The 72,089-nt window shown below is 41.1% G+C and overlaps 1 protein-coding gene and 2 pseudogenes across 1 annotated transcript; 2 read left to right on the top strand and 1 right to left on the bottom strand.

The window, feature by feature from the left end:
* Positions 1 to 13,706: 13,706 nt before the first annotated feature.
* On the top strand, positions 13,707 to 16,128 carry LOC141413794 (SIN3-HDAC complex-associated factor pseudogene; annotated as a pseudogene).
* Positions 16,129 to 32,060: 15,932 nt separating this feature from the next.
* On the top strand, positions 32,061 to 33,296 carry LOC109693261 (putative monooxygenase p33MONOX; annotated as a pseudogene).
* Positions 33,297 to 40,285: 6,989 nt separating this feature from the next.
* Utp6 (UTP6 small subunit processome component) lies at positions 40,286 to 68,620 on the bottom strand. The gene is made up of 19 exons (XM_020174475.2): positions 68,425 to 68,620; positions 66,520 to 66,604; positions 63,950 to 63,991; positions 63,537 to 63,629; positions 62,528 to 62,575; positions 62,028 to 62,091; positions 60,348 to 60,466; positions 58,105 to 58,182; positions 56,502 to 56,583; positions 54,531 to 54,612; positions 53,304 to 53,488; positions 52,747 to 52,826; positions 52,293 to 52,370; positions 49,267 to 49,446; positions 48,169 to 48,249; positions 47,897 to 48,006; positions 46,839 to 46,905; positions 44,351 to 44,423; positions 40,286 to 42,603 (listed from the first exon to the last, which is right to left on the bottom strand). The coding sequence occupies exons 1-19, from the start codon at positions 68,514 to 68,516 to the stop codon at positions 42,449 to 42,451; spliced, it is 1,794 nt and encodes a 597-aa protein (XP_020030064.1). The 5' UTR covers positions 68,517 to 68,620; the 3' UTR covers positions 40,286 to 42,448.
* Between the last annotated feature and the right edge of the window lie 3,469 nt (positions 68,621 to 72,089).

Raw genomic sequence — 72,089 nt, 5'->3', positions numbered from 1 at the left:
GAGCCATCTACAGACCATCCAAATAGACGCAGCTAGGATTAAATTCGTTCGTACTTACTGTTTTGCAATTTTAGTAACAGAGTTACATAGATCTACGCACTTTTCGCCCTTGTCATGATGGGGGTGTATCTGTCAGCAAAAGAGGGACCTGCTTCACTTAGCACTTCATTAGCTCCATCCATAAGTTTTGTCTGTTTGGACAGACGACATGTGGACTCCTCAGAAGCCAGGGGCAGCCCTGATGACGGGCTGCGGGGTGGCCATTTCTGTCTGCTGCAGACTCTCCTGGACAACGCCAGCGCAGGTGAGTCCGGAAGTCCTTTTTGGAAACTTCAATTGACCCCCACAGACTGTTTCCAAGGGAAGATGGTGTTGGACACTAAGAGCAAAGTTAGGTCGCCAAGCAAGGAACTTAGGATTTGAGGCCCTTCCCTATGTTGAGTCAGGGCTGGAGGGTGAGTTTTCTTGGGTCCAAAGTTCTAGGGAGGAGGGTAGAGACAGAGAAGAGATTGAAAAGCCACTGTTCCTTTCTGTCTGCACATGAGCAGTCTAAAGTTCATTCGACACACATTTCCAAAGTACTGACTATCATCACCATCACCATTATAGGCAAGATTTATTAAGTGCTTATGTCCTGGGGCCTGGCTATAGCCATATGAATTAGGTACCATTATTTTCCCAAATTTCCCATTTTAGCCTAATTCATAGACTAATTCATATGGTTAATTCTGTTGTCAGGAAACTGAGGCTTGATGCTAAGTGACTTGTCCAAGGCCAAGCAGCTTGCACATGAGAGAACCAGGGCCTGAACCCGGATAGGCCTGGGGGTCTAGGTTTACAGTTAGACTGTGTGCCAGCACCTAAGCTATAGAAGTGAGTTGGCCACAGCTCACCTGCAGGATGTCACGGCCATCAGGCAGGTCAAACGTGCACAGAGATACGTTTTGCTAATGCAACCAGGATAAAACATCAGACTCAAGGATGCCCAGATGAAGCAAAGTTAGTGAGCTGTGGATGACGGAGCAGGTTGGGAGGACAGTGAGGGACCTGGCAGACTCCAGAAAGGTTCGAATGGAAACCAAGTCAGAGCGAGGGGTGGGTTAATATTGGACTGTAGGAGGCTCCCATGCCTCGCTGAGGAGTGTGCTCATGACCACAAGTCCGTGTTAAAGGTGTAGGAGCACCCCGACCCAACAGCCTGGAGTCTCATTTGTCTCCTCCATATTGGGTGGATGGAGTCTGCACAGCCAGTGTCAGGGTGACAGTGAGGAAGCCCCTGGCATGCAATGATCTGGCTTCAAGGTACTGTCGTCAGTCATAGAGGGAGCAAGGACAAGGACCTTGGCAAAGGATGGATGGATGACTTCACTGCTGGTGTTAGCCAAGGGAAACTAGTTAAGATAAAGACTAGCAAGAACAATAAAGTAGCACCAGAAATACATTGTAGTCCTTAAAAATGATGGCTACAAAAATATAGCAGTCTGGGAAAATGCTTCTGATACACCAATAAGTGAAATGAAGAAAATTTTTAAATCATCTGCACCTATGACTACAAATATCTTTCCAAGGCATAAGAAAAATTAAACTCAAACAAATTTACCATTCTACCCCCAAAAACTTATTTCTACTTGACTAGTATTATGGACTGAACTATCTAGTCCCCAAAAAAATTCATATGCTAAAGCTGTCACCCCATTGTAACTGTGTTGAGCGAGGGCACATAGAAGGTAATTAAGGTTAAGTGAGGGTATGGTGGGTCCCATTCCATAGGACTGGTGTCCTTGTAAGAAGAGAAGGAGACACCAGAGATCTCCCTCCACATAGGTCCAGAGAAAAGGTTGTGTGAAGACATGGTGAGAAGGTGCCAATGTGCAAGCTGAACTGAGAGGCCTCTTCAGAAACCAACTCTACAGGCACCTTGATCTTGAACTTTCCAGGCTCCAGAATTATGAGAAACTAAATTTCTTGTGTTCAAGCCACCCAGTCTGTCATTTTTTATGACAACCCAAATCAACTAATACAGTGAGCCAGTCAGTCAGTCATCAAGTCCCACCAATTCTTCCGTTGCAATTCTCCTTATAGCCATTGCTTCCTCACCATCTTCACTGCCAACGTGGCTCAAGATCATGTGTGCCCAGATAAATACAATAGACTCCTTCTGGCTTTGAATTTCTCGCCTTGCTTCTTATATTCCCAGCAACTATTTCCTACCTTGTCTCATCCTACCATCTCAAGTATCTGACAACTAATAATAAACTCTCCTAGTGCCAACTCTTGGCTCCCTCACTCTAGAACTCTCTGCGCTCATCTCTCAGACATATGCTCTCTGGCCCTCCAGGTGCCCTCAAGCTTTTCCATTTTAAATGAAAAATAAAAAAAAAAAAGTCCAGTCCAAATTGTATTCATGCAGTCAATGGCATGAAACCATCACTTTCCAACTTTCCACCTCCTCTGTTTCATCTCTCTCTCTCTCTCTCTCTCTCTCTCTCTCTCTCTCTCTCTCTCTCTTTCCCTCCCTTTCATCAGTTCCATATTCCCAGGCTTCTACTGCAGGTAGGTTTTCCCATATGATAGAAATGGAGAACTACTAGCAGCCTTGAGTCTAAGCCATTCCAGTTTGCCAAGTTTCATGCAGAGTGTGAACAAAGCATATCCCAACATTCACATGTCAAATCCCACAAAGAACTGGACTGGTCATTCTTAGGTCAAGAGCCCATTTGTGAGTCAATCAGTCTGGCCAAGAGGAAAAGGAATTCTTCACGCCAGGGCTAGGTCACAATGCAGGAATTGGCAAGGGAGAGGGAAGCCCTGACTACAGAAGAGAAAAGAGATGTTAAGAAGATAAAAACAAACATGTACTCTCAGGTAATACCTGTTCTAAAGCAGCCCAGCACACAGGACCCTTCCCCAGTGTCACCCTTGCTGCCTTTGCCACATCCTAGTAAGGGAATTAGATAGCATCTTCCTAGACAGGGTCTTACATCTGTGCCACCCCACCTCTCCATGGGCATGGGTTATCTATCCCAATCCATACTCCCATACAGAAACTTTGGAGCACTTCTTGGAACAATGGCAATGTTTTGCTCCTATAATGATTCATGCAAACTTGGCCATGAGATTTTACAAAGAAAGGAAAATAGACATCCATACCTCCAGTGCAGAGCTCTCAGTCCTTCCAGAATAAAATTGGGACTTGATTTGACAGGAAGGACTTGGTTCATAACACAAAGGGGAAAGTCTCCTGGCTTTAAAGGTTAGGTTTATTTTGTGCACTGGATTAATGCACAAAATAAAACTACAGAAGGTGCATCCTGGGAGAAACCCCTCCTGGCAATGGAAAGTGAATTGAACACATTTGTACATTGTTGGTAGAGTTGGGAACTAGTGTAAGCCTTTCCAAGAGCAATTTTGCATTGAGCTTTTAAAGTACAAAAACAAAAAAACCATAGTACCCTTTCCTCCACAAATTTAACATGCAAGAATCTTTTCTATCCACAAAACTGAATATTTACACAAAAAAAGATATTCACTATGACATTATTGACAGTGGTGAAAATTTGGAAACAACATAAAAGAATAAGTTGTGGTAATTCCCCTCTAAGGAGATTTTTCAGTAATTAAAAATGATGTCTACAAAATCCCAGATAGTTGGGAGGCTGAGGCAGGAGAATCACAAGTTGAGGCCAGCCTAGGAAACTTATCAAGATCCTGTTTCAAAATAAAATGAAAAAGGGTTAGGGATGAAGCTCAGTGGTAGAATGTTTGCCTAGCATGTACAAGGCCAAGGTTTCAATCCCCAGCACCCACTCTCCAAAATGGTGTCTAGTTCAACTCATGAAAAACAAAGTTTAAATGGCTATGAAAGATTATTCAGTCTTTCCGATAAGAAAAATATTTTAAAATAAAACGAATATCAGCTTTACCTTTCAGTTTGTCAAGATCAGGGCTATTGGTAACACTCTCTGTTGGCAATAATATGAGAAAATGGATACCTTTATATGTTATCAGGGTGAGTTTATATTGGTACAACTTGGGTTGGGGTATAGCTCAGTGGTAGTGACTTATCTAGCACATATAAAGCCCTGAGTTCAATTCCTAGTACCATGAAAAAAACTGATCATGTCTATCAAAATATAAAGTGCATAGTTTAAGATTCATCATCTGAAGGCTGGGTGTGGCAGTACTGTCCTATAATCAAGCACTCAAGAGGCAGAGGCAGGAGGACTGTGAATTACAAGCCAGTTTGGGCTACATATTGAGATCTTTTCTTTAAAAAAAAAAATCATCAGCTGGCCTAGAAAAATTCCACTGCTAGAAATTTATCCTACAGATATTACACACCTGAATGAAGGGGAGGGTAAACCGTTGCTTGGGACATTGTCTATAGAAACAAAAGCAAAGAATCAATCCTCTTCAACAGGAATCTGAATAATGCATTATGGTACGTCCATGCAATATATACTATCAGCTGTTAAAAAAGAAAGACCAGCTGAGCACCGGTGGCTCATGCCTATACTCCTAGCTACTCAAGGGGGATCGAGGTTCAAAGCCAGTCTAGGCAAATAGTAAGACCCTATCTCAAAAAAGTCCATCACAAAAATGGGGTGACTTAAGGTGTAGGCCTTGAATTCAAACCTCAGACTGAAAGGAAAGGAAGGAGGGAGAGAGGGAGGGAGGGAGGAAGGAAGGAAGGAAGGAAGATCAGCTAGGTGCCGGTGGCTCACACTTGTACTCCTGGCTACTCAGAAGGCAGAAATCAAGAGGGTCGTGGTTCAAGACCAGCCTGGGCAAATAGCTCACTGGACCCTATCTCAAAAATAACCAACATAAAAAAGGGCTGGTAGAATGGCTCAAGTGATAGAATGCCTGCCTAGCAAGTGTGAAGCCCTGAGTTCAAATGCCAGTACCAAAAAAAAAAAAAAAGGAACAAAAGGGGCCTAAAAGCTAAAAGAAAGACCATGAGTTGGGGGCATGGCCCAAGTTGTAGAGATCCTACTCAGCAAGCATGAGCCCTGAGTTCAAACCCCAGTACCATCCATCAAAAAGACCATTTTAAAACTATACAGGCTGTTGTGGGATGATTTCCAAGATGTATTAACTGACAAAAAGAAAAGTAAGGTACAAAAAATTATGTATGGTATTCTACGATTTGTGTATAAAACCTCATTAGTATTTGCATGTGCACAGAATATCTCTTGATACACAGGGAATGATGACAATAGTCCCAAAGGAGGATGATGGAGATCAAGGGTGGGAGAGACACTTTTCACTGGACACCCTCAACTATGAGAATTTTTTAAAATCATGGGTATGTATCTCCTATCTTTAAAAACAGTCAATAAAAATAATAAAATGCATGGCTATGAAAAAGTTATCTATACGTGCTTATAAATACCTAAATTATGTTAGTGAAAAAAGATAAAATTATTGTGTTAATCAGCTTTCCATCACTATGACAACTATGACATCTCTTTAGCATAGATAAATGGGACTTCATAAAGCTAAAAAGCTTCTGTTCATCAAAAGAAATGGTCTCTAAACTGAAGGGAACACCCACAGAGTGGGAGAAAATATTTGCCAGCTATACATCAGACAAAGGGCTGATAACCAGAATATATAGGGAACTTAAAAAACTAAATTCTCCCAAAACTAATGAACCAATAAAGAAATGGGCAAGTGAACTAAACAGAACTTTCTCAAAAGAAGAAATTCAAATGGCCAAAAAACACATGAAAAAATGCTCACCATCTCTAACAATAAAGGAAATGCAAATTAAAACCACACTAAGATTCCACCTCACCCCTGTTAGAATAGCCATCATTAGCAACACCACCAACAACAGGTGTTGGCGAGGATTCGGGGAAAAAGGAACCCTCTTACACTGCTGGTGGGAATGTAAACTAGTACAACCACTCTAGAAAAAAATTTGGAGGCTACTTAAAAAGCTAGACATCGATCTACCATTTGATCCAGCAATACCACTCTTGGGGATATACCCAAAAGACTGTGACACAGGTTACTCCAGAGGCACCTGCACACCCATGTTTATTGCGGCACTATTCACAATAGCCAAGTTATGGAAACAGCCAAGATGCCCCACCATTGACGAATGGATTAAGAAAATGTGGTATCTATACACAATGGAATTTTATGGAGCCATGAAGAATGAAATGTTATCATTTGCTGGTAAATGGATGGAATTGGAGAACATCATTCTGAGTGAGGTTAGCCTTGCCCAAAAGACCAATAACCATATGTTCTCCCTCATATGTGGACATTAGATCAAGGGCAAACACAACAAGGGGATTAGACTATGAGCACATGATAAACTGAGAGCATACAAGGGAGATATGAGGATAGGTAAGACACCCAAAAAACAAGATAGCATTTGTTGCCCTCAATGCACAGAAGCTAATGCAGAAACTTTAAGGCGACAGAGGCCAATAGGAGAAGGGGATCAGGAACTAGAGAAAAGGTCAGTTCGAGAAAAATTAATTTAGAAAGTAACACTTATGTACAGGAAAGCAATGAGAGGAATCTCACACTATAGCTATCCTTATCTCAACCAGCAAAAACCCTTGTTCCTTCCTATTATGGCTTATACTCTCTCTACAACAAAATTAGAAATAAGGGCAAAATAGTTTCTGCTGGGTATTGAGGGTGTGGGGGGGAGAGGGAGGGGGTGGAGTGGGTGGTAAGGGAGGGGGTGGGGGCAGGGGGGAGAAATGAACCAAGCCTTGTATGCACATATGAATAATAAAATTAAAAAAAAAAAACTATGACATCTCTTTTTAAGTTGAGAGAACCAACTTAAAGAAGAAAATATTTTGGCTCATGGCTTCAGAGATTTCAGTCCATGGGCAATTGGCACCACCACTGTAAGCTTGTGTTGACAAACAACATCATGATGGGGAGTGCACCAGGAAGGAGAGAGACAGAGACAGAGACAGAGACAGAGAGACAGAGAGGGGAGCCAGGAACATGATATAGCCTTCAAGGGCACATGCCCAGTGGCCTACTTCCTCCATGCAGGCCCCACCTCCTGCAGTTTCTACCATCTCCCAATCATCCAGTCAATTATGAACCCATCAACCAATTAACCTCGGATGAGATCAGAACCCTTGTGACCCTATCACTTCCCAAAAGCCGCACCACTGGACATTGCTGCACTGGGGACCAAGTCTTTAGTACATGAGTCTTTGGGAGTCATTTCAAATCCAAACCGTAACATTCATGGAGCACAGATGCAATTATATGAAAGGAAAAAAATGTTTATCAAAAACAAAGGAAGAAAATGAGGAAATATACCAAAATGATAACCCTGGAACTGTTGCTTTTTCTAAAATTTCCAACACGTCTTTAAATAATCACATTTTACTCTTATAATAAAAAAATAAGCTTTGAAAAATTATGTGAAGAAGCTGGGGGTGGGCCGGGGATGTGGTGGGAAAGCACTTGCCTACCATGCGTGGGGCCCTGGGGTCAACCCCAGCACGCACACGCACACGCACGCACACGCACGCACCCACGCACGCGCACGCACCCACGCACGCGCACGCACGGGCACGCACGCAGATGCAAGATGAAAACGGTGTCAAGTTAAACTGTAAGGGTTGGGGTGTGTCTGAGTGGTACAGTGTGTGCTTGGTGTGCTCAAGGCCCTGGCTTCATTCCCCAGCATCACTAAAAATAAATTAACTATTAATTTCCATCCATCTTTCTAGTCCAAATGCAGAAGGTAAAACCAGGGGAGAAGCAGTAAGTACCCTGCCCGAGGTCTTTCTCAACTCCATGATTTTGCATTAATGAAGTTTGTTGTGGTTTCTTAACTCCCTTTTACTTTTCTGGCTTGTTGGCAGCTGCTACGGATGAAAATGAGAGCTGGCTCATAAATCAGCCCAGAGAAAACTGTCTATGATACCCAGTGCCAACGAACCTGCAGCTGCATGGGCGTCAGCAAACACGACCGCACTGCGAATGCATACCACCTTTTTGGAAGGCAGTTTGCCTATACGAATCTGCAGCTGTGAAGAGCTTACGCCCTCTTGATCCAGTAATTTGCCTTCGGGAATCGTCAGGAAACAATGTGAAATACTGAAGAACTTCATCCAGAAAGGTCTTGAGAACGGTATGCAGCCATAAAAAATCGTAATTATAAATAACATGTCACAGCATGGGGAAGAGCTTAGGAGACAGCATTAAGCAAAAGAGAAAGGGTACAAAACTGCGCGTGTCCTGTAATGATGGTCACTGATAAAATCTGTGTGAAAAGCCTAGAAGGAAGCGCCTTTCTCCCTTTCTTTTTCATGAAGTGTTTAGAATGTATCCCTTTTTTAATAATATGTTCACAAATCCTTGCAAATATGAAGCCTAAGCTATTCCACAGGAAATGATTCTTCTTTCCGTCCCTTTGTCTACTTCCTTTTAAAGAGAATAAAGCCCCTGTGTCTCATGTCATAAGTCATTAGTATTTATTGACCAATCACTTTGTGCCCTTTTTTTCCTTTCTTTTCTGGCAGTACTGAGGTTTGAACTCAGGGCCTCATGCTTGTCAAGCAGGGGCTCTATGCTTTGAGTCACACCCCCAGCCCTTTTGGCTTTAGCTATTATTCAAATAGGATCTGGCATTATGCCTTGGCCAGCCTCCTGTATATCTGGGGATGACAGGCATGCACCAGCATGCACAGCTTTCATTGGTTGAGATGTGTTCTCTCTAACTTTTTACCTGAGCTGGGCTCAAACTTCAATCCTCCTGATCTCTGTCTCCAGAGTAACTAGGATAACAGGTGTGAGCCACCACGCTCAGCCACTTTGTGCCCTTTACACCTTTTAGCTTGATAAACCAAATGAAGTAGAAATCCTTATTACCACTTTTCAGAAATCAAGCGAAAATCGAGGCTCAGCAGTAACAGCCTCAGGATGGAAGCCCAGTTCATTCCATCCCATCACCATAACCACTCAGAACACTTCCAGTGTCCTGGATGAGCCAAAAAGAGTCCTAACACTACACGCATCTTGTCATTTAATGACCTTGTCATTGAAGACAGTGTCCTCATTTTACCAATGAGGAAACAGAAGCTAAGGGACGTTGAGTCACTAGACCTGGATACCAAAGGTCCTAAGAGGTAGAGCGAAGATACTAAGCCAGGTCAGTCTGTGTTGGTGGTATTATGCCATTGTGGTCACCATAACAAGGAAAACCCAGAAATTCAGCATGATATCCAGGGTGCCACCTGTGGTGCAGCCACAAAAAAAAAAGAGTGTCTGGCAGGAAGGTGAAGACAGTGGGAGGTGGGTTCCAGAGCTGTCCTGAGCTGGTCGGGCCTGGCTCTGTGCTTACTTGCACACCTGAGGCCCCAAGGCTGGATGAGCTGGCATTGTGCACAGAGACGTCCATATGGCCTGGCCTAGGGCCAACACAGATGTCACATCCTCCTGCCAGCACTGACAGTGCTGGTGCTAACCTGCCAAAGGCCCCAAGAAAAGCCGTTAAAGCTCTCTTAAGGATTCTTCTATGGTGGAAAACTCCCATGCCACTTGGCTTGGCTTGGCTTGAGAAAGTGACATCTAACTTCCTTGACCTCCTGGGAGCTACAGAGCCCCCTGCTGGGTTCTAGAATCCCAAGCCAAGGCTGGAGCTCTGTGCCTGGACAACACAAGCAAGGACTCCAGCTCTCAAGGAAGCAGGGAGTCCAGGTCAGCCTGGGGATGACCAAACCAGAGGTATGAGCTATGTGCCTGGACAACACAAGCAAGGACTCCAGCTCTCAAGGAAGCAGGGAGTCCAGGTCAGCCTGGGGGTGACCAAACCAGAGGCACTCAGGCCAGAGGCCAAGTAAGCCCTGAGTATAGCCAAGGCCTCTGAGATGTGAACACAACTAAGGTGAAACACAGACTGAGGATATGGAGTGTTGAATGCCTCGTATGCTGCTGGTGGGAGCAGAGATGAACTCAGACCCCCAGAAAAAAGCCTGGTGTTACTGGGAACACACAGACTCCATGATCCAGCAAGTCTACTCTTCGTTATATACCTAAAGAAACTCTCCCACCACATGGGCCCAGACTGCTCATAAAAATAAAAACTGCAAATAGCCACGGACGGAGAATGGATTTAAAAAGATGTGTTATATTCGTATGATAGAATACTATGCAACAGTTAAAAAGAGTAAGTCACATCGCAAGAATGGATTATATAAACAAAATGTTGACTGAGGAAAGCAAATGACATTATCATATTGACAGTGTGCTTTTAATTAATAGAAGTGTAAAAAAAACTCTCCAGACTAAACAACACATACACTTATTCGGTGAAACTACATAGAAAAGCAAGAGAATGACAAACACATGATGACAGTGGCAAATCTCTGCAAGAGGTGGGGGAGGGAGTGGGAGTGGGATCTGGGTGGCCTACAGGAAGGTTCCCGTATTGGAAATGTCATCTTTGTTAAGTTAGGTGCTGGGTGCGTAGGTATTTTTTATTTTTCTTTAAACTGAGTCCATGCATTATATATACTCATGTGCATGTATTTTTAAAAAAATTAAGAAACATCTGAGTGGGGAGATGCTGCTTGTTATAGGGAGGTGGCCCAGCACCTGCCATCCTACCTGGTCCTCACCAGACCCCGCTGATAGTGAACACCCCAAAAAGACGGTAGAGCTGGGCACCAGTGGCTCAATCCTACAATAGCCTACAATCCTAGCTATTTGTAACCCTAACTGAGATCAGGAAGATCACAGTTCAAGGCCAGCCTGAGAAAATAGTTCATGAGACCCCCCCCCATCTCCAAAATAACCAGATCAAAATGGACCGGAGGTGAGGCTTAAGAGGTAGTGTGCCTGCTATGCAAGTGCAAAGTCCTGAGTTCAAACCCCAGTGCCACAAAAGAAGGAGAAGGAGGAGGAAGAGGAGGAGGAGGAAGAGGAGGAGAAGATGGAGGAGGTAGACACCCAGGCTCTGGTTGATTAAGTTAAAAGGCTTGAATCAGGAAGACTTAGTATCTGGCATCTTATTTGACATATAGTAATAAATACATCTTAAATGAAAAGCAGACAAATTGCAAAGTACCTGATCTGCACTCCTCAAAACTGTCAAGGTCAACAAAAACAAGAAAGGACAAGTAGGGCATGACTCCATGCATATGAGGTTCCTAGAATAGTCAAATTCATGGAGTCAGAGAGGAGAGTAGCAGTTGCCAGGGGATGGGGATAGGGAAAATGGGTACAGCGTTTCAGTTTGAGATGACGATGAAATTTTGAAGGTGGATGGTGGTGTTGGTACCCCAGTGTGAGTACACTTAGTGCCACTGACCACTTAGCAATGGTTAGAATGGTACATTTCATGTTATATGTGTTTTACCACAAGTTTTAAAGGTCAAACAAAACAGAACAACCACAAAAAAGTCTAAGAAACTGCCACAGCCACCCAAAGGAGCCTGAAGAGATGTGAGCACTGAATGTAATATAAGATCCTGCATGGGATCCTGGGCAGAAAAACACATTAAGTGGGCAGGGAGTGTTGCTCAGTGGTAAAGCACATATGCTAGGCATGTGAGGCTCTGGGTTCAACCCAGGCCCACCAAAAAAAAAAAAAATGACACTAGGTAAAATGTAAGGAAATACTAATAAATGCATAGGCCTGTGTAAGTAATAATCTGTCATACTGGTTCATTATAGAATGAATACAAGAAGTTACAACAGGGGAAACTGTGTGCAGTCTAATAGGAACGCTGTGACCATCTCTCAGCCTTTTCTCAGTTGTTCTGGCTTTGTTTAAAAAAAAAAACAAAACCAGGCTGGATGCTGGTGGCTCACACCTGTAATCCTAGCTTCTCAGGAGGCAGAGATCAGGAGGATAGGTTCAAAGTCAGCCCAGGCAAATACTTCACAAGACCCTATCTCAAAAAAACCCATTACAAAAAGGGGCCTGTGGAGTGGCTCAAGGTAGGCCCTGAGTTCAAATGCCAGCACTGCAAAAAAAAAAAAAAACTGGTAAAGTATACATAACATAAAATTCATTATATAACCTTTCAGGTATACAGTTCAATGACTTTAATTATACTCACATTGCTGTGCAATTAACTCCTCATTTTTTCTGGAAATCTAAGATAAAATGTATTAAAATTATATACACACACTTTTTTTTTATTTGGGTGGTACTGGGGTTTGAACTCATGGCCTTGTGCTTGCTAGGCAAGCATTCTACCAACTGGAGTCATACCTCAAAAGAGACTAAAGGAGGGAAGAAGGGGCAATGTCAGCCAAAACTTTTTGGCCAGGCTCTGAGCCTGTCTCTTGGGATCCCCCTTCCAGGGTCCCAGTTACCAGGTTCCTGCCCAGTGACAGATCCTCCTCCACAGACTTACCATGTCCAAACTCTGGTCCCCACCTGCAGACCCTTAGCAGGCTGTCTGGTCATGTGATGTCAGTCTCTTCCTTGTTCCCCCTCCCCCAGATCTTCGAGGAATTAATTAACTGCTCTTTATTTTATATTTCTTCCCTTTGACATTCTACATCTGTCATCTCTTCTGAATCTGACCCAGGGCCTGGCAGGTCACTGAGAGAATGTAGAGAGAGTACCTGAACTGGGAGCTTTTGCCTCACACACTCATAAGTTCCCTGAAGTCAGAGACATAGAGAAACCTAGCCCTAGGGAGGTCTCACCCCTGACCCTCATTTGATCAGCTAAGAAGCTGAGGCATGGTATCCCCCATATCCTGAGTACAGTAGGCCTAGCCTGAGTGTAACAGGAATGAACACAGTCTGAACTCATCCGCGTTAGAGAAGTAGTGTGTCAGCATTTCAGAGCCAGGAAGATCATCTACTCTAAAAGTGACCCCCAAATAAATTGTCTGAAGGTATCAGACCCCAAGGACCCTCAGATGGGGAATTGTGAAGTCGTCATCAGTAATTCAACTCTGCAATTCAAGCAGCCCAAGTTAAAACAAAAAGCCCAAATTTTGTGGACTGATAGGACAACTGGATTACACATCTTTTAAAAAGGGCTATCTTGAAGAAAAATCAGCTTTAGAGGTGACCTTGATGTGCAGTGACTCAATCATAACATGTGACAAATAAAACATTATTAAGTTAAAAGAAAGAAGAAGAAGCTGAGTCCTAGCCACTACAGGGGACTTGTCTAAGACCATATCTTGCTGAAGGCAGAGCTGGGACTGGGATCAAGTGCCAGGCCCTGGTTGTCTCTCCTGTAACACACTCCTTCCTAAAGTGGATGGTCAGTAGACATCTTTCTGGCATGAGAGTAGACTGGGTACTTGGAACCACTCCCTGCTGAAAGCATTAAAAATGCTGTGTACAGTGTTTCTGATATGTTACAAGCATCAAATGTGCTGGCAGAAGGATTATGAATAGGTGTAGATCAAAACAGAAGGGAAAGCAGGACTCCAGAGAGGACACAGAAGCAGGCTTCCTCCCCAGGGCACTGTGCCAACACCAAATGAGCTTCAGCAATGGGGCCTCACACAAGAGTCCACAGAAAAGACAAATCCTAGCCCAGCCAAGGTGAATGGTCCATTGGGAAAGGCTTCATATTTCAATGGTGGGCTAGAAATAAGTGTGTGCCCCAAAATAGCAAGGAAAATGGTCCATGTCAAATTTTGAAAGTAGTAGAAAATCATTTTCATCATTGTGCAGACCAAAAGCCAGCCCTGATGGCAGCCGGCAAAAACCCTCAAGCCACTTAAGCAAGGCTTTAGGGGAGTGAGGGAATTAGCTGTAAGAATAACTGGGCATCTCCAGACAAGGCAGCTGAGGAGGGCCTGGTGTGCAGTCCACATCTTAGGGAAGGTTTGCTCATGGATCGGCTGCTTGCAGAAGACGATTGCCCACAAAAAAAGTTGTTTGGTTTCCACAAGCCAAAGACATACTGGAGTATAGAGGGCTGCTGTATTTGCAGAGCTAAGTCCTTGAGTTCTGGATTCACTGACAGCAAACCTTATGAAAAGGACTTCCAGAGGTGTTTTAAGTTGCACGAGACTCTTTCAGGAGACATCTGCGATGCCAGTGTCCTGCTTGTGAAAAGATGAAAGAAGTTACCAGAAGGATCAAAAAAAAAAAAAAAAAAAAGCCTGGAGTCATGTGGTAGGAATGAGGGCAGGACCCAGTCTAAAGGCTATGCTGAAACCAAGAAAGTGAAAACCCCAGCTGGAGGCAGGATAAAAAGCACCCTGGTCAGTAAATGGCACAATTATGATGTTCACAGTGCCACCTCCAGTGCCTCTCAGCTCAGTCTCCTTGTTGCAGAAACCAGGCAGGTGGTGGCTCGGATACAGAGATGGCTTCTACCTCTAACGGAACACCAGGATTTGTTTTTGGTTTTTTTTCCTTTTTAGGTTTATATACTGGAAAAGACAGAAAGTACACCAAAAGGCCAATTTGGGGAAGTTCTCATCCACCTACAACTATGCAAACATTGCTACAGCAATTAAGGGAGCAGCTGCTGAGAAGCCAGAGGAGCAGGGGTCAGAACCTGTGCCCACCTCCACTCAGGAGTGGTGACTGAGGTTCATGTAGAAGGGGATTTAAATTTTGAAAAGACCACAAAGCAACAGACTGACATGGGTACCTGCTATTCTGCCAAAAGACATTTGTCTAAAATAGTTTTAAATGGGTTATTTTTTCCCAGTCCCACAGGCTCTGAAGTCAGTGTCTAGCTTACTACAAGAACAAAGTAGTGTACATGATATTTAAGATGCTGAGTTTTTCTCAGGAAATCTGAATGCCGCTACAAAGTGTTCTTTAAGTCTTTTTTTAAATCCCTTTCTAATATATAAAATTAGGGGAATTTCCAGGAACAGAGATGGGATTCATTTTGTGTGATAAACCATATGCAGTTTTAGTCTTTCTGTATTGAGAAGCAGTGGTTGGGACTTTTTTAAGACAACTGGTTGCATTTGTTTTCCCTCACGAAAATTTGTCATAACTCAATAATGACTTGCCCCTAGAGGTAGCTGTTGATAATTTTGAAATATTATGGTCTTACCAAACTTCTGATGATTCAGACTTGCACTACTGATTGTGAAGCAGGACAGACTGAGCTTTCTGGTGCAAACACCTAGAAGAAGGAAGTAATTTCTAAATACACAGGTAGCTTGACTTGCATCCTGTGTCACCTCCTATCATAGTAATATTTATAAAAGACTTTAATTTATTGTGTGGAACTTCTAAAGCAGAATCAAAGTGCCTCTTGGGGAAATGGCAAGTCTGTAGGGCAGGCAAGATCCTACGTCAAGAGTACCAACGCATTGCCACATGGTAGAGAACACATGCAGTTAAAAACATTCAACTAGACGGTGGAGTGACTCAAGTGGTAGAGCGCCTGCCCTAGCAAGCCCGGAGTTCAAACCCCATTACTACCAAAAAAAAAAAAAAATTCAACTATCTAAATAAGATGTGCAAGTCTTCAGGATGGCACAGAACAATAGTGCTTTATTGAAATGTGCACAATTCAGTGTCAGCACTGGATTACTTCAGTTGACCTTTGTGAAGGTTTTTATCTTATAATATAGGCAGTTGACTTGTTTTACCCTGTTGGGTTTTTTTTACTATTTTTCACTCTATCGAAAGTAAAATTTACTAGAAGCAAAGAGGTATGAGTTAATGCTAGGTAGGTTTGGGTTTGGCTTCTTTTCGTTGGGCTTTCTGAACATCGAGCTGTGCTGAATGTGGAGTTCTTCAAGTCTAAAATCCTCATTAAAATCCTCTCCCTGAACCCAAACCAAAGTCTTCTCATTGCCTCTCTTTTAAAGTTCAGGAAAAAAGTGCCAATGCAGACTTTTCATAATGGGGGTGGGGGGGCATCGCCTGCCTTATGATAACAAGACTCAGTGCTTATTTTTAAAACTGGATTTTAAAAATTAGTATCACAGTAAGGGGTGAGCCACTTTTTATGGGCACCCTATAGTTTTTAGTTCTTAATCCAAACTTAACATTTTATATTTCCTCTTTTGGGGAAAAAAATCTATATGCCATAAGCCACATATGCACAGACTACACAGTGAGTTGGGTCGGCTCTCCCACAGCCTTGGAGGTGAATCACAAGAGTCCAGCCATTGTCATCCTTTTGAGTTATTTTGATTTTTTTTTCTTTTTTTGTACATTTGGCTGCATTATTGGAGGTAGAACATATTATAATATAGATCACCTCTACTATTTATTTATTACTAGACCTCAACCACAGTCTTCTTTTTTCCCCTCTATCTCTCTTTGCCTGTAGGATATACCATACATAGTCTACAAATCTGCTTTGAATACTTATAATCAAAACTTTTACTAGGGTTTTGAATAAATTTAGTCTTATTAGAAAAATTTTAAAAATATTATCTGGGCTCATGTGGAAAAAAAGAAAAAATGGTTTTCTGTGGCTGGAGATGTAATTCAGTGATAGAGCACTTGCCTAGCATGCATGAAGACCTGTGTTCCATCCCCTTCATTGCCAAAAAAAAGAGTATCTGGGATCAGAGTATTCCAGGTGGGCAGCAAAAGAACTACTCGAAGGCCCTAAGGCATGGTCACGCCTGGCTAATTCAGGAACAACACCGGGCCTAAGGGTGTGGCATGAAGAGAGCAAAGGAGATGTCCAAAATAAAGTAACACAAGTAACAGAAGACTGGTGCAACGCCCGCTATGCCTTCATAAAAAACTTGGACCTCTTTTCTGAAATGTGGAGCCATGGGTGGCCTTTTGAGCAGAGGAATAAGAATATCTCTTATATATGAAAAACAATACCCCTGGCTTCTGTGCTCAGAGTATATGAATGGAAGCAGAAGGAGACAGGATGCTGTTCCAGTAGCTAGGTGAAAAATAATGTTGGCTCCAACAAGTAGGTGGGAGAAGGCATGAGGCCATATTTTGGATGTGCTGGAGCACAATACCAACTGGACCTTTTTGGTGTTTTAACCTTTGGCTATTGTAAATAGGGTTGCTAGGGACATTAATGTATGAGTTTGGGGGTCTTTTTATTTTACACTTTTTTTAATGGTAATGGGGTTTGAACTCAGGGCTCACGCTTCCTAGGCAGGTGCTCACCCCTTGAGCCACTCCTCCGGCCCTGCAAGTTTTTGTTTTAACCCCAGTTTTATCCGTTTTTAATTTTAAATAGGTCACATGATTTGTCTTATTTTTGTCTGCCTTTATACTCCATCAACATTGTACCCTATAATGTGAGATTCACCTATGTTTCTGCATGTAGCAGTAGTTTTCTCATTTGCATTGCTGGATTGTATGTCAATGTTACTGTACCATCTCATCTGTTGTCGCTGGCTTATTTCCAGTTTGGGGTTATGCTGCTATGCGAAGCTGCTATGGACACTTGTTCATGTCTTCTGGTGAATACATGTATGTCATTCCTGACATTGGATGTCAGGTATGAAAAAAGGAAAGATCACATGACTTCAAGGTTGAACCTGAGCAATTGGAAGGAAAGAGTTGCCATTGATTGAGATCGGGAGTAGGTTTGGAGAACATAAGAAGTTTTGAACTTGCTGAGTTTCTATCTATAAATGTTCAAGGGGAAATGTCAAGTGGGCAGTTAGATATATGGAATTCAGGGAAGAGTTCCAGACTGCGGGGATAAATTTGAGAGTCTGAGCACAGGAAAGGTATTTGCAGCCACTTTTCTCCATGAGCTCACACAGGATTGAATGTAGAAAGGAGAGACTCAAGTACTGTGCAGCAAGGCACACACAACAGTCAGAGATCAGAGGAAGGAAGAGAAACAGTGGTGAGAGGGTGGTGGTGGCTGAGAAGGAGCAGCCAGGGTGGGAGAAAGAAGACGAAGAGAGCCCTGGGAGCCACACTGAGGAAGGTGTGAGGAGGAGGAAGGTGTGCAAATCTGTCACATCCTGCAGGGTGGTCAGTGTGACTAAGGCTGAGCACTGACCATGGTAGCAAGAAAGAGCAGTCTTGCTGGGCTCCCATGACTCATGCCTGTAATTCTAGCTACTCAGGAGGCAGAGATCAGGAGGATCATGGTTCGAAGCCAGCCTGGGCAAACAGTTTGCAAGACCCTATCTTGAAAAATACCCATTGCAAAAAAGGGCTGGTGGAGTGGCTCAAGGTATAGGCCCTGAGTTCAATCCCAGTACCACAAAAAAGAAAAGAAGAGCAGTCTTGATGGAATTGATGAAGTGAGGGTTTGGGTTAAATATAGAAAAAATTTCCACTCACCAGGAAAACAAAGATCAAAAATAGACTGAAATACTATGGGTTGGCAAAGGCATGGAGCAAACCAAGCTTTCACACACTCCTTATGGGAGTGAAAATTGGCACAACCCTGGGAAGTCCTTTGACATATCTACTAAAGTGATGTATACAATCTGTGACCCCACAATTCTATTCTTAGATGTATTCACCAGAAGACATGAGCAGGAGTGCTCATAGTTTTTAGCATAGCAGCATAACCCCAAACTGGAATTGACCCATTAACAACAGGTGAGATGGTACAGTCACATAACCACATACAATCCTGCAATGAAAATGAGAAAACCATCGCTAATGCTCTGATACATTCTACAACATGGATGAGCCTTGAGAATATCATACTGAGTGAAAGAAGTCAGACACAAAAAGCCATATATTAATGGTTCCATTTATATGAAATAGCCACAGTAGGCAAGCCCATAGAAATAAAGAACAGATTAGTGGTTTCCAGGGGCTGAGCAGAGTAGGATTGAAGAGTGATAACTTGCTAATGAGTGTGGGCTTTCTTTTTTTTTTTTTTTGCCCTTCTGTGGTGGTGCTGGGTTTGAACTCAGCCTCACACTAGCTAGTCAGGCACTCTACCACTTGAGCTACTCACCATCCCTGCTTTAGTTATTTTTCATATAGGTTTATGCCTAAACCTCAATCCAGCTATTCACACTACCCACGTCATTGGGGTGTTAAGCACACCCCACCATGCCCAGGTTTTATTGAGATGGGGGGGGTCTCACAAACTTTTTACCTGAGCTGACTCGAACTGTAATCCTCCCTCTCTCTGCCTCCTGAGTAACTGGGCTTTTAGGCATGAGCTATCGTGGCTGGCCTGTGCTTTCCTTTTGAAGTAATGAAAATATTCTGAAAGTAGGAGTGGTAATGGTTTGCATGACATTGGGAATGCCACTGAATTGTATATTTTAAAGCTGCTGAAATGGAAAACTTCATGTTTTGTGTATTTTACAATAAAATTCAAAAAGACAAAGATCTGTGGTATGATGAATCAGGATAGTAGTTACCTGGGGTGTAGGGATAGATGCACCCTATCCTGGGTGCTAGTAAAACTCTTATAAAATCTGGGTGATAGTTACATGGATGTGTTCATCTTGTGGATTCATTGAGCTAGCAACAAAAATGAACACAGACAACTCTCTCAAGGGGAGAATTGGACAAGTGGAATTAAAGGAAGGATGTTTAAGATGGGAGCAATGGTATTTTAATACATCTGAGAATAATCTAGTAGAAAGGGGAATAGCTGATGTAGGAAGTACAGGGACAGTTGCATAAGCTGTCCTTAAGTAAGGGAGAGGAGAGGCTGTCACGCACGAGTGAGGAGATGTGCGGCTAGTCTGTCTACAGGAACAGACAGAAAACAGGGTCAAATGGGTGCCCATACTGGTGGGTGGGCAGAGCAGTGATTAGTCTGTGGAAGTTCACTGTTGGTTTATTAACCCCAGTTTACTGATGAGCAATCTCAGACTCCAAGAGTAAAGAGGTTCACATAGCTGGAACCAGAAGAAGGACCGAGGTCTACCTGGCTCAAGGTGCACTACACAAAGCTGCCTCCGTCTCTCAAACTCACCTCTCTACCATGTTATACTTTTAGAGGTACCTCTCTAAGCTCATAAGGATTCTGGGATCTGGTGAGCAAGTCTGTTCCACCTTATCCATATCCCTTATCATACAGAGAAGGACTTCAGTTACACTCCATCCTCAGCCTCTATCTTTGCAGGTTAATTGTGGAGCCTGTCTCCATGGTAAAAGCCCTTCATCACTATGTCTGGCCCTTTTCCAGTTCTATTACATCTTTCTTGGAATGCACAGGCTGTAACAAAAGAAACCACACTGGCTTCCATTTTGAAGAGACTTTTGCAAGGACAAGGACCCATTTATATTCAAGTGATGGTCAGCAAGGCTGTGGCTTACCCAAGGTCACAGAGAGTGTAAACAGTAGAGAGCCCCACTAAGAATTCCAACTGCCATCATCTCTCCACCACATCCAGTGCCTGCCTGCAGGACTCCAGATGGACACTGTGTGATCAGAGCACATGCAGCAGCTAGGAACGGAGGGGTTGTGTCAAACTAGCTTAAAGCAATAAGGAAGATTTATTGAATTATATAACTGAAAAGCCAGAATCAGGCAGTCTTTGGCAATGTCATCATGGTAGCGATTTTGTTCTATCTTGCCATTCACAGAGGCTGTAGTGGGTTGCACGGGAGCTCCCCTAAAATTTATGTCTACCACCTAAACCCCAAGACCTGTGAGCATGACTTTATTTGGAGAAAAGGTCTTTCCAGATGTAATTAAGGATCTTGAGACCATTCTCTAGAGGGCCCTAGTCCAATCACAAGTATCCTTAGAAGAGAAGAAAAGACAGCCACAGAGGAGAAATCCACATGAGCAAGGTAGTGATTCCTATGAACAGCCACAAGCCAAGGAATACTGACAGCCATCAGAAACTGAACAGCCAAGAGGCAGCATTCCTTAGAGCCTCTGAGTGGAGCACTGCTGATCCTGTGGTCTCAGAATCCTGGCCTCCACAACTGAGAAAGAATAAAGTTCTATTGTCTTAAAGCCCCCAATTTTTGGATAATTTGTTCTGGGAAAAGAATAGAGAGGCAAAGGAATACAATTCTGAGGATTAACTTAGTGAAGCTTGAACCTTGTGTACTTTCCCTATGTCTAGGAGGATAGTTAACTTTCACCAAAGCCCATGGGCTCTATGGAAAAGGAATGGTCACCTAGGGAAGGAAAAGTGATGTGAGGGAGGAGTCCAGAATATCCACTCCAGGTACCTGGAGCAAGAAAGGCACAATCCCTTCAGCAGATGCTCTCTAAGGGAAGAGAGCATAGGAACAAGAGGAGGCATGACCTTCACATGCTCAAGGTGCAGAGCCACACAGTCCTGGGTGCCTCCAAACTCTGAGAACACATTGTACATCTTGAAATAGGAGCTGTGAAAGTACCTAGGATTGCTGAGATCGTTCCCACTTAAGAGATTATTCCAGCCACCTGGTCATCCCAGGCAGCACTTTGAGGCCATCCCAGTTGCCCTCCTTCCCCTCACCTGCAATCCCACCTGTCAGCCCTCCCCAATAATCTATCCATCTCCCTCCATGACTGTCACTCTAGTTCAGGACTCCACCCTCTCTTGTTGAACTACAGCCCCAGCCTGCCCTCCCTGCCTTCAGCCTCATCTCCTCTCCACCAAGACTGGAAAGAATCTTCCAAAAATTAAAATTCTCCCATGTCACATTCCTATTAAAACCCTTTAAGCTGTTAGCATAACTTTCAGATCCCTTGCTTATTTGACTTCATCCCTCACCATGCTCCTCCCTAGTTCTCCCTGGTACTCAAGTCCTTTCACATCTGGTGGGTCTTTGTACTCACAACTCCCTCGGCTTGGACAACACCCCCACCACCACTTTCCTCACCAAGTCCTCAAGGATTCTGCTTAGAGGCTGAGTCTCCTTTGAAGGGTCTCCTTGATCTCTCACCCCTTCTTCTGGATTCCCCCACACCCTGGATTTAACCTGTTCATAGTTCTTCTTTGGTTATAAGGGCCTATTTGTGTGCCCTTGTGCTATCTGAGCTCCCTGAAAGCAGGAACTGGGTGCTCCACCTCTTCGTCCTGAGCACATAGTATATGGCACAAGTTCAGAAATCCATTAATGTATAAAGATCAAGACTACACCAGAGTCCCTGGCTTTGTATGAAACAAAATTCATCCTATACTTTTGTTTCATCTAAATGTTTCCCACTTTGGTCAAGCAAGCATACAAGAAGGCTTGAGTTACACCCTATCTTTGTGAGCAACTATTTTACCTTCCCAAGCCTCAGTTTCTCTTCCTCAGAACAATCACCTAGCATATAATCTGAAAGAGGAATGCATGCAATACCTTTTACCTTTCTTTGCATATACACATTCTTTGAAGTCAATAAGCATATATTAAGCACCTACTATGTCCCAGACTTGAAGCTAGGTGTTTGAGGGGGCGAGGGGGCAGGTAACATTGACGATCCCTGTTCTAGATCTCACAGTAACCTTTTCTGAGAAAACTTAACTGTAAAATCTGGAATAAATCCTGAGAATTCACAGGTGAGTTTGTCAACCAACAAGAAGCCAATTAAGAGGAAAGTAACCCTGAAGCAGCCTCTGCATCTTCTCTGGGGCTCCTGACTCTCCCTGTGGGGCATACTACTGCAGAGTCAATGGGTCTCTACTGCCACCTGCTGGAATAGTGGAATAAAGCCACAGGTCACAAGCAGGAGAAAATTCAGGTGCCTGCCAAACATATGGCTATCACTCATACTTGCCACATTTTGTTCAATACCTAATGAAAAGTTGTCAGAGGAGATTGCTTTTGAAATAAAATCTACCTCACCGGAAAAACATAAGGAAAAGGAAAACCAACTGCACCTTGCAATGATCGGAGAGAGGAAGAGTGCATGGTGGGATAATTTCTGACTCAAAGGGAAGAAGGACAAAGAACTCTGTGTGGTGGGAGGGAATCTCTTCTTTAGAAAACATGGCCATATTTTACTCCAAAGGCCATCATGAAATACAAGTCCTGGTGGAATTCTAGAACCCCACTGACTGTCCTCCTGCCCCTAAACAAGACAAGATCTAACTCAGCCCAGGGAACCAGCTCCATAGACACTGCTGGAAGCAGGGAGGCCATTCTTTCCAAAGGCCTTGGCTTTGCAGCCGGACTTGCTAAGTCAACAAAGTGAAAGCCAGCTCTGCCTCTTGCCTTCCTGTCACACCCTCCAATCCGGTGGTTCTTCTCCTTGGTCTGCCCTGGTCACACCCATGTGAGCACACACACACACCTCTCGGGATCCATCACTTTCAGTTATCTGGGTAGAGGATCTGCTGTGGGAGAAATGGGAGGCACAATTCAGATGGGTTGCAGTCAGGGCTATTTTTTCTTCCATATTCTAGCCATCCTGTGAAAAGTTGGATCTAAGAACGCAGACTCTGGAAAACCACAGAAGTGCAGAGCCAAGACATTTACTTAGCCAATGGCTTTGCTTCCATCTCTCAGGGAGGCAGGCTCAGATTTCCTCAGGCAGCCGGGTTTGGCTGAGTCCAGTCAGTTGCCTCTGTACATGAAGAATGGTCTCTGTAGCCTCAACAGTCAGCTTCTGAGAACACTCTCAGGAAAGGCCCCTCTTGGCCCAGGCACACAGGCTCTGGGAAGCCTGGCCCTACATAGCATGCTGGTCTCATGAGGAACAGACTGCCACTGTAAACATGGCACCAAACTAAGTTAGACATGGGGTGAAGGGGTACTTCCCCCCAGAATTTCCCAAAGACAAGAAAGCCACGAAGTAGAAACAAGTGTATATCAAAAATACTCAAAATAATGGTGGCGCATACCTGCAATCCCAGCAATCAGGAAGCAGGCAGGAGGATTATGAAGTTTTTTTTGTTTTGTTTTGTTGCAGTACTGGTGCTTGAACTCAGCCCTTTTTTGTGCATGTGTGTGATGGTTTTTTTCAAGATAGGGTCTCATGAAATATTTTCCCAGGCTGGCTTCGACCACGATCCTCCTGATCTCTGCCTCCTGTGTATCTAGGATTACAGGCATAAATTGAGGATTGTGAGTTCATGGCTAGTCTGGACTATGCAGTGAGACCCTGCCAAAAACAACAAAGAAAAACAAACCAACAAAAAATGTAAGATTACCCATATAAACTATAAAGACCCAGAGTTGGAAGTGCAGCTGAGCATGCTTATATGAGCAAGGCCTGGGTCCAGTCCACAGCATCCCTCCCCCAAAATAACTGGGAATAGCACAACTCTGATTGTTCCATCACAGTATAAAATTTGCAAGTTTTTCATCAAGATAGAAAATAGAAACAAAGAAGAATGGTTAACATTCAGGTGATAATCAGCCAGTAATGATCTCCCAACATATCTCTACCTCCTTGATGATCCATCCCAAGCCCCTGGCAGAAACTTGTTCTCACCCAGGCTTCTGAAACTGTATCTCTTGCATCCTGGGAGCTCAAGAAGCAAAATAGTTATTCTAGCCATCTGAGTTTCCGACCTGTGCTCCCATCTCGCTGTCTGGGTTCTCACTTCCTCAGTTGTCTCAGGGCTTGAGCCAATGAAGCAGAAGGCAAGTGGACATCACAATATCCACTTTCAACATTTCCCCGTCCTGTGGCCTCTCTGCATCTCTCAGATTCTTAGAATGCTCAAGGCATGGCTCTTTGGTAAGATGGTCCCAGTTATCTTGAAGCACCAACATCCAGCACTCTCCGAGGACCTCACTCCCCAGACACCCTCAGGAACCAGAGCTTCTATTCTGTCTGTTCTCAGTATCCCCCATCTCTCTCTCACACCTCACAGGGCTCCCTGCCCACTCCCACCACAGGGAAAATTCTTTTCCTTCACATTTTTTCGATGCATAAAATTCCCGTCCTTCCTTACCAAAAAAATAAATCCCTTTTTGGAAACAAAAGGCAGAAAGGATTTCTTGGGTGTTCTCAACCCTGCCCCATGCCCCCAACTAACAAGCCAACTAAACAAATGAGAGAAAACACGAGCACATCAGTCTGTCTTCCAGACACCTTACATGTTGTGACAGAAGTTGTGCAGAAGTCACCTTTGTAACAATACCAAAAGCGTCAGCTCAAGTGGTCACAAGAATCCCCCACCTCCACACACAAAAAAGAGAGTGCCAGGACCACACAGCAGACTTAGGACAAATAGGTAGATTGCAGCTCCATACAAGGAAGACTTTGCTTCCTTTCCATTATTTAGTGAATACTTTAACAGTCTCTGTGATATAAGACCTTACATATTTAATACAGTGTGTTACCCCTGTAGAATTGGAAAAAATAAATTTAACATTTCCAGATCAATATAGCTGTTAATCTCTGTACAATGCCAACTCAACACAGTAAACTGGGATACTTTTTTCCAAAGTTGACAGCACAGCTGAAGTTTCCAATAATTCAAATAATATATATAATGTATATGTACAGATACATTTGTATTTGTACAAAATGAACAATAATAGCAGTATGTTATGTACCAATAGCAGCGACAGCATTTCTAGGTTCTGCAGTTATCTTAATAAAATTATAGAAACATTTAGTACACCCCATTAAAAAAGAAAAAAAAAAGTAAAAATCAAAACCCCAGAAAAGCCAGGCACCAGTGGCTCATGCCTATAATCCTAGCTACTTGGGAAGCTGAGATCAGAAGGATCTTAGTTCAACACAGCCGGGGCAAATAGTTCTCAAGACCCCATCTCCAAAAACACCAGAGAAAACTAGACTTGAGCTATGGCTCAAGCTGCTTTGTAAGCACAAAGCCCTGAGTTCAAATTCCAGTCCCACAAAGAAAAAAAGGACAGGAAAGTTTTCTCACTGTTGTGGCACTACTTTTTTTTATTAGCTTCTCAATCATCACCTGGAAAGAAAACCTAGAGGAGCATCATTAAAACAGCTCTGGTAAAGCATGGTCACTACCATTTGTCATATAGCAGATGCAAGGCATAGATGCATTGTCTCTCTTTTTAATGGCATCCTGATAAATATTTGCTTTCTCCTAAAAACAAACAAACAAACAAAAAACAGGTGCAAGATCCTTTATGTTTGCAATACTGGACTACATCTAAAACACCAGAGGGTACAATTAAAACACCATTGTTTGATTCCTTTTTTTTTTTGGCAGCACTGAGGTTTGAACTCAGGGGCTCACATTTGCAAGGCAGGTGCTCTTACCACGTGAACCACTCTTGCCAGCCCGTTTGATTCCTTTCAAGGAAAACTCTTCTAACAAATGGCAGGAGCCAGCAGTGGATGGCTCTTTGTAAGATGGTGAGCTTCCTGTGACCGAAGTAGGCAGAAAAGACGGATGGGACCGACAGAAAGAGCTGTGCTCTTCCCATTGTGAGACTAAGACTTCCAGTCTTAGCATTCAGGGCAAATATATTGTTTTTCATTTTTGTTGAGTATCTAAAATTACAATTCTCTATTACAAGATGGTTATAAATCATTGTTCTATTTCCTTTTATTCAATTTGGGGGAGAAGGGCAGTACTAAGGACTGAACCTGGGACCTTGCACACATTAGGTGAGTGCTCTACCAGTCACACTCCCAGCCCTTTTATTTTTGGTATAATTTTGTGTTCGGAGGGTTTTTGTATTTTGTTCATGAAGTGCTGGGTATTGAACTCAGGACTTTGAACTTGCTAGGCAATTGCTCTACTTACTTGAGCCACATTCCCAGCCCCAGGTTTTTGTATTTTGTTTTTGAGATAGGATTTCAATACTTTTGCCCTGGCTGACCTCAAACTCAGGATCCTCCTGCCGCCAACCTCCAGAGTGGCTAAGATTATAGGCATACACCACCATGCCTAGACCAGCTCAATTATTTTTTTAAATAATGATGATTTGTTATTTATCAAACAATTACAAATTCTAGTATGACCAAAAAAAAAAGCCAATTTATATTACATATTCATTTGTCTTTTCATCCATACATTAGTTTTTAGAGAACAAAGTACTTTGTTTGAATTGAAGGTCTACACATTAAAAACATAGCTATAAACCCACCACTTCTGGATGTTTCTCTCTTTTCTATTCCTATACACCGTTTTTAAAAACAGAATATTAAAGATAAGGAATCCTAACTAAATCCTAATCTGCTTTATTTTTTTATCATCAGCCTAGCATTATATCAATTCTCCTAAATTCAGTCAAGGCAACGTGCTGGTGGAGTGGCTCAAATGATAGAGCGCCTGCCCAGCAAGCATGAGGCCCTGAGTTCAAACCCTAGTACCACCAAAAAAGGAAAAGAAAGAAAGAAAAAAGAAATTCAGTCAAGGAAAATAGTGCACCATTACTGAAGGTAACTGGATTTGTGCTAATGTTTACTGACTACTGTCATGCCGGGCCCCATGCTATGAAACAGAGATGTTGAGGAGTCATGATCTTCCTCTCAACCTAAAGACGGAGGCAGATCGTAAACCAAAGATCCAGGCCAAGTAAGACAAGTGTTGTGATGTTTGTTTGAATAGTAAAGACTAGACAAGCAAACACTTTGCTTTAGAATAACATACTACCTCTATTTTTTTTTTCATTTTTCTTTTATTATTCATATGTGCATACAAGGCTTGGTTCATTTCTCCCCCCTGCCCCCACCCCCTCCCTTACCACCCACTCCCCCCCCTTCTCCCCCCCCTCAATACCCAGCAGAAACTATTTTGCCCGTATTTCTAATTTTGTTGTAGAGAGAGTAAAAGAAATAATAGGAAGGAACAAGGGTTTTTGCTGGTTGAGATAAGGATAGCTATACAGGAAGTTGACTCACATTGATTTCCTGTGCGTGGGTGTTACCTTCTAGGTTAATTCTTTTTGATCTAACCTTTTCTCTAGTACCTGTTCCCCTTTTCCTATTGGCCTCAGTTGCTTTTAAGGTATCTGCTTTAGTTTCTCTGCATTAAGGGCAACAAATGCTAGCTAGTTTTTTAGGTGTCTTACCTATCCTCACCCCTCCCTTGTGTGCTCTCGCTTTTATCATGTGCTCATAGTCCAATCCCCTTGTTGTGTTTGCCCTTGATCTAATGTCCACATATGAGGGAGAACATACGATTTTTGGTCTTTTGGGCCAGGCTAACCTCACTCAGAATGATGTTCTCCAGTTCCATCCATTTACCAGCGAATGATAACATTTCGTTCTTCTTCATGGCTGCATAGAATTCCATTGTGTATAGATACCGCATTTTCTTAATCCATTCGTCTGTGCTGGGGCATCTTGGCTGTTTCCATAACTTGGCTATTGTGAATAGTGCCGCAATAAACATGGATGTGCAGGTGCCTCTGGAGTAACAGTCTTTTGGGTATATCCCCAAGAGTGGTATTGCTGGATCAAATGACTACCTCTATTTTAAATACTTAACTATAATGTCTACATTAAAAAAACAAAAATATAGCCAGGCAGGTGGCTCATGCCTATAATCCTAGCTACTCAGGAGGCAGAGATCAGGAGGATTGCAGTTCAAAGCCAGCCAGGGAAAATAGCTCAAGAGACCCTCTCTCAAAAATACCAGCACAAAAAAGAGGGCTGATGGAGTGGCTCATGTGGTAGAACTCCTGCCTAGCTAAGCAAGAAGCCCTGAGTTCAAACCCCACTACCACCATAAAAATAAAATGACAAAAATATAAAAGGACTGAGGGTGTAGCTCTGTGGTAAAAACATATATTTATCATGCACAAGGCCCTAAAAAAATCCCCAGCACCGAAAACAGAAAAAAAAAATATATATATATATGTAAAAGCAAAATTGCCTATACTTCTACTATCTAATCAAATTATTATTTCCATTTATCCATTATTACCTTCTCAGTTTATCACCAGCACAAGTTTTTCCCACTGTGTATCACACAGCAGGTACAAGCTATGACCGTAGTTTTATAGTCTATATTTTCATGACTGTATCACTGTCGTTTTCTAGTTCACTACTTTGCTTCTCACTCCAGCCTCACCCCCTTGAGATTGCTGATGCTCTCAACATCTTTCTCTATGGTGAGCTATCTGATGGGGACCCCAAAACAATATTTAAATCAAAACAATTTCTTATTATCCTGACATACCTGACTTTCAGGCATTAAAAAACAACATTCTAGGGCTGGGGGTGGAGCTCAGGGGTACAGCACTTGCCTAGCATGTATGAAGTCCTAGGTTGGTTCCCCAGCACAGCAAAAAATAAATAGGTCCTTCTCATTCTCATTCTAGAAGCAACCAGCTTTCAGTCTATTGAAAGTACATGCCTCTCCTAATGGACTTCACTATCACTTTCACTCCAAATAAATACAGAATAAATAAATAAGGGCTGGGGGCATGCCTCTGCCTAGTAAGTGAGACACTGAATTCAAACCCCAGCATGGCCAAAAAAAAAAAAAAAAAAAGATAAAATTCTAATGTCTTTAGTTTTTAACTTTAAGAAAGTGTTATTTTCTACCCCCCTGCTGTGATAGTCTCTATTTCCCTCCTATCCAGTTTGCTGGAAATAACTAGAAGGAAGAACCACAAGGATTAACTTCTAAAAAGTCTTCTCTCCCATGGACCGCCTGTCGATTTCTTTGCTCAGCTAACTCACGCTCACATGCCTTGCATCCTGCTTTTCTCATCTCTCCCTGCACCCCTCTCTATGTGGTCTCCCCACATGATGACTTCTACATTTGTGTGTAGTTTCAGCTGCGTCACAACTACAGCTTACCCGTGGACCAACACAACCTTCACTAACATAACCTTTCCATTTTGGAGCTCCGTCTCTCTAGCACACCCCTGATGTTTCTAGGCTCAGTTTCTCAAGTTTACCTTTTCATGCCATGCATATTTGTGATCCCATCAACTACGACCTTGGGAGGAAGAAGCAAGAGGGGATGGTGATGTGATCTACCACTACCCTGTCAACAAGGACAGGGGCATTTTCTTTCCCAAGGACAGCCTTGACCTTGTGCACAAACTTTGTGTGGCCTTCAGAAAATAATTTAAATGGTTAAATGCCCAATTAACTCCCTGGCATTTACTCAGATTTCAGATCTAAGACCTTTACTTGATTCAGCTTCAGTGAGGAGAGAAGGAGGTAAGAAACAATTCCTAAGTCATCAAAGATGACTTAGCTCTGGTGGATCACAGACTTGCCAAGGTGTGGCTCCAGATCCCCTGCTATACTGTCACACACAGGACCAGTGAAGACAACAAACTCTGCATTTAGGTCCCCATTCTGACAGTCACTGTGATCGTGCAGAGGTCTTGCATTAAAGACCTAAAATGAGGTACCTTACCAATGATGATGATGACGATTGTAAGGATTAAAAGATGAAATGGAAAACAGAACTTCTTGCCAATTAATTTTTACACAATTGCTGACTTAGCTAATTTGCTACTTAGTTTCCCAGCATAAGAAACTTCTTGCAAACTAAGTAAATGTTCAGTTTTCTCAGTAGTGGGACTAGAAATCAGCTATAAAGTCACCAATGTCATGGATTCCAATCCCTGGTCAAGAATGCCAGATATATAGAAGCAAAACTAATATTCTTTTTTTCTCTGAATAGTTTTAAGTCCCAAATACTTCAAGCCTTAAAATATAATTCAAGGAGCCACGTGCTGGTGGCTCATGCCTATAATCCTAATCCTAGCTACTTGGAAGGCTGACATCGAGAGGATTGAGGTTCTAGGCCAGCCTGGGCAAATAGGTTTGTGAGACCCCCATCTCCAAAATAACCAGAGCAAAATGAACTGGAGGTGTGGCTCAAGTAGTAGAGTGCCTGCTTTGCAAGCATGAAGCCCTGAGTTCAAACCCCAGTCCCACCAAAATAAAATTTAAAAAAAGGAAGAAGGGAAAGTGAAAATCAATAGCAAAAGAAAAAAATGTATAGGGGCAGGTACTTGCATTTCTTTTGCTTAGTAACACACTGTACGTGCAGACATACACACACAGAGCTCATTTCCTGAAGAGGTACAAACATGTTCATCCGAACAAGCCATGTTTGTACTTCTCTGACAAGGTTCTCAGCAGTGGAGAGGAAGCAAGTGGGCAACAGAGCACTTCTGTCTTCAACTGCTCAACTCAAACGAAGATTTTTGGAGTGACATTTTTTCCATGTGAAAACAAAGCAATACATTACAGAGTCAGCAGATTTTGCTTTTCAGTATAAAAAAGAAACTGTCACAAATTTCAGACCTGGAATGTAAAGCTAACAAATGGGCCTCAGAAACTCCATTTTGTGTCTAAACTCCATTTTGGGTAGACTCCCGCCTAATCTTATCTTTCTCAGGCCAGATCCAGCTAGTAACTTCTCTGTTCTATTCTGAGAAACCACAGTACCCAAAAGACATGTGTCTGGACCAAAGTACACCCTGGCCAATGTGCCAGTCCAATCATGGTACCCACTCCATCGCCTGTCAAAGAAAACCAATGACTGCCCACACTCCTCTCCACTATCTACATTCCTACAACCCCTCGCCTCAAAAAAGCTCTTAAAACCTCACATTAATTATCCTACAAAGTGGATGCTGCCTATGGCATCTGAGCCTTTCCTCCCTTGGAAAGTAAACTTTGCTTCTGCTTTAACTCAGCCTTTGTGAAATCTTTCACAGCCCATGCACCAGTCACATGACTGGGACCTAACATGGAACAAATAGGAGGATGAATTCCAAACTGCTTGCCTTCAGAGATAGTCTGGAAGGAGAGTCTAAGAAGCTCTGGCTTAGGACCTCAGAAGCTGCTCACCTACCATGAGGATTCCCTTGCTCTGCTTTCAGCTTCAAGTGTTCATTAAAAAGATCAACAGTCAGGCTGGTAGAGTGGCTGACATGGTAGAGCACTTGCCAAGCAAGGATGAGGTCCACCAGTACTGCCAAAAGAAAAAAAAAAAGATCAGCAGTCTTGCCAGGTGGGGTGACATACACCTGTAAATCCTAGCACTTAGGAGACTGAGGCAGGAGGATCTGAAGTTGAAGCCAGCCTGGGCTATTTAGCAAAACCCAGTCTCAACGAAACAAAAGAAAAAGAAAGAAAAATAGCAATCAGAAGTCAGTGCTCTCTGGTCAGTGGTGTGGACAGTCAGTATAACTGGCACTGTCACAGTGGCTTGGATCTGGACTACACAACAGCCTTGCGGGAGACTCAGGTGCTTGGAGCCTCTTTAGTGCTGGAGCTGGGACGCCAGCTCTAGGCGGTAACAAGAGAAGAACTTTGCAAGTCTGCAGCAGTAGATACTGCTCCCCATTAATATTTGTCTGTCAGCATAATCATGACATCATTTCTCTGTGGTGACAGGGACTCAGCTCCAAATTCTATACAGAAAAAAAAACCACTCAGAAGCAGTCTTTCGATGGCTTCAAGACAACCAGAAGTGTCTGCTCTTAGGCCTAGAAGCCTCTAGGAAAGATGTCCTTGTCCACTGAGATTTGCCACCAAGCATTCAGCTATGCTGATGTCCTTGAGGACCCTGCGCCCATGCCTCCTGTTCCATCAGACACGGGTGGCATCCCCTGGAAGTCATTTATTCCACAGCCCAAGTATCAGCCCCTCACCAAGGCAGAGGAAATATAAACCAGTATATACCCCCACCTGCCATGACCCTGTCAATGGCCACTGACAGAATGGACAAGGCCCTTGTGGCAAAGTCTAAAGGTACTCATGTAGTCATGAATCCTCCGACCACAGAACAGGCCCAAGGAAAGCATTCAGCATTTTGAGCAACAGGCAGGGCTGAGAGATGCTGGCTTCACATCCCATAAGGGTGTCACCACCGAGGAGACCAAGTACCCTGGAGTGGCAGAAACACTCCACACACTAAAGCTGCACAGTGGAGAGGTAACAAAAGAGAAGCGACCTGCACCACCCAGTCTACCCCAAGCAGCACACTTTCCTCTGCCCTATATGGAAGTCCAGAGGCTGGTTCACCTCTGCTTCTTCCTCAGCCATACCTGGCCCAAATTCTAGCACCATAGATCCTAGAAATGGTGATAGAGAAACTTCTCAGATCAATCAAGGCTTTTTTAGGCCTGGCACCAGTGGCTTACACCTACAATCCTAGCTACTTGGGAGGCTGAAATTGGGAGCATTGCAGTTCAAGGCCAGCCCAGGCAAATAGTTCCTGAGACCCCCATCACCAAAATAACCAGAGCAAAAATGGACTGGAGGTATGGCTCAATTGGTAGAGTGCCTACTTTGCAAACAGGAAGACCTGAGTTCAAATCCTAGTACCACACACACACAGAATAAGCCTCTTTGGACCAAGACCCCTACATAAGTTTGATTCTAAAGAGTTTCCCACCCTGGCATACAAAAGACCTAGAAGCCCAGACCCATGATAGACATACCAGTGGTAGAAGGGAAGAAATAACTGTTTCAGACCCATAATCTCAAACTCCATGACTTGAATGTGCTCTTCCCCACTGGCTTCTGGAGTGCTTTCTATCCCAAGGACTCTGCATAGCGAGTTTCTTGTACCCCACTCCTCTTTTACCTTGGCTCTGACATAAGAATGGTATATTTTAAAACCTCTTAAACTGAGACTAGATCTGGAGACGTAATTAATTTCCTTTTCTTTTTTTTTGGCAGTACTGGGGTTTGAACTCAGGGCTTTGCACTTGTGAAACAGGTGCTTTACTACTTGAGCCATGCTTCCGGCCCCTTTTGCTCTGGTTATTTTGGAATTGTTTTTTTCTTTTTTTTGCCCAGGCTGACCTGGATCATGATCCTATTTTAAACTTCCCAAACCAAGCCTTGTATGCACATATGAATAATAAAAGAAAAATGAAATAAAATAAAATAAAATAAAAAATAATAAAATAAAAAAATAATAAAAATAAAAAATAAATAAATAAACTTCCCAAATCACCCAAGTCACCCAGCTTTTTTGCATTGAGATGGAGTCTTGCAAACTTTTTTGCCAAGACTGGCCTCGAACCACAACCCTCCTGACTTCAGCCTCCCAGGAAGCTGGGACTGCAGGTATAAGCCACCAGTGCCCCACTAACATAATTGACTTTTGAGCAACATTAATACAAAGCTTGTTCTTGTATAGAAGAAACAATTTTTTAGTACTTTAAAATTGGGCTAAAAAAATGTCAGCAGTGAGGTTTGGGGGACTTCGTTACCTGTTTTTGTAGAATTTACCCTAGACAAGAACTTTGATCCTTGCTTCCTAGGTAAATGTTTATACTATTCCAAAACCTACACTTCTTGGTTCTTTTACCATGATCAACGTGAACAGTGACAAATCATGGCACAGAGGGGTCCACTACCTCGTGTGACAACCCAGCTCTCTTGGCTATGCTGGTGCTGTGCTCCAGCTTTGTCAGGCTAAACTAAGATCTGTTTGAGATCTGGGTACAGTTGTCAGCCAACTGGGCAAAGATCTCTGTTTCTAGGCTGAAATCTAGAGCTCCTTGCTTTCAGTTGACCTAATGGATCCACTTTGTGGCTCACTCTGTGCCACCAGTTCTTCATGCCTCAGTTGGGCCCTGCTGTTAGAAGAATGCTTCTCTTTTATGTGTCACAGGACAAACACTAGTCTTGCATATCCTTTCCTGCACTTCAAAGTGAAATTAATTTAACTACAATTTGGTTGAAATCTTCCAAATAGAGAAAACTGAGTCTACTAATTTGGTATTGATAGATACTAAAAACTTTTTATTTCTTAGTGGTGCTGGTATCAAACCTAGGGTCTCCTGCATGCTAGGAAAGCATTCTACCACTGACCTACACTGCCAGCCTTTGGATGTTAAACTTTTTTAGATTAAAGAAGATGGATTATAGCCTTTGGATTATAGACTAGAGGGTCATGTGAAATTAGTGTTGCCTTATTTTGATATTTTTATCCGGGTCAGGTTCTGAATTTTTTTGGTGGGGGAAAGTGGAAGAATTCAAAATTTTTCTATAATGAAAGCACTTTCTACCAAAGTGAGCCCCATAATTTTAAGCACCACATATCTTATTGAGAAAAGGAAATAAGAAACTGCCTTTTTATTTCTCCTCACTGTGTACTTGTCCATTGTCTTGGACAAGTACAACACCTGCTGCTTTTTTGTTTGAGATATTTTTTACATAAGAAGTTGATCTCATAGAGAAGCCCTAAAGTTGTCAGAAAAAATTATTTATTTGTTTCTTCCATTATCTCTTGGTAACAAAAATCTTTACAACTTTCTAAGTAAAAAATATATAAGCAAGTAAGAACACAAACCCATAAACAAAGCAAAAAAGATAAAACACAAACAAAAGATTAGCAGCATCTTCCTTCTCCAAGGCTTTCAGTTCCCCGTCAGCCTCCTCCTTCTCCACAGAAAAGCCTTCCTCCTCAGAAATTGTGTCCTCATCATTGGGAGGAATGGAAGTGATGCTCAGGGTTCCACTGGCTAAGAAATCAACAAAAGGAAGGTCTTAAAACTGGCAAACCAGGGAAGGCCTGCTCATAAGCTTGGAAGACTTTTGGCAGACTAAGAGGGCAGTAAGACAAGTACACAGAGCTCTTCAATTACCTGAGCACTTACAAAAATATTATTCAGTTTATGGTTTTAGAAGTAGGGTTGGGCCCTGAGTTCAATCCCCAAAATTGCCAAAAAGGAAAAAACCACAGAAATAGAGTTGACTAGGACTGGGGGTGGGGCTCAAGTAGTAGAGTGCTTCTACAGTGGCCAAGACCATGGTTTGAGCCACAATGCTGCCACAAAAGAGAAGAGAAGAAATCAAAGAAAAGAAAGAAAATTTGACCATTTATTTTCAATAAGAGGTTTCTGTCTTATACAGGACCATTAATTGCCAGGTCCTGTAACTCACATAGAGAGGTTCACACAGTTGACATTTTCAGGTGGTTTACATGTCCTTCAGCCAAAGGGTTCCTGGCAAGTGATATGTTTTCACAATACAAGCTTGTATTGAATGTTGCACTTCAGTTTCCCCCTTCAGTCTTAAGGAGCATGTCAGAGGCAAGAACAGGCAGAAGGGGGAGAGGCAGGGAGAAGAGCACAGCCCATTGAGTCACAGGGGGCAGCCTCCATGTTCCTCCTTCTGACATCAGGGAAGCTGGACGGTACATTGTTAAGAGGTTTCACAATAATGGAAGAACGCCTAGGGAGGGATGGTGGACATCCAAGTGTAGAGCACCAACAGTGATGCCAGATCTGAGGTAGCAAAGGAGTCAGCCTAAAAACAGCTATGCTGTCAACACTGTGATTATAAAATAATAATAATAATAGCACTAAGAATGAAGTAAACAGTTCAGAGCATGGGGTCTGGAAGCAGACTGCCTGGGTCCAAATCTGTTCTTCTAAATACTGTGTAACTGAGCTGAAATTGTTCACTTGTTCCTCAATAACTTAAATATAGAAATAAGAATTGCCATGTAACCTAGCAATTCCACTCCTAAATATATTCCCAAAAGAACTGAAAACAGCATTACACAAGAGTGTTCACAGTAGCACTAGTCACAATCACCAAAAGGCAAATATGTTGCACACATCTCTCTATGGGTGAATGTCAGCGAAACGTGGTAGAGACGTCCAATGGTGGAATTATCAGCCATAAAGAGGAATGAAGTACTGATACATGCTACAGCATGAATCAACCCTGAAAACAAGCTATTGAAAGAAGCCAGACACAAGAGACCACATATTGTTTAATTCCATTTATAGGTAACTCACATTTGCCTGTCTAGAAAAGGTAAGTTAGGGCTGGGGATGAATCTCAGCAGGAGAGCACTTGCCTGGCATGCATAAGGCCCTGGGTTCAATCACCAGCAGCACAAGAAAACAGAATAGGTAAACTGATAGAAACAGAAAGCAGATTCCTGGTTATGGACTCAGGAAGGGGAAAATGGAGAATGACTACTTAATAGGTACAGGAGTTCCTTTTGGGGCAATGAAAATGTTCTGAAACTAGACAGTGGTGATGGTTACACAATACTGTCATTAGGCTCAATGCTACTGAACCCTACACTTTCAAGAAGTGAAGAGGTAAACTTATGCTATGTGTCTTTTAGCACGTTTCACTTTACTCTGTGTCTCAGTTTCCTTATCTATAAAATGGACATAGGGTTATTGTGAGAGTTTATTTAGGGAAAACAGAAATGTGTTGATGTGCCTAGCACACATTGAGTACTCAGTAAGTACTTGTTGCTGTGACCACACCCGTTCTGCACTCTCCATTAGAACTTTCTTCAAGGATGGAAATGCTCTGTAATCTGTGCAGCTCAGTGTTAGCCACATGTGTCTAACCAAGCATATGAGATGTGGCCAGTGTAACCATGGAGCTGAAAGTGTCGTTTAATTATAATTAACGTTAGTGGCTGTCATATTGGACAGTACTGTTCTGGATCCTCTCACACTCAATTTTCACAACAGCCATAGAAGGCAGGGTTACCAGCCCCATTTTAAAGATGCAGAAAGGTTAAATGACTTATCTAAGGTCACAAAACTGAAGCCCAGGACTCTCTGACCTAAAGATGAACTGAAAACAATTTTGCCGAGCTCCAAAGCTATAGTCTTTTCACAGTCCAAAGCTGTTTCTCTCAATGGAAGGAGTAGGTTTGGACATGAGGAAAGTTCAGGACTTTCCTTAAGCATGCTCCAGAATTGCTTCCAAACAAGGACACTGTTGAAACACTGGGCAAAGAAAGTGACTCAGCAGCAAAGCAGACTGGCTAGCAGAAGGGACTATCTTCTCACCTCCATCTCGTGCAACACCCACCCCAGAATCTGCCATCTACTTGCCTAGTCAATATGTGGCCATCTCAATCTCTTTCTTCTGACAACAGTAGACAGCTGTGGCAAAGCCAGCCTGTGGAGGAAGAGATAATTAACTGGAACCTGGGTATCTGGGACACACTCCACAGACAGCCCTTGCCTCAAAGCTGAGTCCACACTCAACACTGTCCTTCAGGGTGCAGGGCTGTGACCCTGCAGCCACATTTCTGCTCCACCCTGTTAGATTCAGCAAGGCTGGAGGGAGCCGGGCCTTGCCCCGTCCCGTTCCTATAGGCATCATTGCAGCAATACTCCCGTAGCAGCCACTGAAGCCAGACACTGGTTTTTTCAACACCTGTAGAACCAACTTCATCACTGGGGCCTCTCTTCAGAAGTCTGAGTCCTGGGACTTCTCTTCCAACCTCAGAGACCGCAGTACCAGGTGGGGCAGTGTCCCATCCCCAAAGGTTGGAATTTCAGCTCTGCAAAGCCTTTCCTCTAAGCTCATAAACGCTAATTGTTCCAACTTCATTCCTTTGCTCCTCAGCTATAAGGCTGGTGGCTATTTCCTGTAGTTGCTACCTCCATGTACACTTTTTGTCTTGTTAGATACTTAACTTTATATTTAGTTAACTTCTATCAAAGTCTGGGAGGACCAGACTTTTAGTTCCTCTGCAATGCTAAGCCCTGAACAAATACTTCTAATTCCCCACAGCCAGCCAGATACTTTACCCCATCACTTGGTAAGACCTTAAAACCCTATCACCTCAAGGCCTCTTTCTAATGGAACAAGAAATGTCTACTGCCTGCATGATTAGACCTCGCTCTGTCATTCATTCAGGGTGTGATGACCTCTGAAAATTGAGGAGGATCATTCTGACATTGCAGAGGGCTTATGTGACACATCTGTGAAAGCACCTAGCACATTTCAGAAAAGTAACGTTTTATGTGTGTAACCCTGGAGTAGGAACTCAGGCAGGCCCTCTATCGCTTGAGCCACGCCCTCAGCCCAAGAATGTAGCATTAACCTAAATTCATCTTCCAGCGGGGTATAATTCAGTGGTAAAGTGCTTGCTTCCCATGGGCAAGGCCCTAGGTTCATCCCCAGCACCATAAATTCATACTTTAGCCTGCATCTAAATTATATTTGACACTTGCCCCATCTAGCTAGCATCCATTATCTACGGGCTGAATGACTCAATTCCCACCTCCACCTATGGCCCCACAACCATTGGCACAACTGCCTACAGAGGGGTTGGACCTGTCACCTCAACCCCCTAACCGCCTCCCCCCAGCCTTACAAAGAGGAAACCATTACTCTTCTCAAAACCTTCAGCAGCCTCCCACTGCCATGGCAAAAGCTCAGGCATGGCATTCACACTCCTCTCCCCCCCATTCCCTTCTGCTTACTGAACAGTTCTCTGCCTGCTTAGGACCCCAAGCTCCAAGGCCACTGCCCTGCACTTTCTCATCTCCATGCCTTTGCAGGCTCCCTCACCTCTCACCTTGCACATTCCTGCTCTGTCCTGACAAAATCAGTCTTATCTACTAGGCCACCCAAAGACTTTGCAAGTCTATGGCTATTCTTTTCCTATCCTAGGGTCACCATCTAATTCTTACGTTAGCATTCCATGCATCCACCCAATTAATATGCATATGTATTTGCGACACGCACAACCCAAAACAGAGGATTCCTACCTCAAAAACCTCACTGCCTAAACAAGGACTGACCCTAAGAGCAGGTATGACTGATAACAATGGTCTTGGGAAAGTACATGAAACGGGACCTTTCGGTTTCCTTAACCAGGAGAACGTGCAAGTGACATGTGGCACTCATTAGCTCAGCATCCCCACCCATGGCCAGACAAGGTAATATCCCTCTCCTCGTGCCCTCACCTGGCTCTTGCCCAGGCCTTTGATGGCCGGCCCATCGCCTTCACCTTGCATTTACGGAGCATAGAAGGCGCCCAAGGGCCGACAGCAGTGTCAGGGCCCCGGGCCTGCGCGGCCGTTAGCGAGGTGGAGCGAGCACACACGCCAGCCTGGTCCCCGCCGCTGGCCATTACCTGCGAGCGCGCGCCCCGTTCCGCCCAGCCGCAGGTGCGGGAGCATCGCACCGCACTCCCTCTGGAGCAGGGGACCCAGCTGTGAATCCAGCCTTCACACCCCGTCCCCGCAGCACTGCCCACTCAAACCAGCATTGCCTTCCATCTAAGTATCTACAAAGCTGGAGGCTGGGATCCCTCCCTCATCAGGCAGCCTTAGACAGTCTTTTGGGGACATTCCCTCAAAGAATAAGTGATGTAAGGCATTTGAACAGATTTAGGGTAAAGGTGACACACAATATTCAGTGTTAGGCTTTTTCCTCTATGTAGACTCTCCGGTAAAGGAAGTGTGACCAATTAATATGTGCTCTGTTCTGCTTTACCACTCAGTTTCCTCAACTCTAGAACCTTCTGTGATGGTGGAAATGAAAGTCCTATTATCTGGGCTGCCCAATATAACCATGTGACCATTAAGCACTTGAAATGTGGCCAGTGTGAGTAAGGAACTAGATTGATTTTAGATGTATACAGTCACACATGGGCATGGCATCTTAACAGTGCAATGCTCAGTGAACTAGCTAGATGCATTTTCATAATCTGTGATAGTGAGAGCCAGATACAGGGATGTGACAACCCCAGGATGACCTGCCTTCATAGCCTTGCTTTAGGCAGTCTACCACCTTCATCTTGGCTCTCCATCCTATGGGAAAAATACATCTCTTTCCTAAAATAAGAATGCCAAGTAAGACTTAGAAAATTAAACTTCCCAGGACTTGACAGAAGAAAAGGAAATTTTATTTTAAAGCAAATGACAAACAGGGCTGGAGGTGTGGCTCAAAGGGTAGCCTGGCTAGCAAGTGCAAAGCCCTGAGTTGTTCAAACCCCACTACTGCCAAAAATAAATAAAACCCTGAGATTCAAAAACTCACAAAAGAGGGTATAAACTTATGTATAATAAATGCAAGACAAAAGATTGATATTCTTAGTATATTTGAAAATCATAAATTAGTAAGAAAATAGTTTAAGAATATGAATATGAAAAGAGAAACATGAAAAACATTTAACTTGTTAAATCAATGACATAACACTTTTTTTAAAATGGTAAAAAAAAAAAAAAAAATGTAATACCTAGTGCAGGAAAAGGTGTGACAGTGTTCATATGCTGTCAGGAAGCAGGGACAAACTAGCAATACATACCAGTATTCTCTAAATCCTTTGATCCACTAATTCCACTGTCAAATGTCAGTCCCCTAAGGAAATAACCATGAACATGGCCAAAGACCAACAAGAATCTTCATCAACAGCCTCTATAAGAAAAAGCTTTAAAATGACAAGGTCCAGCCATAGAGGATTAGCAAAATAAGTCATGGCTCACTTTTACAATGGAATGCTATGAATTCATTAAATGTTTTGAAGACTAATTAGTATTAGTCTAATACTAATAACATAGTATTAGATGAAACTTAGTATTTAGTACAACTGCACTGAATGCTTCTTCCTGTGACATCAAAATGTTAAGCCAGGTGTAGTGGCTCAAATCTGTAATTCCAGCTATTCAGAATTGGGAGAACAGAGAGGTTTTTTTTTTTTTTTTTTTTGGTATTGTTTTTGTAGGTTTGAACTCAGAACCTACACCTTGAGCCACTCCACCAGTCCTTTTTGGTGATGGGTTTTTTTCGAGATAGGGTCTCTCGAACTATTTTCCCAAGCTGGCTTCAAACCACAATCCTCCTGATCTCTGCCTCCTGAGTAACTAGGACTACAGACATGAGCCACCAATGCTGGAGGGAGAACAGTGGTTTGAGACCAGCCTGGACAAAAAATTCCAGAGACCATATCTTAACCAATAAAAGTGGGAGGTGGTGGTATGTGCCTATCATCCCAGCTACTTGGGAAGCATAAATAGGAGGGTTGCAGTCCAGGACAGTCCAGGCAAAAATGCCAGACGCTATCTCAAAAATAATTGAAGCTGGGGGCAGGGCTCAAGTATAGAGCATCTGCCTGGCAAATGCAAGGCTCAGAGTCCAAACTACCCCCTGCCACACAAAAAAAAGAACATAATTCAGAAAATTCCAACAATTCCCACCCCTGCTCCCAGGATGCCCGCCTCTGCTCCAAGCTAACTTTCCATGCCTCTCCACTAAGGCCCTTCTCAGCAGCTCTAATGTACTCCCCAACCTGCCCTTTTGTTGCTTAGCTGTTGTTGAGATAAAGAGAAAACATCTTTATATTGTCTTAACCTTCTTCAAGTATACCTTTTGGGCTGGGGGCATGGCTCAAGTGGCTGAACACCTCCCTTGCAAGTCTGAGGCCTTGAGTACCTCAAAAAAAAAAAAAAAAAAGCAAATCACACTTTTATGCCCAATACCCAATACCTCTTCCTCTGCTGCTCAAACCAGCTCTTATAAGCCATCTGGCTGAACACTACTTCAACCACCAAGTCTCCCTTCTTTCCTGCACATGATGAGCACTCAAATATTTCTTGAATGAAGGATCCAAAACTATAAATTCAATTCTGATAAAGGAACCAAATTACTGAGTTCAGCTCCAGCTGGATTATAGGAAGCTTTCTGTCTTTTCCACACTGTACTCTCCCCCTATATTTCAAATGTATGTCAGGTATACTTTCATAATAAGGAAAGAACTAACGAAACCATGTTTTCTCCTCCATTTTACCTGGCTTCTGGGTCTAGATTAGATATGCATGCTTGATCAAGGACAATAAATGAAACTCAGTTGTATTTTGGGAAATATTTAAGAACTATGGTAGATCTGGCTTCTTAGATTGAGTAGCCATTCAATAAGCAATAATTTTGTTTTCTGGAACTGAAGATTAACACAAAAATCATGTCTCAAAATCAATCAACCATCTAGTCTGCATCTCTGAACAAGTTATACACAGACACATTAATACAAATGTGCCCAGAGGGCTTGCAATACAATTTCACAAAGTTGGTGTATTCTTCTCCTCACTAGTGGCCAGCCTGATGCATAGCATGTTTAGAAACAAACATCTCTGCGGACTGTCCCTGCAACATTTTCATGGCTCGCCAATAAATCTGTCCACAGTTCTCAGGTCTGCCGAGGGGGTGGTTCAATTCTTCTTTGATGTAATCCATCCAAAGATCTTTAAAGGGAACCAAAAACATTACTATAAACATAACTAGACAACTGACAAGGTATTATTAGGCAAACTTACTTAATATTAATTCAAGATTTCTAGGAAACTTACTTCCCTAATTAGGAGAAATATCTAAAGTACAAGAAAAGTGGGTTTTTGTTATATAGGAAATCTTCATGTTACTCATGACAGTCTATGTTATTTAATGAACCAAAACACTACATTTTTAAAGAGGGTGAATTTTTGTCAAATCTCTTTCAAGGCAAAATTCACTTTTATCAGGTCCCTATAACCTTGTTGCCATGCTTAAATACAATTTGATTCAGGTAGCAAAAACACTTCTTTTATTCATTTTCATCAGGAAGGTTTATTGAAAACAGTAGTTTTTTGTTTTTTTTTTTTTTGTGGTGGGACTGGGGTTTGAACTCAGGGCTTCACACTTGGGAAGAAGGTGCTCTACTGCTTGAGCCACAACTTCAGTCCACTTTGTTCTCATTATTTTGGAGCTGGTGTCTCACCAACTATTTGCCTCCAGCTTGCTAGATAAGTGCCATACCATTTGAGCCCCTCCCCCAGCCCAACCTTGATATTCCTTCTTTTTTGGTAGGACTAGGATTTGAATTCAGGGTTTCATGCTTGCAAAGCAGGTATTCTACCACTTGAGCCACACCTCCAGTCCATTTTGCTCTGGTTATTTTTGCAGATGGGGTCTTGAGAACTATTTGCCAGGACTGGTATTGAACCGTGATTTTTCCAATCTCAGCCTCCCAAAGAACCTAGGATTACAGGCCTGTGCCTGGCTTGTTAATGTACTTTTTAAAATATGAGCTTATTGACTGTATCTGTCAGTGTTTCTGAGTTCATAAATAAAACCCTATGTTTTATATGACAAACCCATGCACAGAGGTATGTTGTATAGTTCTACAAATGAGAGCAATGTGGTGACAGTCAATGACAAGGAATGCCAATTACAACACCACATTTACCTCTTTGCTATAACTCCTGTTCCTTTATATTCTTCTGACCTACACTATTTTTAAAATTAAATTTGTCCAGCTGATACATAATTCATATTAATGGGGTACTATGCGCTATTACGACACATGTATACGTGCGTAATGTTTAAATCAGGTTAAACAAATCTGGCTCCTTAAGTATTCATCATTTCTTTTTTTTTTTTTTCACCATTTCTTTATGGTAAAAACTTTGAAAATGTTTTCTTTCAATTTTTGAAATATGCAGTACATTATTGTCATCTATAGTCTCCCGACTGTGCAACAGCACATCAGAACTTCTTCTACATAACTATATAAATTAGAACTTACTGATCAACCTTTCCCCATTTCTCTCTCCCCAATATGATGGTCTACTGTAATGACCTACATTATTAACTTCTTCCTGTAAATACTTTTTTAACGAGAGCCAAATCAAGTAAATCTTTCTGTAATCCAAAGTTCTTAAGAGCCCATGGGTTCTTGGGCTTATGAATTTAAATTGCATGTCCAGGGCTGGGGGCATGGCTCAAGTGGTAGAGCACTTGCCTAGCATGTGCAAGGCCTTGGGTTCAATCCCCAGGACTGCCCTACACCCCCAAAATTTATGTGTCCAAGTATTTTGCATAAAACAAGGGAAGGAGGCAGGTGAAGGATTCAGGGTTTATTCTAAAAGAAGGCTATGATGCAAAAAAGTTAAGAAACACTGTTCTAACCACACTAATAGTCACAGACTGCACAAGCCATTGAAGTTTACTTACCAGAATCTGTAGATCCAAACTCTCTCAAAGCTCTCTCATAATATTCCCTTAAATTTGACATCTTGCAGGATTCCTAACAAAAACAATCAGACAATCTTGCCTCAAAAGCCTAACTCATGTCACAAATTTAATCCAACCATACTGAAGGGGAAGAAAGGTCAGGGTTTAAGATAAACTAGCCTAGTTTTCAATGGAGAGGGGAGAGGAGGGAAGGAGAGGAGAGAAAACAAACCTTACTAGAGCAAAGTAAATGTCAACATGAAAACACTCTGCTCTGGTGGCATGGAGAAAGGCCTAATAAATTTTCTGTGGGAAACATAAGGAGCTTCACAGGAAACAATATTTTTTAAAGTCTTGAGGGGTGAGTAGGATTTATATCAAGGAATGAATGGAGAAGGGTCTACTCCCCATGGCTAAGGATTTCTTCCTTTTGAGTATCTGAGCTCTGGCACCAACTAGATGTGTCTACCTTAAAACTTTTTGTATCATGGTGAAGGTATAAATACTAGCATATGATCTTCAAGATTTTTAAGCTCTCTGACCTTAAATATTTCCTCACCTGGAAGACAAGGATAGTTATCTTCTGGGAAACTACAGGTATTAAAATGCTGATTAATTATGCACCTAGCAGAATGACTGTCATTATTTTTGTAATTAATAAACTGCTAACTTCTAAATGCATTTCACTTTTGTTTCATTTTCAAAGTAAATTGACATCTTCAGTTTAAAAATCCTTTTGTTTCATTTTGTTTTGTTTTTGTTGGTACTAGAGTTTGAATTCAGGACCTCATGCTGTGAGGTAGACACTCTACCATCTTAGCCACAACTCCAGCCCTAAAAATTATATAATAAAATATCTACTTTCTGAGCTAGGTTGTAACTCAGTGGTAGAGTACTTGCCTAGGATGTACAAGGCAAAATATCCAACACAAAAAAGGGCTAGTGGAGTGGCTCAAGTGGTAGAGGCCTTGAGTTCAAACCCCAGTACCATCATAAAAAAAAAAAAAATTCAAAGTCTGGCTATTACACATTATATCAAACTACCCCCTATAGTGTAAGATTATACTACACAAGACAAGAACAGATATTTGACTCGAGCAGCAATGACTGAAACCATGGAAAAAGGAGTCAGAACTAGTAATTTTTCAAAGTTCAAATAAAAATACTAAACATAAAGTAAAACACCAAAATAAAAGAGAAAAAGCAAAACAAAGTACTTGGAGAAAATACAAGGAGATAGGTATGCTGGTATAACTGCTGATTATCTCTATAATCAGGAATAATTCTTTTGGAAAACTGTATGGCAATGTATTTCTTAAAAATGTCAAAAAAAAAAAAATCACCAATCCTAGAAATTTATTTCAATAGAGTAACTTTTTTCCCCAGTACTGGGGGATAGAACAAAGGGCCTCGAGCACGCCAGGCAAACGCTAAACCACTGAGTTACATCCCTAGCCTTCAACACAGTAATTTGAAAGGAGAAAAAAAAAAGCTACATAAAATATTTACAGCACTGTTTCCAATATCAAAAAAGTAGAAATAATTTATATGTAGTGGAACAGATATGAAAACTGAAGGTTTAATAACACTACAATCATTAAAAAAGATCATTTAACAGGTAAAAACAGGAATGTGTTTACAAAATAAAGCTGTTTAAACAGAGAAAACCCAGCCAGGTGTGGTGACACGTACCTGCAATCCCAGCACTCAGAAGAGTGTGAGTTCTAGGCCACCCTGGGCTATATAGCAAGTTCAAGGCCAGTGAAACCCTGTCTCAAAAAAAATCAAGGCTCAGAAATGTAGCTCAGTGGAAAAGTGCTTGGGTAGCATGCACAAGGCCCTGGGCTCAATCTCTAGCACTGGGAAGAAAGGTGAGGGAGAAACCCCCAGGTGACACATAAGTCAGAAACATAACAGTACAAAACCATGTTTGCACCTGTGAATAAAAAGTGAAAGAAAACAGGCTGAGGATACAGCTCAGTAATAGAGCACTTGCCTAGCAGTCATGATCCTGGGTTCCATCCCCAGAACCACACAAAAAAATAAATAAACAAGTATTGTTGGCAGCATTAACGTAATCAGATTGCAGACACATTTGGATTTCGTGTATTATTTTTTAACTGAGATATTCCTATTCTTTCCCTCACTCACAAGTTACATTTCAAACACCAGAAAGAGTAGTTGAGTGCCTACTCTCTACCTCACCACCCACAGCAAGAGACAAAGAGCACTGTGGAGGCAAAGCAGCAGCACAGCACCTCGCCTGGCCTGATAGGGAGGCTTCCTGTAAGAGGTGACACTTAAGTTTTCTATTCTGCAGACATACACTTTCTCCTGTCTGCTTGATTACCAGTCCTAAACCAGCTCTATGGAAAACGGCTGGACCAAGAGACCAAACTGTATACTGTATCATAATGAAATTTAACATGCTGCCATACATTAGTGACCAAAACCCATGTTCCCAAAAAGAAGTGCTTACGACACTTACTTGCTCCTTTTCAAACTGCATCATTTTCCTGAAAAAATCCACTGAAAATGGACGGCTTTCCTGTAAACTAAAAAAGAATGGGAGAATGTTATTTTTCACAATGACAGAAAGCCTTTCACAGCTCACAAATGTGAAGGACCTCCAGCACAAGTGGTTTAATGAAGACTTGGCTGGAGTCAATGCAAGGACTGGACCTTGACTCCACGACTCAAGGAACACCTTTAACCTCTAGTTACTTGCTCTTTGCCACCACTGAACTCTTTCCCATTCACTTTTCCTCCTGTTCTTTCCTTACTCACATTTTGGCGGCCAATAATTCCATTTCTAAGAATATATTCTAAGGAGATAATCTGCAAAATGGACAAATAATATCTCCACAGAAATGTTCATCAGAACAGTATTACTGTGGCCAAAGAAATCACGGCCCATTTAGAGTGATATGTTAAATTTTTTTTTTTTTTTTTTTTTCCTGAGATAGGGCCTCACTATGTTGCTTAGGCTGGTCTCAAACTCCTGGGCCCAAACAATCCTCCCACCTCAGTCTTCTGAGTAACTGGGGCTACAGGCATATGCCACTGCAGCCAGCTCCAAACAGCTATTTTTAAGTTATGTTTATGAAGAATTTTTACTGAAGGGGCTAGTCTAACATAAATAAAAGTAGCAAACAAAATTGTGATTATATTATAATCTCAACTACATAAGAAACAAATTTCAAAATGATATAGTAGGCTGGGGGCACAGTTCAGTAGTAAAATGCTTGTCTAGCATGCATAAGGCCATGGTTTCAATCCCCACCACCACAAAAAAGAAATGATGTATTAACTGTACTTTATCTTTTAATGATGAGGTTATATGACCATCAACAATGAATTGCTTATTTTTCCCCCACAATGGGTATGATTTTACTGTTCAAAAAAAGAAAAAGAAAAGGAAACATAACTTTTTGATGAAGTCTCTTGAATTACTTCCTCAGATACTATTCATGATGCACACAATATGAGTATAGGGGCTGAGCACAGCCGGAAAGACTAGAAACATCCATGAATGTTTGTGAGTACCTCTTAAACACAGCTCTGGCCTTTTTGTAGCCACCATTTCGATAAGCCCAATCCAGGTATTTATCCTTCAGAGTTGCTGAATTGGCACCTGTGATGGCTAAGATAGCTTTCTACAGTTTAAGAAAAAAAAGGAACAAGCTGTGTCAGGAAATTTATAGGTATCAAAACAAATTCTCCCAGTACCATCCCAGCCATTCAATAATACTTTAGGACCACCTGCTGAAAAAACACCCATTCCCCACTTCACAAAGCACAGACCATGGAGCCACTACCTTAAAGATTGCTTCTGTGCCTTCTTGGCTTTTGGCACCTTCACTCCATTCTGCCCATAAAATCCACAAGGGCAAACAAACCTGCTAACAATAAAAAATGTTAGATAACCACTGCTAGCTGGGTGGATGGCTCCAGCTATAATCCTAGCTATTTGGGAGGCTGAGATTGGGAGGATCAAGGTTGAAGGTAGCCCACCAGACCCCATCTTTAAAAGAACCAGAGCAAAATGGACTGGAAGCATGGATCAAGTGTTAGAGCACCTGCTTGGCAAACGTGAAGCCCTGAGTTCAAACCCTGGTCCCACCAAAAAAAAAAGACTGCTCAGAAATATGCTCTGAAAACTAACCACTATAAAGACAGGTTCTTCTAAGATAATCAAATGTAAAATATGGGTTTATTTCTAGTCTATGCTAATTATGAGACAATTCTCATTGCCCAGCAAAAATGGCAAGGTAGAACACAGGTGATCTTCAAATCAAGTCGTCCAGAGAAACACTCCTGATGATTTTAGTTCCCTTCTATTGGGGAATACCACCTGCAGTCATCATTAATAATCTTTCATTCAATAAGGAGTTAACAGCTCACAGCCAGTCAGACCCACAGCTACCCAAGTCATGCATTAATTAATCTAGACTGAAAATGTCTGATCTTCAGGTCCCAGAGGCAAACACAAATGTGCAGTAAAATAGTTTGTCTCTCACATTACCTTCTGGACTACTTCTTTTCCCACTAATATAAAAGAATTACTGCAAATCTTTAAGATTTATACCTTTATATTTTAAGGTTTAGAAATATATTTGGGATTAAAAAGAGAGCTTATGATCAGCTTTGGATATAAGTGAAACTATTCTATTAGTATTTCTCAATTATAAGATGTCTAAACAGAATAAGAAGTTTTTTGTAACTTAAAGGATTAGAAACAGGCTATAGAAAGGAAGTAAATTCTTCTACTCTTGACTCTGGAATCACTGCCACTTAACAACAAAAGTCATTCTAGGATAGGCTCTTATCAGACAAGTACATTCCAAATGAGTATTCACTAAAGTCTTAAAAGGTTTCCCACACATAAAGAAATACGAAAGACCCAACTCACAGACCTGAGGTTTCAGGTGCACAAAGGCTTCTTCAAAAAGTGTGGCTATGTCAGGGCTCTTTGAGTCAATTAGCACCTGCAGTTTCATCTGCCACATTGTCACAGAATCCTTGAACAATTCAGTCCCAGCTTCTGCCACCTCTAGAGATTCCCGAAAGAAGTCATGTTGCAACAACAACTCAACCTAAGTAAGATAAAGGATCAGTGGAAAATTAATTACACTGAAACCTATACTTTTGTAAATAGAAACAAAGACCTCATTTAAAGCAACAATTTCAACAGCCCTTCTAACTAAATCTCTTAACATCATGGCTAAACAGGCAAAAAAGGAACAATTTGAAATTCCTCCTCCTTTCCTTATTCCTATCCATAAAGACTATCAAAAACCAGGGAAGAGATGAAAAGCAGAGAGCCTAAATAATTTAAACTGGCCCCATACCACCCCAAGTATAATAATCAGTAAAGATGAAACCAGTATTTACAGAACAGTAAAGAAATAGGTATATTTATTCAAATGGAGTTGGAAATACTATAAACTTTTACAATTTTGTGAACTGTAACTCAATACTAGTAGTAAGAGTCATGAAAAGCTGGGCACTGATGGTTCAAACCTATAAACCTAGCTACTTGGGAGGCTAAGATCGGGAGGATCAAGGTTGAGGCCAGCCCAGGCAAATAGTTCACAAGACCCCATCTCCAAAAATAACCAGACCAAAATGGACTAAAGGTATGGCTCAAGCAGCAGAGCACCAGCTTTGCAAGTATGAACCCTAAGAAAAAAACCCAGTTCCACCAAAAAAAAAGGTCAGGAAAGTATTAAATTTTTAAATTTTATTTTAACAAATATGGCTCAAGAAATAAATGAAGGAAAACTTATCTGTTCAAAATGCTTGTATCAATACTAGTTTAATAAAGAAAAAAACCCTAAAATGACTCCAATTTTACAAAATTGTGAAAAAGCAAGTAAATGGCAGTATGTGATAACTTCACTTAGCAAGCATTTCTATTATCCACTGTTATAGGTTACTCAGTAGTGAGCAAATCAGACATGTACTCTACTGCCCACAGAGTTTCATCCAACAAAAGAGACAGTCTGATATGAGCCATGACAGAAAAAGAACCATCTGCCTCAGGAGCACACATCAGAAGCACCAGCAAGGTCTCTGGCAATGACAGAAAGGACTTCCTGAAAGGAAGCATCAAGCTAAGACTTACAGAGAAACAGGCTCCAGACAGGAAAAAAGAGAAAGGCTCTCCCAACCAGCATGCACAAGAGGCTGAAGATGAAAACCAGTTGGGATATAAAAGGAAATTCAAGTTCAGTACAGCTGAAGAGTAAGATACAAATGGAAGGACTGGAAGATGAGCCTAGAAATATACCCAGGGGTCAACTTAAGGAGCTTCATCCAAAAGATAATGGGAAACCACAGGATAATCTGTAATTTCAAAAGATGGTTCTGTGGAGAATAATTTGGAGAAAGGATGTGTGTAGAATCAGCCAGGCATTTATGTTTGAGGCCAGCCTGTCAAAGGACTCTTATTAAAAGCAAGGTCATCAAATGATTGCTCAGGTGGTGAGTGTAGGAAAGGCAGGGTCAGAGAGCTGAGTATTCAGAATGCTTGAAAAACAGTTCTGAATGCAAAAGAAAGATGATAATGGAAGAACGGCAGGACTGCTGAGGCAATACACAGAGGACACTTGAATCTACAGTGTGACTAACTTGGAAGAGCTCAAGCAGGGGAGCAGAAATCATCCAAGCCTGTAATTTTCCCAGATGGTACCACAAGGGGAAAAGGGTATCTCAGTTTTGGTAGATAGTAGAGGCTTTACCATATACTATATATGTGACCAAAAAAATGGGGAATGTTAATGTAAATAGTTGAATACAATACAAAATAATAAGACATTAATTGCAATTAAGTAAAAATTTTATCGAGCAAAGGAGGCAGAAGTGGATACAGGAGTGGCTCAAGTGGTGGAGTGCCTGCTTTTTAAGTGTGAAACTCTGAGTTCAAACCCCAGTGCCACCCAAAAAAAAAAAAAAAAAAAAAAGGCAGAAATCATAAAAATAAAAGACACTCAGAAAATATGAAGATTTTTGTTCTATTTCCTCCAATAAAGACATTGAAATATTTTAGCACATTCACTATCTCAACAGTTTTGTGAAAAGGTAAAAACAAGGATCACTATTTTTAAATAAAGTAAACAAACTCAAAAAAATTACATGGTTTGCCCAAGTAATCTAACTACTAAGTAGTAAAATCTGGTCTAAAACTGTATTTCCACAGCACATTATTCTGGGCTTTCTAACAGTCTTTACCCACACCACAGCATAAGAGAGGTTATTTTAGTTTTTGTTTATTTGTTTGGTTTTTGGTAGCACTTGAGATGGAACTCAGGGCCTTGAGCACACTAAGCAAGCGGTCTACCCACAGAGCTACATCCACAGCCCCAGAGGGTTAATATTCCTCTTAACTACAGGGTCAGCATCCAAAACGCAGGAATGTATCTCATTCTTTATTGCGTGAGTGGCTATGCCAGGCACAGGTTCTTTATCTCATTCTTTATTGCGTGAGTGGCTGTGCCAGGCACAGGTTCAAGAAAACAAAGTTCAGTAAAAGATGGATGGATGGGATTGAGGGTAGAGCTCAGTAGTAAAGCACTAGCCTAGCATGCACAAGACCCTGCGTTCCATCCCCTGCATAAGTAAGCAAATAATCATGAGCGAACAAAATAAACCCAAACTCAGATTCTTTGTTCACATGCTTTCCACTATGCAATATTCCGTTCCTGAAAGATTTCATTTTTTAGCATCCACCAAATACTGACAACCATATGTAAACACCCTCTGCATATCAAACTTCCAAATCGGCTTAGTCATGTAACTATACATATTTTTTTATTTTTATAAATTACATATATGTATACACACACACACACACACACACACACACACACACACCATCAACAGAAAACAACTGGAATAAAGTATATGTAACTGGCAGTGAATGTGTTTTCTATGACCTTACCCACTGCTTGTACTGGAATTCTGAAAGGAGCTTGAGTTCATGTGCCTTCCTGAATGTATTCATGGTTCTTTCCAGCCTCTGGAATCAGAAAGATCCCATCAGTTTGTTAAAAAGATCCCAGCAGGGGTCTCTAACATCTGATCTGAACAAAAGCAATTTTGTGTATTTCTGAGAATTCAGAGAAAGGACTGAGTTGCTCCTGCTTGGTGGTATCACTCAGAAGAAGAGTAAGCAACTATATCAGGCATAATGCAGTAAGAGAGCCCCTCCTGTCCTGTGGCCATAAGGGCAACACAGACTCAGACCTTCAAAATGACAGGTCACCCACCAGGAGAAAGTGAGTGATTATACATAAAATTTCAAAAGCTGGCCCAGACCCCAAACGAGTTGTGCTTCTGTTCTTTCAGAAGCCAGGCACTTTCTAATCAGGAACTATAACAACATAAGTCCTTACCTTCCCTCTGAGAAACACACTACTGGTCTTCTTAGAAAATCTTTCTAAGCAAAAGTTGATATAATACTTCCACATGGCCTCTAAAAAAGTCAGATTACATTATTCAGATCACCAACTGACCAACAAACATCATACATCTTCTGAAGAATTTAAATTAGCCTGATTAAAAAGTGTTACTCTGATTATAGCTAATCAAACATTGGGGAAAAATGACTGAGTAACAGCACAAGCTCAGAAGTCCTGCCCAGTTTTTTTGTCCCCCTGCCCTTATTCCCCTTTATTACAAAATAAAAATTAAATCTCTAAGACAAAAAATTCCAAGTAAAAATTCAAAAATTATCATATCCTAAGTATCATTTCCTCCAAATACATGAACATAAATGCTATTATTGAAGTTCACTAACATTCTAATGTTCACCATCAGAGAAAGAACAAGCTGGAAAGACAGGCACATTGTAAACTATACTATAAAATATGGATTTTGGTATTTGGAGGGGGAGTGTCAGTTTCACACTCACAGATCCTTGACTTCTGTATCACATGACAGAGAAGTTCACCTGTAGGCAGAGTCTTCACTGCCTCTTCATACACAGCACAGCACCTCTCCTCTCTCTGGGCCACCTCCACTGCTCTGGCTTGTTTTGTTGCAGGCTGTTCTTCTCCTGGTTGAGATGCGATCTCTAATTCTCGCCGTGCCACATAATCCCAAGTGAGAGGGTCATCCGTGTGCAGAGCCTGAAGGCTAAAAATTACAGCTTATTGGCATCTGCCCTATGAAAAAAGACTAACTCCAGAATATCAAACAGAGAGACAATTCCCCATGGTCTAAAAATGTGCACATGACACCCTTCACAACTGCAATGCTGTAAGAACCATTTCCCATAGGCTCTCCAGAACATCTGAACTCCACAGTATTGACTAACAGTCAATGGAACAAAGTTGTCACACATATATTGAGTTTCAGAGTGTTTCAGATATCCTTCACAAATGTTAACTTTCAAGTAACTCTCAAAGTCAAATCAGTTTTATCTGTAACCACAGAGCCTCCATGAGTCCTGGAGGACTTACATCTAGGCTGTTGAATTCCTATAATAATAGAGGCAGAGAAAGAGCACAGGTAATCCTGTACCAAATATCCAAAGGACAAACTGATCCACATGCTATCTTATCTCCGTGGATGCATAAGAAGGGAAGTATTCACAAGACAGACACAAATAATTCTTAAATAATAAAATCAGACATCGAAGAATAAAATTTACTACAACACTTAACTATAAAAAGTTATGACTACAGGGCTGCAGGGCATGACTCAAGTGATAAACAGCTTAACTCCAGACAAGTGGCCCTGAATTCAAATCCCAGTACTGACAAAAAAACCCAAGAGATCTGAAGATCTAAATATAGCTCTAATTTTATGAACAGAAAACATGCAGGAAATTAGGGTGTACATTTTGATATAAGCCTTAGGATATACTGGTTATTGAATGGTATTTCCAAAAGGAAGCCTGTAAGTAAATCAAGAACCCCTCTGAAAATATACTTTTCCATGTACACTAGGACACAACTTTTCTTAAAACTTCTAGTGTGGCATTTTCTTTCCTCCCCTTTCTAAAAACCCAACCTTGGGCTGGAGGTGTGACTCAAGTGATAGAGCGCCTGCCTAGCTAGCTGCAAAGCCCCGAGTTCAAACCCCAGTACTGACAAAACAAAACAAAATACCCAACATCAAATTCCGACCAGAAGACCAGAAATAGACATAATCACCTTTCCATTGTTTTACTTACTCATCATAAATTTCTTTTTGTAGATCTTTGGCGAAATCAAATAGCTGAGCAATGGAAAGAAGTGACACATGAAATTCTGCACCTAAAATTTTAAAAGGAGGGAGGGGAGAGTCATTGGCAGTTAGACTGTAGAGCACCATTTTCCTGGTAACGTGGAGTTAGTTCTTTGGCTATTTTGTTTTATTTCTTTTTGAGACAAGGTCTTACGATGTAGCCCAGCCTATCCTCAAACTTGTGATACTCCTGCCTCAGCCTCCCCAGTGCTGAGATTATAGATGTGCATCACGATGCCTGGCTCTGGTTTTGTATTGCAGGTCTAGGGAATAAAACCCAGGGTCTCACACATGTGAAGCACATGCTCTATCATCAAGCTATACCCCCAGTTGGAGTTGGTTTTCTGGTTGGGGCTTTTGAGAAGTAGGACAAAATAGGGGGGAAAAGGTCATTCCATGTTCTCACTACATGATCAAAAGCCATTACTAACATTTTAGAATATTCATAAATTGTAACTTTCATTCAAACTTTTTGGCAGTAATGGGTTTGAACTTAAGGTTTCCGGCTTGCTAAGTAGGCACTCTACCACTTTAAACCATGCCCCAGGCCCTTTTCAGATTTCCTTATTTTTTAGATAGAGTCTGTTGTGTTTTTGTCATACCTACACCTCCTACACAGCAGGGATTATTACAGACATGACCACCATTCTTGGCTTATTTGTTGAGATGAGATCTTGTTAACTTTTTGCCCAGGCTGGCATCAAACCATGATCCTCCCAATCTCTGCCTCCTGAGTAGCAGGGATTAGCTAGGATTACAGCCATACATCAACATGCCTAGCCTCATTCTAAACTTCTTACAGAGTCATATGCTAGTGACTCACATCTGTAATCCTAGCTACTCAGGAGGCAGAGATCAGGAGGATCGATATTGGAAGCAGGCCTGGGCAAAAAATTCTGCAAGATCTTATCTTGAAAAAACTCATCACAAAAAAGGGATGGCACAGTGGCTCAAGGTGAAAGCCCTAAATTCTAGCCCCAGTGCTGGCAAAAACACAAAACAAAACCTCTTAAGGAGATAACAGAATAGACTAAACCATTAATTTCTTTAACTCCCCAAATGAGTACTCAATAAAAAATTGAAGTATCCAATTACAGCACCAGAAAAATAAGCCTTTTCTGAGAGCTACAGGACACTATTCTTAGAGATTTATTTACATTCAACTGGAAAATTTCAAAACTAGCTAGCAATTCTCATTATAAACAGATGTTTCACTTTCCTATCACCAATAAATGTTCAAAAGATACCTACCTTTTATCTATACACAATGGAATTTTATGCAGCCATGAAGAAGAACGAAATGTTATCATTCACTGATAAATGGATGGAATTGGAGAATATCATTCTGAGTGAGGTTAGCCTGGCCCAAAAGACCAAAAATCGTATGTTCTCCCTCATATGTGGACATTAGATCAAGGGCAAACACAACAAGGGGATTGGACTATGAGCACATGATAAAAGCGAGAGCACACAAGGGAGGGGTGAGGATAGGTAAGACACCTAAAAAACTAGCTAGCATTTGTTGCCCTTAATGCAGAGAAGCTAAAGCAGATACCTTAAAGCAACTGAGGCCAATAGGAAAAGGGGACCAGGAACTAGAGAAAAGGTTAGATCAAAAAGAATTAACCTAGAAGGTAACACCCACGCACAGGAAATCAATGTGAGTCAATGTCCTGTATAGCTATCCTTATCTCAACCAGCAAAACCCCTTGTTCCTTCCTATTATTGCTTATACTCTCTCTACAACAAAATTAGAGATAAGGGCAAAATAGTTTCTGCTGGGTATTGAGGGGGGGGAGTGGGAGGGGGTGGAGTGGGTGGTAAGGGAGGGGGTGGGGGCAGGGGGGAGAAATGAACCAAGCCTTGTATGCACATATGAATAATAAAAGAAAAATAAAAAAAAAAAAAAGATACCTACCTTTAATCTTGCTTACAGAAGTTTTGTAGATGATCCTCGCCAACTCGCCCATAAGGATTTCTTCAGGGTGATCAAACTCCCCCTACAAAGTGTTACATGACACATAATCTAAACGGTACTACCAGTAAATAGAAGAGCAGTGGGATAAAATTAATACTCCTAGACTACCTGTGTCACGTGACCTCTGGCAAATCCCACCTCCCCCAGCCTGAACAAGATCACTGATCTTCCAGCTGGTTCTCTCAGGCTCCTGGAGTGGTGGGGGAATCACAAGGCTTAAAGCCTCACCAGAACAGAACAGGCTGTGTATGCTTTCATTATTCTTCTACATAAGATTTTATTTGGAGAAAAAAAGTTCTGAGCACAGACGGAGGCATGGCTCAAGTGGCAGAGTGCCTGCCTAACAAGCACAAGGCCTCGAGTTCATCACCCAGTACCATAAAAAAAAAAAAGAGTTCTGGGCTAGAAACCACAGTAACAGACAATATAGCAAAGTTCCCTTTTCAGCACTAACATTCTTTGTTTTTTTTTTTTGAGCTAGGGTCTCACATATATAGTACCACTGGACTGGAATTCATGATCTTCATGCTTCCATTCTCAAGTGCTGGGATTACAGGTATGCACCACCACACCCAGTACTTCAGTTCTAACACTCTAAATCTTCTTTTTTTTAAATTATTCTACCACATTAAAATATGTAAAAAGGAAAAAAGTCATTTGTGGTAAAGCACACCTGTCATCCTAGCACTCAGGGGGCTAAGGCATAATTGCAAATTCCAGGCCAGCCTGGGCTACATGGCAATACTATCTCAAAAAAAAAAAAAAAAAAAAAAAAAAACGCCAGGAGCCACTGGCTCACACCTGTAATCCTAGCTACTCAGTAGGAAATAGAGATCAGGAGGATCACAGTTCAAAGCCGGCCCTGGGTAAATAGTTCAAGACTCTATCTTGAAAAAAACCATTGAAAAAGGGCTAGCAGAGTGGCTCAAGTGATAGAGCACCTGCCTAGCAAGTGTGAGGCCCTGAGTTCAACCCCAGTACCACCAAAATATAAGGCTAGAAACCATGCATTTTAGAACCTTTCCCAAACTTTTTTTTTTTTTGGTGGTACTGGGATTTGAACTCAGGGCCTTTCACTTGCTAAACAGGTTCTCTACCACTTAAGCCACTCTGCCAGCCCTTTTCTCAAGCTCTGTGGACCAATTACTATAGCACTTAATGAGATCATATGGAAGTAAAGAAAAGCATTTAGCCATTCCAGCAGTAATAATTTTGAGGACTACTTCAATCTATCTTTAAGGCAGAAAATTTTATTTTTTAAATTACTAAATCCATTTAATTAAATCAACTTAAGACTCATCTTGAAGTTTCAAAATGTAACAACATTAAATTGGGAAAAAATTTTAAAAGGACTGGGGTATGGCTTAAGTGGTAGAGTGCCTGCCGAGCAAGCACAAGACCCTAAGTTCAAACCCCCAAACTGCTAAAAATAAACAAATAAATAAAAAGGAAAAAAATATGTATTCCAAAGATTTTTCTCTACTCCTAAGCAGGCTCAAAAAGCTACATATTATTAACAAATGACAATATAGTAAGATCTTACCACGTCCATGGCAGCTTTTTCAAATTCTTTCTTTTCCTTTCTCAGCTTCTCAGCATGCATCAGCTCCATCCTAAAGTACTACAAAAAGGAAAAAATGATCTGAAACTCTTTAAAGATACCTTTTTCTGTTAGAAATGAGATGGCAACCATGAATTTAAGAAAAAAAAAATTTATATATATATATAAATATATACATATACGAATGACTTTTTTTAAACCCATAAATATTATATCTGGGAAAGTTGGGGGACCATAACATTTTACTTTTTTATGAAACTAGCTGATAACAAGGTATGGTGAGAGTGATACTATTTTACGCTCTTTGACATGCAATCAGGGCATATGAATCAAAAACTGTAAAAATGTTTTTGTATCCTTGATTATCACTTCACAAATAAACAGACATTAAAATCTGGCAAAGAGAAACAACAAGCATGCTAGAGTGTCAGTTTCTCCTCAACAGTGAAAGTTTCTGCAAGGAATTTTACTTATAACCTCATCCAGGTATGTCAACCTATATACTGAGTGGGGAATTTGGGCTTCTCTCCCCACTTAGCAGTAAAGAAGAAGAGCAATCTCAGAAGAGGTCTAATAAATGGAAATTTAAACAATTTCCAGTCTTATAAAATAATAGCCAAAATGTCTAAGATTTCATGGAAAATCAGCCATCATACCAAGAACCAGGAAAACCTCAACTTCAATGAAAAATAAGAGATGTCAACAAGAATAATGGAGGGGATGAATCTAAGATATATTGTAAGCACTTTTGTAAATGTCATGATGTACCCCCAGTACAACAATGAAATGATAGTAATAATAATAAAAGAGAATTACTGGAGAATTGTCAAATTATTTAAAAGAAAAAAAAGACAGCACTATCAAGAAATTAGAATTATCTGATAAAGATTTTAAATTGACCATCATAAAAGAGCATGACTGAGCAATTATAAACACACTTGAAACAAATGAAAAAATGGTAAATAGAAGACATGAACTGGTGGAGTGTTCAATTGCTCATGCCTGCCTAGCAGGCATGAGGCCCTGAGTTCAAAACCCAATACTGCCAAAAAATGGGAGAAAAAAAAACCTTTTACAGTTGGAAAAAAAATTAAAACATCAGTGGTGGGTCCAATAGCAGAATACAGAAGTCAGTGAACTTGGAGACTGAATCTTGACTGCAATGGTGGTTAAACAAATCTATACATGTGAGAAAAATGACAAAGAACTATATACACAAATTTTCCAACATCAGTTTCCTAGTTTTGATATTTTACTAGCTTCATAAAATGTAACCACTCGGGGAAACCAGGTGAAAGGTACACAGGGCCTCACTGTATTATCTTTCTGAAATAATCTGTAATTATTTCAAAATAAAATCAGTTTCTATGCCACCTGGCTAGAGCCCATTGCTCTTTTTTTTAACGGCGCCTTTTCTTTCCTTTTTCATTCAATAAGGCTTTGCTACTGCTTTGAAAAAAAAATAAATCAATGATAAATATGTAGTATCAAATTGCATGAAGGTTGTAATACCATTGTAGGTATATCAAGAGAAATTAATGCATAATTAAGAATACATGTGCTATATAGTTAGATTTATCCAGAATTTTGGGGTTTTTTTGCAGTGCTGAGGATTGAACCAAGGGGCCCAGCGCTCTAGTGGCACAATCAGTTAGTGCGAGGTACTCATGTGAACTCAGGGGCTCAGGCAAGCTAAGCAACTGCTCTACCATTCAGCTACCTTCCCAGTCCTGAGCCTTAATGATTCAAGACATTAAAATGAAGTTACTTTAAAAAAAGTTTACTCCCTTTAAACCAGTAATTCTGCTTCCAAAACTCTATCATGAGTAATTAACCCTAAATATCTAAAAGTTTCATAGACAAACATGTGAGAGCAAATACTGGAACCAATCTAAGTGCCCAACAACAAGGAAAGTGAGACAGACTGTAAAAGATGCAGACTTCTGGTGCAGCCAGAAAATAGTTAACAGTAATTTTGAATGGTATGTAAGTCTACTGTTTATCTTGTTAAAGCTGAACACAAAATTGTACATAAAACACAATTACTATGTGAAAAATGTGCACAGGAAAAAAAAGGAAATTACCTCAGTTTTTATCTCTCATTTATGCATACACTCTGTTTGGGGGTGGGGGAGGGAAAAGGACTAGGCTTTGAACTTAAGTCTCCTGCTTGGTAGGCAGACACTCTACCACTTCAGCCAGGACCCCAGCCTACAAACACTCACTTCTTGATAGAGTTTTGGGCATTCAGGATGAAAGCGCAGAGCCCGAAGAAATAGGTGCCTTGCACTTTCTGAAGACAAGCGATCTTCCATTTCCCATTTGGCTGCCATAATCCACAGAGCTATAAGTGAAAAAAAAAAAATCAGAGTTCATTCCAGCAAATTAATCAAGTTAGGCAAGAAAAGACCAATGTTCCACAAGGTGCTGGTGGCTCACGCCTGTAATCTTAGCTATTTAGGAGGCAGATCAGGAGGAGCATGGTTCAAAGCCAACCCTGGGAAATAGTCTGTGAGACCCTCCCTATCTTGAAAAAATCCATTCACAAAAAAGGGTTGATGGAGTAGTCAAGGTGCATGTCTGTTCAAACCTCAGTACCACAAGAAAAAAAAAAAAGACCAATACTCCATATTGGTCTCAATACTCAGTATTTTTTTTAAATCTTACCAAAAGGGGAAGCTGGAAACAGAGAGAGTTTCTAACTGCAAAATGAGAATGTTTTCTAAGCCAACAGGTAAATGCTAAAAATGTTCATTCAAAATGATAAGTCACCTGAGTGCCTGTTGCTGTATTTCATCAGATCTAAGGCCAGCATTGTAAGTCACATACAAATTTTACAGGTTATTAAAACATTAGAGATTTGTATTTATTAGAATCAATGAGGTATTATTTTTTACATGTCTCTCTATATTTAAATAGTTTATATTGTCTAAAAACCCTTTGTCTTTCTACATGGAAAAGTAACTCTAAGTTAACATTCTAAGTATTCCTAGAAACTCAATAAAGGTCAGATATTTTATCAAGACTTTTTCTAATTCAAATGACCCACAACTGATAATCACATCTGGAGTTTTTTGGGGGGCCACAAATGGTGGTGAGTCACTGCTTTGAGTTTTCTTGAGTATGTGACTCCTGAAACTGATTCTGGACCTTTAGAAGCTATGCCCGTCAATAGAACTTCTAGACCAGAATGGTTCCCTTATCTGCTCACGTGTTGTCTCATCCCCTCGCACCTTAGGGATCACCTTGGATCACACCTGAGGGGTCACCTTGGTGACTAGAGACTGGCCTTCAAAACTGCTAGGAATACTCTACTGAAGAAATATGCTTAATGCTGTCTTGTTGTATCCTTCTAAGTAACTGATGCCAAATATAGCCTATTTGAGTCTTGTGTACTATAAAATGTCTGGCTGAGCCTAACACCCTGAGAATAGGTACTGAAGCGCCACTACAGTAGAGTAACATACCAACCACTCATTACTCACAAGTTTTTCTCTTCTAAGACATGAGCACCTACTCTGCTTCTAAAATCTATTTTCTCCTTTAAACTTTTGAAATCCCATTGTATGCACATATGAATAATAAATAAATAAATAAATAAATAAACTTGAAATCCTTCACATTTCTCTGCCTCCAAATAAAGTGACCCTCAATGACTGCTCTGTTTACCTTCCATCAGCCAAAAAGAAATATAATCCTTCTTGTCCAGGTAGATACACTACCTGGCCCACTAACAGCTGATTCACAATAAGAGGCAGCTTTCCAGGAACAAAAACTGCTAAGGCCATTGTCTAAATTCAAACCCACCAAATAATTTCTCTTAGGTTTGTCTAGCAAAATAAATAGCAAAATGGTTTGAGTCTAAGTAAAATGTAGAGAAAGAACTGACGAGAATTTCACCATACCTGGCTTGTTTGAATGAACAGCCAACATGGCAGAGAATATCTTACTAAGTTGAGCTTTGGTACCCTGTAAAAAAGGAAGAAAAATTTCTACTTCTTGCACAGAGAAGTCATTACTATTATTAATCTGTAAGAAATATGTGCTGTACTCTCACCAAGTATAAAATCCAATGGGGTAAGATCTGATATTGCTAGTGACATATCAACAAACATAGACACACTCATAGTTTTCTTCTATCTAAACCACTAAACATCTGCATATATTAAATTTTTTCAATTTTATTGAATAAATATGCATTAAAATGATTTTCTTTTCAACTGAATTGGAAGACATTTATATAATGACTTAGATACACAAATGAAGTTCAACTTTAGCTTTCCTGAGTTTTCTCATTTGTTAGCCCTACACCTCTGAAGAAAACATGGAGTCCAGTAATGAAGTATGAATTTAAAAGGCAGACTAGCAGAAAGAAAGGAAGAGGAAGCAAGACAGCTTTACTCACCCATTTCTTACAAAAAACTACATAGGACAGCCAAAGTTGAACATCATCCTGCAAGAAAAACAGTGCAGTAAGATGCATGAATTTTACCTTTACATATAATGCACCTTTGCATTAATTCACTTTGATGAAAACAGAGGTAAGTTTCAGAAGATCCCTGTAAGGGTCTTCTTCACTGATGGATCTCTTAAGCATGATAATTCAATCTAACTCTCCACTTCTACCCACCATGCTCCAAGAAAATTTGCTGTCTATTCAATTTGCTCACTGCAGTTCTAAAAAGGTCTCAATCAGGTATAGAAACATAAAATGTGACATTCCCAGAAATCTAAAGCACTTTCCACACAAGATGTCCAGTTCCAGACCAAACATAAAAAACACCAAGTAATTAAGATTCTGCCCCTCCCAAACCATTCCAAAGCTTCAGTGTACTTCACTTAGAGATATCCAAGCATCTCCCAGGTGATTTTCTAATCCTTAGTAATGTGTCTAATACACTGTTTTCAGAACAATCCTCTCAGAATGAGGTAATAAGCTCAATTTTCTTAATGGTTTATGTGACTCAATGTTCCAAGCAAAGACACCATAATTCAAATAGTTATTAAGATGAAGCCAGGCACTGGCGGCTCACACCTGTAATCCTAGGTACTTGGGAGGCTGAGATTAGGAGGATCAATGTTCTAGGCCAGCCCAGGCAAATAGTTCACAAGACCCTATCTCCAAAGTAACCAGTGCAAAATGGACTGGAGGTGTGGCTCAAATTCAAATTCAAAGCCCAGTCCCACCAAAAAAAAAAAAAAGACATCCAAGATGAGAACAGAGAGCAATGCATTTGAATATCCAACTCAGACTAGGTATAATATATATCCTTACATCTCTTTTTTCTTTTTTTGGTAGTACTGGGGTTTGAACTCAGGGCTTCATGCTTGCTAAGCAGGCACTCTAATACTTGAGCGTCTCCACCAGCCCCAATCTTACATTTCTTAAGGTTAAAGAAACTGTAATCACTTACTTTCCACTTTGCTGAAGCACGTCCAAAGACACCTTGTATGCGGTGTACAATAGAATGTTCAATCTCATCCTTTTTAAATGAATACTTAATGCGCTAAAAGAGAACAAAAAAACAAAGGTCAGCTTAATCACATTTATCCAAAGTAGCATTCTCACTGGACCATTCAACAGAGGGCTGGGAGTGTGACTCAAGTGGCAGAGCTACTGCCTAGCAAGCATGAGGTCCTAAATTCAAATCCCAGTACCATCAAAAAAAAGGAAAAAAAAAGTACTGACAAAGTGAGTGATTACAAATACCCTTACGAGCACACCACAGTTTATCAAAACGTATGTCTCCCAAACATATGTTCTAGCTATGGAACCACCTGCTTAATTCTCAATTTTTTTCCAACTTCTAAAAAACTATCTACTCACTGTTCTTCTTCTCTTGATCAGCTCCAAAAGATTAATTTCATACTGTAGAGGAAGAACATGCAAAGAAATAGAAGAAAAATTGTAACCTTTTATATACAGAATTAAAATCATAAAAAAATCAAAAACGTAAAATAGAAGATGATTTGCTTTCAATAGGCAGAATTTAAACAAATGTCTAGAATTCATTGAAAATTTACCTTACCTCTGTAAAAGTTACAAATACACATAGAATCATTAACAAACTTATTAGCAACTAAGATTCAAAGAAAGCATGTTACTAACACCATGAGACTTACAAGATTTATAATATCAATTAATCTAGCATTCTAATTTACAACAGTGTATTCAAACTTTCAGTTAAAAAAAAAAAAAACCAAGCCAGGCATGGTGGCACATGCCTTTAATCTCAGCACTTGGGAAGCTTGAAGCAGGAGGATCATGAGTTTGAGGCTAGGCTGGACTACATAATTAGACCCTATCTCCAAAGGAAAAACAAAAGAGTTCTACTAGATGAAACAGTGACAAGCCTGACTGGCTCTTTCTACCACAGCCCCTACACCATCACTTACAACCCCTAATGTTCTTTAAAACTCACTACTATAAGCCAGCGCCAGTGACTCACATCTGCAATACTAGCTACTTGAGAGGCTGAGGCTGAGATCAGGAGGACAATGGGATTCAAGGTCAGCCTGGGCAAATAGTTTGGGATACTCCCACCTCCAAAATAACCATAGCAAAATGACTAGAGGTGTGGCTCAAGCAGTAGAGCACCTGCTTTGCAAGCAGCAAGCCCTGAGTACAAATCCCAGTCCCACCAAAAAAATTAAAAATAAAAAATCACTACTACATTAATTGTTCTCTAAGCTACTACTTAAAGAGTATTAGAGACAGAAAGCTCAGTCTCACAAGATTGCATGGTTCATTTAAAAACTGTTTTATGTGCGGGCAGCAGTGCAGGCTCAGCAGTATAGCACTTGCCAAGCATGCACAAGGATGTGGTTCAATCAACAGCACACCATCACAAAAAAGCAAAACAATTAAATTTTTCAACTTTCTTAGAGCTTGAGTGAGGCCCCAGGGGCCTAGATTACCAGTACTGAAAAGTAACTGGTTTATTAAATATTTCAAGCACACTGAAAACCTCGTGCAGCTATCATACAGCTACTGGAAAGCCTACGCTATACTGTATTTGCTTCAGATCTTCAAAAATACTTCAGACAAAGGTCAAGTCCCCTATATACCATCTTTAATTCCACTCTTCTCCTTCTCCAGAGGTTGCAACTATCTCAACTATCATTTCCCAGCATGACTTTGGACTTTATTATAATGCCAGTGGATCACGCCTGTAATTCTACCTACTTGGGAGACTGAGATCTGAAAGTCAAGGTTCAAAGTCAGCCCAGTAGGACACCTGCTTTGCAAATGTGAAGCCCTGAGTTCAAACCCTAGTCCCATCAAAATAATTAATACTAATAATGCAGTCTTGGTTTTTGCTGTTAAACTTTATGTAAGTGGTGTCACACTACATTCATAATTCCGTACGGGATGATGACTGTTTTGGGTTTTTTTTGGCAGTGCCAGGGATCAAACCCAGAACCTTTCATGTGTTAGGCAAGTACTTTACCACTGAGCTACATCCCTAGTCCTCAACATTACTTTAAGTCTATCCTGGTTGATATCTTTCCCTCTCAAGTAGCAAGGATTACTCAGTGGCAAGAGCCACTGAGCATAGTCAAGCTTTTTGTTGTTTTTTTTAAACTAAAGTTCAAAACTTTATTTATTCATTCATTCTTTCATTCAGAGAGGGGATCTCACTATGTAGCCCAGGCTGGCCCAGCAAAACTTGAAGTTTTATACTATTTCATCTTATTGGCTCTAAATTCTGAGTCAGTCATCTAACATATTAGCTATCTTCCCCCATCTGACAATGGGTCCAACCTGTATGTCTTCACTCAAACTTCCATCCATTTAAAAGATGAAAGAACTGGCAGGACCAGTGACTCATGCCTGTAATTCTAGCTACTCAGGAGGCAGAGATCAGGATTGTGGTTCAAAACCAAAACAGGGAAATAGTTCACAAGACTCTATCTTGAAAAAACCCTTCACAAACAAGGACTGGTGGAGTGGCTCAAGGTGTAGGCCCTGAGTTTAAGCCCCAGTACTGAAAAAAAAAAAAGGAAGAATCTTGGCGCATTATCTCCTTTCCAAGTTGACTTACACTTTCCAACCATCTGCTATCATCAAATTCTTCTCTATCTTCTCTATCTTTTTCCCCAAGAGTCAAATCTCTTGCTAAAATCCTAATACACACTATGTCTCTGGCATTCTCTGATCTACTAACCCAATAAGAAGAAAAAAGAAAGAAGATAAACAAAAAGTTGTTTGGCAAGGACTAAACCTCAGTGGGCAATGCAACCCCTAATGTTTATCTCTAATTCTGATTTAAAAAAAAAAAACAAATCTGTTTCATCAGCAATTCTGGAATTTTGTAGAAAATGATGCTAAGTTCATTATTCTCTAACCAATTTTAAATTTGTGAGGATTAAAAAGCAATGAAATAATTCACTTACTTGAACATAATTGATAAAGTCTTCCTTGAAAAGAGTTCTTCGCTGTATTTTGTATTCGAGATCAGAAGCCTTTTTAATGATAGCCCTGAGGAGAAAGTCATTTAAACTATAATAGTTAGCCAAGCATGGTAGCTCACAACTATAATCCCAGCACAGGAAGAAGTAGGATGATAGTGAGTTCAAGGCCAGCCTAGACTACACAGCAAGACCCTCAAAAAGCCAAAGTATAAATAAAAATTTTAAAAATATATATATAACACTTGAAATGAGCAAAAGCTAAATTTGTATTTAACATTTAAAAATTTTTTGGGTATATTTAAAACACATATTTACCGTAACATCTAATTCTCAAGCACAATTATCCTTTATAGGCAAGTATTCTCTTACATGACTTTTGTGTTCTTAAGGACACCAGGATATATTTTAAAACTTTCAGGAAAATCAACTTAATTGCCAGAATCATTGACATTCCCCCCAGCAAATAATGCTAAGTGCTTTACATCACACACATACACCAATACAGAGCTACATCCCCAGTCCTCTGCACTTAGATTTTGCCCGGTGCCACCGGTGGCTCACGCCTGTAATCCTAACTACTCAGGAGGCAGGATCAGGAGCATTGTGGTTCAAAGACAGCAAATAGTTGGAGAGACCCTATCTTGAAAAATCCCATCACAAAAAAGGGCTAGTGGAGTGGCTCAAGGTGTAGGCTATGGGTTCAAGCCCCAGTACCACACACACACACACACACACACACACAAAATAGTAATCAAATCTCTCCTAATATCATCTTGTTTCTACATTTTTAACATATAAATTTTTAAAAATCTATATTGTCTCTACTTTAAAAAGCTTATTGATTTTTTGGAGACTAGCCATTCTTTGTTAAGAAGTGAATACACAACGTGTGTATCAGAAAAACTTAATGCAAGATATGCAAGACAATTATACTTAATAATGGTAACACTTCCTGAGCACTAAGTCCCTACAGCTGTATTCTCTTTCACTAACAAACGTTTAGTTTGAGGCTCCCACGGTCATATTACAATGCATCTAGTCACTGTAAGTTGAAGAAACAGTCACAGAAAACCACTAAAAACTATTAAAGTAATTGCCGGGTGCCGGTGGCTCACGCCTGTAATCCTAGCTACTCAGGAGGTAGAGATCAGTAGGATCGCGGTTCGAAGCCAGAGCGGGCAAGTGTAGGAGACCCTATATCGAAAATACCTATCACAAGAAAGGGCTGGTGGAGTGGCTCAACTGAAGGCTCTAAGTTCAAGCCCCAGTACCGCAAAATAAATAAATAAAAGTAATGAACCTTAAGGCTGGGGGCCTGGTTCAAGTGATAAAACAACTGCCTAGCAAGAGCTAAGACCCTCCGTTCAAACCCCAATACCGCAAAAATAATAATAATAATAATTTTAACAAATTACTGATGCCAACTATGTAGCAGGCGCTGTGGCTAGGCTCTGGGATAGCATCCGAAACGGAATTAAACAGTCTTCATCTCCAAGTTTGGTTAGGAAGTCACTCTGCTCACATCGCTAAAGGACTACACTCTTAGCTACACTGTAACCAAAATGTTTAATTTGTTGAATTCCCCACCCTTCTTAGTAACCTGTCAGCTCCTGATGAGCAGGATCCATCCCATTTTACCACCTTATGGCACCGAAACCCGGCTCCATGAGGGGCTTTCAGTAGAGAATGGTGGGTAAATGGACCAACAAATCACCTTGCAATGGGTGAGAATTTAATTCTGGGCACCGTCAAAGCCCAGCAACAGACTTCCACCATGTTAGGAAAAATAAACACAACTGAAGTGCCCCCACCCCTGTCCCCCGCCACTCTCACGCCCTAACCTCCCCATAGCCCTCCCCAGCCTTTCCTCTTCCCCAGGCCTCTCACTTAATCTCCGCATGACTGAAGAGTCCAACGCGCTCCAGCTGTTCTAATTCGGGAATTCGATCTTCTATACGTTCCTGGATTATCTCCGCCATGAGGTCCAAACTCTACAACCCGGCAGGAGGCAACACGCACAAAAACCCACTCTCGAGAACCAGCCTTTACGTCCTGACGTAACGTGCCCCTAGGCCCCGCCTCTTCCGCTTCCGCCGTTGGAAAAGTCTCTTTGGCTCTTGTGGGAGCTGTCGCCTCCCTGTGGTTGATTGTGGGACTGCAGTGATAATAACCCACTCCTCCGAATCTGAGGCGGGACACTAGCAGGGGGCGGGGCTGTGGTGGGCGGGGTTATCGTGTGGGCGGGGCTGCGTGCTTGCATGGTCAGACGCGCCGGGATCTTGAAAAGTGCTCCCAGGTCTAGAGCTGTTTCCTGCGAAGGCGTGAAGTTCATTTTTCTACTGGATATTGTCTATTTTTATTGTGTTCCCATTCCATGTTCTCATTTTCCAACACCGAGAACCTAAAAAATTTTGAAGCTAATGGAAAGCGATACTATATAATTAAAGAACATAAACATTTCAAAAAGCAGCAATAGATATCTAAAACTGATTCAGAACATTTACTCTTGGCTTTCTGATAGATTCAGTAAACCGGTGTGACAACACTGGGTTTTCACCTGCCAGATAGAATCTCTGAATGGGTGATTAACTTTAAAATGGTGAGAATTAAAATAGTTATCCTGGCTATATAGACAAGAGCTTTCAAAACAAGTGGTATCAAACAATATACCTTATTTGAGGATATAGGATTTTGGTATTGAAAAGTTGGGGAGTTACTGAAATAATAAGTATAGACAGACCTTCCTTACATCATTGACTGAGCAACTTAGCATGGAGGGATACTGATGGCATACTTACTAAACCTAAAATAATATCTGCATAGCTCAGTTGTTTTTTATTTTTTGGAAGGTGATAAAAAGCCAAGCAGAAGTTCTTGCTAGGCCTGATTGTTTCAACATTCACATTAGCACCTTGATCCTGTGTGATTTACAGAAGGAGGTAGACTTAGCAATTAATCACATGCCACTCCTGTTCCTTTCCTTCCTTTTTCCCTTCATGTTTTGCTCCACTGGTCTCGGAGACAAAGGTTGGTTTGGGCTTCATCATTTCTTAATTCTCTCAGCTGTAAGACATGAGGGAAGTGGAAGGAAATCATGTATGTAAACAAAGATGAAATTTCTTTGTAATAGTAAAGTTTCTGGGACCCATAGTAACAATAGTGGGCAGGATGACATTGGAGAGTAGGCACTGAATTTTTTCCTATTTTCCTATTTTTTTCAGTAGCAATTCCTAGTATATACAAAGCTCTCAGTAAATAAATGGACAAGAATGAGATACTTGCAAATTGTCTGTAGGTACTAAGAAGTCAGCAATTTCTGACAGATTGTAATCTTTCATTTCAAGGCAAATTTGATGAAAACTTCAAAAAGTAAACTATGATTTTTAAGTCAACATAACTATACTTTCCTCCCTTATTTTGAAATTTAGCTTTTATGTTTATCTTGCCCTAAGAAGTATAATGGAAATGGTAAAGACTCAATTTTACTTCTTCATCTCATAATAATAGCTATTGTTGTATTATTAGTGATTATTACCTATTATTTTAGGGCTTACTGTGTGCCTAGCTACTATGTGCACTGTTTAACTCCTCTACGAATTAACCCACCCACTCACATCGCATAAATATTTCTTAAAATATCAAGTGAAGAAGGAGCTCTTGAAGAAGTAAAAAGCTCCTCCTAAGGCTCAGGGCTCTAGTTCAGTGGTAGAGAGCATGAAGAAGGCCCTGAGTTCAAAACCCACACAAAAAAAGAAAGAAGAAAGGGAGGGAGAGAGGGAAAGGAAGGGGTGATGGAGGAAAAGGGAGGGAAGGAAAGGGAAGGGAAGAGAAGGGAAAAGAAGGGAAGGGGGAAAGAAGGGAAGGGAATCTCAGAAAGCTTAACTATTTTTAATCTTACCATTTATCTTTAAAATTCACTATGAATGTCAAATTAGTAAGGTGGTACTGACCAGGAGCAGGTGCAAGGAAGCCTTCTGGATGCTGGAGAAGATCTACACTTGATCTGGTTGACCATTGCATGACTGTATAAATGTGTAAAAGTAGGCGAGGGGCATGGCTTAGGTGGTAGAGCACCTGCCCAGCAAGCACAAGGATCTGAGTTCCAACCCCAATACTGCCAAATAATAGATAAATAATTAAGTAAAATAAAATAAATAAAATACCCACTGGGGTATGCACTTAAGATCTGTACACTTTCTGAAAGTTACACTTTAATAAAGGAGAAAAAATTGTCAGACTCTCCTTGAGGATATCATTCTTTTTAACAGCTTCAATTATTATTTTTATGCATAGCAGGGTCAGAAATATCAGCCTTTTTCCTCTCTAAAAGAGTTCATGTGAGTTTTACATTATAGCCCACAATATATTAGTAGTTGTTTGAATATAAATTATTCTGATTTTTTTTCCCATATTGTCAAGTTAGATTGATCCCAGAAAAAAGTATCCTGATCCTGAAGAAACACGTGGCCCCCATTTTAGTGCCGTCACATGAGCCAGTCTGGGAAACAGTGAACATCTCATTTAGGGTCCTGACAATCTCTTAAGGAATCTGCCAGATGAACACTAACCAGATGTTTGCAAATCAAGTTAAAACTTCTATTCTTCCTTCAAAGCACTTGAACATAAACTTCAAAGTAAACTTGAACTTATCCTTGGATTATTCACATTGTCACATCTGATGATTAAGTTCCTGAAGAGCTCAGTGGTTAAAAACAGCAGAGAAAGAAATGCTAGACATTTTTACATTCTTATTATTTGATAAATGGAAGTACCTAATTTCAGCAATAATGAAAAGCCACGCACCTGGAATCCCATCCCCCCTACCTTGTTCTGAGTCCCCTGCCTGCTTCTTCCACACAGAGAGCCCTGGTAGACTTCAAAGTCAGGCAGCAGTGATAGACACAGGCTGGTCTTTGATGCCTAAGAACATCAGAGCCCTCAGTTTGATGGGAATGCAAAGCATCTGTACCTTTCAAACCTTTCATGTTATCTCTCACTGCCAACAACAAAAGCTGAAAAGTTTGAGGTGACACACATTATCCACATTAAAATATTTGGAACCAGTAACTTTTCATTTCTTTTTCTATTATTTATAGCTTCTTTTACTTTGCAAACCACATTGGATAGTAAATTACTTCTGGCACACAGCCTTGTCAGTTTGCCAAATTTCAACTGGAGCAAGTTTTTACAGCCAAGCTAATAAGCCTTGAAAATTAGGAGATAAGTATAATGGAAATAATGACGTGGTCTATAACTGCAGGAGCACAGAATGGCAACGTGAGATCCCAATAGAATCTGCTTTTAAAAGTTTTTCATCCTAATGGATCTTCACGTTTTTAAGTTTTTTTAGTTCAAAACATGTAAATGGAAAGGGTTTCTTTCAATTGACAAAAAGCAGTTTTCTGGGTTTCCTGTGACTTAAGTTGCTGCTAGAGAGAAAGACAAGAAAAAAAGAAGGAAGAAAGGAAGGAAGGAAGAAAGAAAGAAAGAAAGAAAGACAACAATATGGTAGTTTGGGTATAACAACCTACTATTAAAACAAGCTGACATCT

This window comes from Castor canadensis, chromosome 11, assembly GCF_047511655.1.
Source record: "Castor canadensis chromosome 11, mCasCan1.hap1v2, whole genome shotgun sequence".
NCBI classification, from domain to species: Eukaryota; Metazoa; Chordata; class Mammalia; order Rodentia; family Castoridae; genus Castor; species Castor canadensis.
Note: the sequence above shows the minus strand (reverse complement) of the source record. Positions and strands in the feature narration are given on the sequence as shown.

Bases quoted from the DNA above. Each gene is read 5' to 3' on its own strand.
- Utp6 (XM_020174475.2), bottom strand. From the start codon at position 68,516: ATGGCGGAGATAATCCAGGAACGTATAGAAGATCGAATTCCCGAATTA. The intron at 62,092-62,527 runs GTGAGTAAAGCT...CCTTTTTTACAG, and splicing joins TAGTTTTTTGTAAGAAATGG to GGTACCAAAGCTCAACTTAG. The intron at 58,183-60,347 runs GTGAGTGTTTGT...TCCTTTTTGTAG, and splicing joins GCCCAAAACTCTATCAAGAA to TACTTTAGGATGGAGCTGAT.